Source organism: Camellia sinensis, chromosome 4, assembly GCF_055761805.1.
Source record: "Camellia sinensis isolate YWXY chromosome 4, ASM5576180v1, whole genome shotgun sequence".
Lineage (NCBI taxonomy): Eukaryota > Viridiplantae > Streptophyta > Magnoliopsida > Ericales > Theaceae > Camellia > Camellia sinensis.
The window spans coordinates 56,274,476-56,346,564 of record NC_138964.1 but is presented as its reverse complement, the minus strand read 5'-3'; the positions used below and the strand labels follow the sequence as shown (position 1 = coordinate 56,346,564).

The 72,089-nt window shown below is 43.1% G+C and overlaps 1 protein-coding gene and 1 long non-coding RNA gene across 2 annotated transcripts; both read left to right on the top strand.

The window, feature by feature from the left end:
- The first annotated feature begins 29,497 nt into the window (after positions 1-29,497).
- On the top strand, positions 29,498-30,222 carry LOC145823340 (uncharacterized). The gene is made up of 3 exons (XR_014365619.1): positions 29,498-29,751; positions 29,879-30,040; positions 30,118-30,222. It is a non-coding gene; the product is annotated as an uncharacterized LOC145823340 (long non-coding RNA).
- A 47-nt stretch (positions 30,223-30,269) lies between these two features.
- Positions 30,270-70,198, top strand: LOC145823777 (uncharacterized). Its single transcript, XM_082923297.1, has 4 exons — positions 30,270-30,711; positions 30,794-30,892; positions 31,099-31,333; positions 70,158-70,198. The coding sequence occupies exons 1-4, from the start codon at positions 30,307-30,309 to the stop codon at positions 70,196-70,198; spliced, it is 780 nt and encodes a 259-aa protein (XP_082779423.1). The 5' UTR covers positions 30,270-30,306.
- Positions 70,199-72,089: the final 1,891 nt, after the last annotated feature.

Genomic DNA, 72,089 nt, shown 5'->3' with positions numbered 1-72,089 from the left:
CCACTTATATCCAAGAGATTTAGAACCAGGTGGAAGATCCACCAATTCCAAAGTATGATTTTGCATAATGGATTCAATTTCATTATTAACAGCCTCTTTCCACAAAGGTGCTTCAAGACCTGTCATTGCTTCCTTAAAGCTTTGAAGTTCATTTTCTAACAAGTATGTTAGAAAATCTAGACTAAAGGATTTTGATGTTCTTACTCTCTTACTTCGTCTTGGTTCATCATCAGTTATGTCACGCCCTCAAAATAATACATGTAAACCCAACATTCATGACATCCATAGATATAAGAGAACAAAGCATATTTCCATTTATCAGAGTATTCATAACAAAAGCATTACATGTTGACATCAAAAGTAAATGCCCTACAGGCTTACAACTTTCCAAGCCAACACTTGGTTACAAAAATGAGAGTACTAACTCAAAACACATTAAGCCCTTGGCTTGAATTTACATGTAATACCAAAATAACAAAAACAACAAAAAGAGTCTTTAACTCCCAGAACCTCCCAAGCTACATCCTTGGAGGTGGCATATCACCTGAACCTGAAAATGATGTCCCATAAAGGGTGAGCCAAAGCCTAGCAGAGATATACTAAACCAGGTATGAGCAATAACTAAAACATTAGCATTCGATAAATGGTTAACACTATAAACCAATTTTACAACACATCCCAGTTCCATGACAAATACAACTATGTTTCATTCCACTTTCCTTTACTTATCCAATTCATATTCATAAACCTGGCTCATTATCTAGCCAAACAATTAAGTGAGACTACAACTCATATTAAGACACTTCCATTATTCACAATTCACATGAGACTACAACTCATATTGAAACACTTCTATACTTCAATTATCTACGTTATGCAAACGTAATCAAGATTTCGGGACTTTCACCCTGGACACTTCGGCCAACTTAGTTATCAATGGAGTCCATCCCCTATCTCCTCCCAAACAGGCTTGAGAGTACATCCCCCATCTCCTCCCAAACCATGGAGTACATCCCCTATCTCTTCACAAACAATATACATATACAATGTATTTAAACACTTATCATACACAATGATCAATCAATACACATATTCGATGTATTATTCCAACCGTCATATTCAATAACATATTCAATGTGATTAGTTTCAGTTTTCCCTAATCAACATGCAGTGTCTACAACAATCAAGACTATCCTCCACCGATAGCCTAAAGCAGTTATCTCTAAACAGATAATAAATTTATCAAACAGATAAAATATCAACAGTTTCATAGGTGAGTGATTTATTTATCCAACTATACCATTTAATCCCATAAATTCCCAATTTCATGATTTCCAACACAATTTCATATTTCTCCAAATTAATTATTCAAATTAATTATTTGACACATTTAGGGCAATTTCCCCTCTTGTTCAAATATCAACCCTAAGGTTCAACTTCATCAATTTAACAACAATAACTCCATTTTTCCAAGGTCTCACATACACATGGAGTTTAACAATTTAAAACCCCCTTTTTATAACTTCAAACCAAACCCTAACTTTCCTAAAATTACCAAACAACACCACCTAATCAAAATGACTAAAATTTATGTCAAAACTCATAAGATGGAGTAGGGTATCCCTACCTCAAGTGAAGAGACCAAATGGAGAAGATGATGAAAACTCAAGATGCTTCAAACCCAAAGATTTTCGGATCAAAACGTAGCCCACACCAAGCTCCACCTTTCTTACAAAGGGACTAAGGTAGAAACACACTAGGACTAGGTGTATTCTTAGAGAGAAAGTGTATAAAGAGAGAAGAGCAGCCGAATCTAGGGTTTTTGTAAAAGAGATGGTGAAAAAGTGAAGAAGAAGTTGCTGCTGCGAACTGATATATTCGATCCTCGCTCGAGAGAAAGAGTGGTCGCTCGAGCGACTAGACACACAAAAACCTCGCTCGAGTGCAGAAAGCCTCGCTTGAGCCAATAACACGAAGCTTCAGGTCTGCAACCCAGAAGCACGCTCGAGCGAAGAAGAGCTCGCTCGAGCGAAGAAACCCAAAACAAAGTCCTCGCTCGAGCCAAGAAACACGACCTTCAGGTCCAAAACTAGACGCAGATGCACGCTCGAGCGAAGGAACCCTGGCTCGAGCGAAGGAGCTAAAACACAGAGCTCACTTGTAACAGGCCCGCGGGGGACCTCGCTACAGCTCGGACTCTTAAATGTCACGGCTCCTAATCTGAACCAAAGAGTCCAAATCCGGCAAATCGTTTTGAGAAACTGATTTTTGAAAAAGTAGTGCCAAACATGGACTGTTTTGCCAGATACAGAGTCGCCACCTAAATATTTTATTTTGGGAAATTTAGGAAACCCTGACTCGGTGCCAAAAGGCCACGTGTCCGTCATCACCAAAGTTGCCTCGGCTCGGGAACTTGGGTACGATTGGGGAAGGTCACTTCGTGAGCACCCCCGCTCGCCCGATCATAGACCGGCCTCTACTAACCATGATATCAATTTTTGAAAACATTGTGAGTTCTTATTCCGGTTTATTAGCCTAGGTTACTATGTGATGCGCACAGCATACAAGTATAGACTGGGTTACCTGAATTGGAACAAAACCTTTCATGTTTGTTTATTTGAAAGTGATTTGATGGTGCTACCCGCAAGTAGGCTAAGATATGGATTTGCCACCCTCGGGTGGGCTTAGAAAACATGATTTTGCCACTATCTAGTGGGCTTAAAACACACATTTGATGAATTATTCCAATTCAAATAACCCAACCTTCACCCACAGGCATTCAGGCAGTTATATCAGATAAGCACATAGCCTCATGGTAAACATGCTATTCATGGCAGCACTCACACGCATGCAAGGATGCTAAAGCATAAAAAACTTACCGAGTACTCCAAGCCAAAATAGACACTTATTAGAAATCATGCATGAATCCTAAGTATACAGAAATGCCTAATGCAACACATGCAAAATGCAACTATAGCAGGCTCGGCTATTCTAAGATGGTATATGAAATGCTACAACTACCATGTATTCAACTTGGAATTGAAAGTACAATGCAGTTAGTATGATGCGCCGAGCCTGGTGCATGCAATACAGATGAATGATGCAAACATGCTGTCATACTGTATGCTAATTGAAATATGCCCTAATCTAACCATCAAAAGCGGATAAATAAAAGGGAGAAAGACGTGGGGTTGGAAGACATACATCACACTCACGCACACTTATTACAGTTGTGCCCTCACGCGGAGGGTCCGAATAAATATACAGTCCAAATATTACAGTCCCGAAGAAAAGAATATTACAGTCCAAAATATTACAAAATCCTAATTAATTAAGGAATTAGCTAAGAAAGCAAATAAAACTGGCATGCAAGCCAGGGACTGCCTTGCTTCTGGTGGATGATGCATGTCCGGATTGTCTTGCGCGGAAATCCACCGGAATGCCCCAATTAGCCTCTATTTACACCTGTTTTTGAAATGCGTGCCAAGTCCCAAAAAGTTGTTGATTCTGCTTTTGCTGCAACAGAGAGCAGGAAAGGGGCATAGCAATGTATTTGCACAGATATACGCATGTCTCGATCCTCGTGCCACCAATCACGCATACCGAGGCATGATGGCCGGGGAGTCGAAATGCACAACTCAATATAGGATGAATGCACATGAAACTACAGCTAAAACATAACTCCATCATGGATAATCCGGAGTGTCGGTGACTGGGGAATTGAGACACATTCCGTCACTCGGAGTACGAAATGTACCTCGTTTCCCGTGCCCGGACTAACTCTTATTCCGGACACGATGCAGTATGCACGATATGCATGAAGTGCAACTAAGATATAATCCTAACATACGCAACGCTATGAAAATGAAATGCCTCGAAATGCGTGCACGCGGGCACGCAAACCGAGAAAATGACATGTCTCGAAATGCGTGCACACGGGCACGCAAACCGAGGTGATGATATGTGTCTCGAAATGCGTGCACACGGGGGCACGCAAATCGAGGCGATGATATGTGTCTCGAAATGCGTGCACACGGGGCACGCAAACCGAGGCGATGATATGTGTCTCGAAATGCGTGCACACGGGGGGGGCACGCAAACCGAGGCAATGATATGTGTCTCGAAATGCGTGCACACGGGGGGGACGCAAACCAAGGCAATGATATGTGTCTCAGAATGCGTGCACACGGGGGCACGCAAACCGAGGCGATGATATGTGTCTCGAAATGCGTGCACGGGGGCACGCAAACCGAGGCAATGATATGTGTCTCGAAATGCGTGCACGGGAGCACGCAAACCGAGGCGATGATATGTGTCTCGAAATGCGTGCACGGGGGCACGCAAGCCGAGGCGATGATATGTGTCTCGAAATGCGTGCACGGGGGCACGCAAGCCGAGGCAATGATAAAATGCAATGAAATGACATGGAAATGACAAATGGGCTTATACCAACATGAGTGAGCCTCAGCCACACTCACATAGGATGCCGTCGGATAAAAATGAAGTGCCTCGAAATGCGTGCACACGGGCACGCAAACCGAGGCGATGGCAGAATATGATGCAACATGGCAAAAATGATATGCAAGCATGCTAATGGAATTTCAGCATTAAAATATGGGGAAAACAGTCCCGAAATGAGGCGAAATGATACCAAATGCAAGGAATTGTCCCGAAATGCAACCTTAGGCACCCGAAATGGCCTATAGCTATGCTAAACATGCACAATATGGACATGAAATACAAAGACAGAAGCTAGAAAGTCCCAAAAAATGCACTTTCACAGTTATAAACATGGCCAAACAGCAAGCATAGGTATGGCAAAAATAGCATGCAAGAATAGGGGCCAAAAGAGGGGTAATGAAGCAAGTGATACAAGCAAAACCCAAACTGAAAAATTTCCTTCTACAACACTGAAGAGGGACCACAAATATGAACATTTACAGTATATGACAAGCCTCAAATCAGTATACAAACATGATAGAAATGTGATGCAAAACAAGGCTCAAAAGGTATTATAACATGAAGTATACAAAATAATCACCAAACAGAAAAAAAGTGTTAATGAAACATGAAGTATAGGCCAAAATAAGGCCACTTTCAGTTCGGACCAAGGTCCAAAAACAGAAGCAAAGAGGGCTGCCAATTTATGCAAAAATGGGGCCAAATAAGGGATATAACTACAAGTGACACATGGAAGTACCAAACAATGTTGAGCCCTTCTCAAATGTTGAAGAGGGGCTCAAAATAAGCCTAATATCAGTTTACAACATGTTCAAAAATAAATTTCTCATGGGTCAAAAATAGCATGCAAAACTATGACATACAAGAGGATCAATGAAGCAAGTGTGTCATGGAGGGCTCAAACAGGGTTGAGCCCTTAATGAAAGGTGAAGATGAGCTCAAAAGATGGCCATTTTCAGTTAGGTCCGGAGCTTGAAACCAAAAGGAAGTGGGGCTTAGAAATAGATCAAGAAAAAGGGTCAAAAGGGTAAAAGTGTTACTTACCCTTGAAGACTCAAACTTTTGTTGCTTCTTGGATGGATTTGCAGCTTCTTTGGCCTTTGGGAAACCTTCCTTGCTGCTGGAAATGAGATGGTGGTGGTAGAGCTTGGTGGTGTAGAAGGAATGATGGTTAGGGGCTTAGGTTTTTTTGAAGAATTGAGAAGGATGGAGATGGAGTTGGCTATGGAAGCTTGAAGGAGAGTTTTTTCTAACTCTAACAAAGGAGGCCACCAGCTGGTTATAAGGGTTCAAAAGGGGGTGTAAAGGTGGGGGAAAAGGAGAGCAAAATTCCCCCACAAAATATCTCCCGGATAAATATCTTGTCTGGGGGATATTGCCCCACAGCTGTAAAGTGCACAGTGCAAGGAACACGGCCGGCCTATCACTTTTGTTGGAGGTGGCCGGCCGGCCACACCACCTAGCCGGCCGGCTAGGGGTCAAAAGGTTCAATGAGATTTTCTGGCCGGCCAGCTACTGGGGAGGTACTCCTATGTGTGTACAACACAACCATGTGGTTAAAATTCCAAGAAAGTGGGTCCAAGGGGTTCAACATTAGCTCGGAAAGAGGGGTTCAAAACGGTCAATTTGAATTACTGGCCGGCCATGAACTTTTAGTGGCCTCTCATGTGTGTAGATCACAGATATGTGGTTGAAAGTTCAAGAAAAATGGTCCAAGGGGTTCAACATTAGCCCGGAAGAAAGGGGTCAAAAGGGTCAGGTGACCTTAATGGCCGGCCACCAACTTTTAGTGGCCTCTCAGGTGTGTAGATCACAGATATGTGGTTGAAAGTTGGCAACACTAACCCTAGGGTGTTCAACATTAGCCCGGAAGTTGGAAAAACGGGCGCCGGGAGGCTCCGGAGGAGAGATAACTGGTTGCTGCAACAATTGCTGGCCTCCCACCCTTCAGTGACCTTCCTAGTGATAAAACAGAGGTACCTGTCAAAAATGAACGAAAACCGTTGCAAAACGAATGTTCCGGGGCCAAAACACGCAGTTCGGGGTCCCGAAAATGGGCTGTTAAGCACCGAAAGTGGCATTCGGCCACGAAGTGGGTTTCTCAGACCCCAGTGTCCCTCAACAGGGAGCAAATAAGATGTATGCCAAAAATCAGAGCGATAGGAGATGGTTAAGCAGTCCCGAACCGAGGCACACGGCCTGACGGCTCCGAAAACCGGGAACCGGACTCCGAAATGGGCAAAATGGCCTACGGCCACCAAATGTAGCCTACAGACATTGAGAAATGGTCTACGGGACCTCTCCCTCCCCTCAAGAAAAGAAACAGAGAAAATCGAGTCTGGTTCGCAAACCGAGGCAAGGCACAGGAGAGGGTTCGGAAGCCCGGAGGCAGGGCTCGCAGCCGCGACTCTGAGACTTCTGAACAAGCACAACATGCAATATCACCGAGTGCTCAACTGGTGATGTCTGAGTCTTAAGGTCGGTCAAAAATGGGGTGTCTACAGTTGCCCCTCTTTGACAGAACTCGGAAGTCATAAGTGACGGGAGTGAATGTCAAAGCCCAGAGACGACCCATTTTTGACAAGGCCGAAGACTTAGACAAACATACGGAATAGACAGAGATGCGCCCGCAGGCATGCCCGCAGGCAGGGGGCAAAATGCAAATGAAAATGCAAGAAGATTTTGAAGATTCGACTTATACGCTGCGCGAAGCCGGTTTTGAAAGTTGGACTTATACGCTACGCGAAGCCGGTTTTGAAAGTTGGACTTATACGCTACGCGAAGCCGGTTATCACTCATGATCATGCGAATGCAGCAAGCTGTAATGAAGCAAGTATTCGCAAATAGATGCAACAGTTTTAAGCAAGAATGCAAAGCAATAACTCCATTTCATGCAGTTAAGAATGCGGAGGATTATTCAATTCCCGCCACGTCTCACACAGAGAAGATACGATACCTGCGCGATTCGTCTGGTCGCACCAGCCTCAATTGAACCGTACAAACAATATCGTGCCTGCAAAAGAGAGAAATTGCAACAAATACAATATGCTAACAACATGTATTTAATGTGATTTCGAAAGTTCGACACACGCAGTGCCGGTGAGTGAATGCATCGCAATGCAAGAATGGAACATGCGTGACAACGTATGCTCAAACACAGAAGCATGATTATCATCAAGAAATGTACATGAGAAGGCAAGTATGCTCATGAGAATGCAAGATAATGTGAATGATAGTACAAAATGAGCATGAATCAGGGTGTTCATTTGTCATAAAACAACGATTACGGAAATGCGTGTTTCGGCGAAGGTAACTCAATCACGGCCTCCGATCCGCTTCCCTGAAAGATTACAACTCATTCAAAAAGGATACACTTTGATTTCGATGAGTGATGATGAGACATATGTCAAAACTTGAAGCCGAAGTCCCGACGGAGCTATTTCGCGACCGGAAGTGTACTTTTCTTGAACTTTTTCAGGTCCCGGGAACTCCGATCTTCCTCAAAATTTGCAGAGAGCTAGGTGAGCATGTGGGGAACATGGCCGGCCATTTATCTTCCCAAGGGGAGGTGGCCAACCGGTTTCCAATAAAGTAGATGGCTGGCCGGCCATTTCTGCAAAAAGCAGATGGCTGGCCAGCTAGAAAAAGGGGCCGGCCGGCCATGGCCTTTTTCCGGGGCTATTTTGGTCTTTTTCCCTCCTTTTTGCATGCTTCTTCAAACAAGGCTTGAGGCCTATAAAAGGCAGCCGAGCCTCCTTCATTTCTTGCCTCCTACAACACTTTTCTCTCTAGATTTTAAGTTTCACGCGCGTTTTCCAACGCCTCGCGCAAATTGTTTCCGTAAAAACATTCAGTTTTAAGCACTTTGGAGCGATTAAATTCCGACTTCGAAGCTTCTTTTTGCATTTTCACCACTTGAGGTAAATTTGTCTCAATATTTGGAATATTTTCTCGGGGGTTGACTTTTGTTGACTTTTCATTTCCCGAGAGTTGACTTTTTGTTGACTTTTTCCAATTTTGGCCCATTTTGCTCATTTTTGCTCCCTTTTGCAGATCCCTTGAAAATGGCGGGTAATTCTCCCCACGGCGGAGGTTTTCCAGGTGCCGGCGATGATTTCGATCCCATGACTCTACCTCCGAGGACCCGACCTTTCATTCCTGGGAGGTACCGTCCGCCAGCACACGTCCTTCCGCGCGCTGTCTTCCGTCATTTTACCAGTTTTGACGAGCGAGCACCCGGGGATCTGCTTCTCAGAGAGCCGGAGCAGCATCTCTCTCACGAGGCCCGAGAGGTATTTACCTCATCTTCTGTATTTTACATTTCGCACCTTTGCCACGCTTGAACATGCAGTTTAGCTTATGACATAGTACTTTGCTTACATCTTGAACATGTAGCTTCAACATTCGAATTTCTGAACACTCGGCTCATTAATTAATTGCGAACACACAGCCCACATTAGAACACACGGCTCAAACACTGATTTGTCGAACACACAGCCCGGATTTGAAAGTGAACGCACAGCCCACATTTTGAATTTTCTGAACACGCAGCCCAGATAGATAGTGAACACGGAGCCCACATTTTAACTGAAAGTTGAACACGCAGCCCAAATTTCAAATTTTCTGAACACGCAGCCCAGGTAGATAGTGAACACGCAGCCCACATTTTAACTGAAAGTTGAACACGCAGCCCAAATTTCAAATTTTCTGAACACGCAGCCCAGGTAGATAGTGAACACGCAGCCCACAATTTTAACTGAAAGTTGAACACGCAGCCCAGGTAAATAGTGAACACGCAGCCCACAATTTTAACTGAAAGTTGAACACGCAGCCCAAATTTCAAATTTTCTGAACACGCAGCCCAGGTAGATAGTGAACACGCAGCCCACAATTTTAACTGAAAGTTGAACACGCAGCCCAAATTTCAAATTTTCTGAACACGCAGCCCAGGTTAGAATTTGCATGTAGCTTGTTTTACTTCATCGGCACACAGCCCATTTCATTCCATTGGCACACAGCCCATTTCATCTCATTGGCACACAACCCTTTCATTTCATTGGCACACAGCCCATTTCATTTCATTGGCACATAGCCCATTTCATTTCATTGGCACACAGCCCATTTCATTTCATTGGCACATAGCCCATTTCATTTCATTGGCACATGGCCCATTTCATTTCATTGTTGACACATGTATTCATTATGAATGCAGGTTTGCTCCCACAGTGTGCGGGGGTATGGTTCCACCATGGCGCGGGATTGGTATGCCGAGCTCCCGAAGGGCGTTCGAGACCTAGTCGACTTGGCAGGGTTCGGGCCCTTCTGCGTCGGGTTGTCACGTTGTCCTGCCAGGAGGACACTGATGGCAGCCCTGGTAGAGAGATGGTGGGACACCACCAATTCCTTTCATTTCTCTGCTACCGGGGATATGACCATGACCCCTTTTGACTTTGCTGTATTGACCGGCTTAGACGTCGGAGGTTGGTCCATCCCCTACGATGAGGATATGGGCGAGTGGGAGGCCGCCTGGATGTATTTATTGGGGGCTCGCCCACCTGTTTTTCCAACGCCGGTGACCGCAGCAACCATTATTGGCAGGGTTTCCGGCAACACGCCCTCTGCTTATGTTTGTTGTCTCACTTTCTGCTTTCCTCGGGCTTCGGCGGGGCTAGCATTCGCCTGATTGAAGTCGCCCAAGGTTTGAGAGAAGGAAAGAGCTGTATTGCCATGACCTTGGCCGAGACACTGATGGGCTTAGATTCTGTCTATCGCCGAGAGGCGACTAGGTTTGCCGGGAGTCCATTGCTGCTACAGGTAGTGTTTCCCACCCGACCTCACATATATATATTTGCTCGCATCACTCGACCCTCAGGCTCGGTTTTTCTCACAAAACCCTTGTCTTACTTTTCTCTCATCGTACATCTCTCTGTTCTTTATTCTCTCATTTTCCATCCCTCCCCTAGGTATGGTTAATGGATAAGTTGCAGGTTGTGGACTCTTGCCCAGCTTATTCAGCTCGAGGCTACTTCTTTCGGCAGCGCCTTGTCAATGCTCTTGACGAAAGGTGGTGGTTCGATTGGATGTGCAATTTGTCCGCAGACGGCATTGCTTGGCGTTGTCCTTGACTCAACCTCCCGGCAATGAGCTATAGTATGTCCCGGCTGATTGGGATCCAACTAGTTGGTCTAACCCACTGCGTATTCTATTTTCCGTTCCGGTTCCTGCATCAGTTTGGCCATGATCAGACCTGCCCACCGGAGGGGATTGAGTATCCAGCCGCTTTCCCGATCCGGGGTGCACAGCTTGCCCGATATGCCACGGCATGGAGGACTAGAGAGCTCCTGGCCCCTGCTTCTTCTTTCAGTTGTACTTTGTCTGATGAGTGCGTGGATTGGCTCAATGAGGAGGCACAAGTTGGGCCCAGCTTGGCATCAGATGCTCCGTCCAGCTCTCGCAGAGATACTTGATTCAACTATGCCCCAAATTTATTGCTTATTTAGCATTTTCAAGTTTTCTTTATGAATGTACTAAAAAAAGCAAACTTGATTGTAATGCAAGAGCAGGAGAACTCAGTTTTGAAATCAATGAAATTGAAAGCTATGGTACTGAAAATTTTCCGCTTTTGGTCCAAAAATGGTCTAAGTCGTAAAAAGATTGATTTGAACAAAGTCAACTTTTATCAAAACTTTTCAAAACTATTTTCGATGTGGATCAGAATTGGACACACTGGAAATCTGTCACTGAGACGCACAACCCCAGATCCCCGCAACTGGAAAGTTGCCCCTAGTCTGAAGAACAAATGCGGCACTTCATAGCAATGGAAAGTTGCCCCTAGTCTGAGTAACTTTGCACCGTCGCGGCAACGGAAAGTTGCCCCTAGTTTGAACAGCACTGTACCGGAGATCACGATAAATGCTGATGGATAAAGATGACTGCGATGATCGAAATGGACAAAGTTGATCGGGGAAAAGTTTATGGCTGAACTTCAAGGTGAAGTTGCCTACGTATCCCAAAGATGGGAATCAAGCCTTACGTAGTTCAGGCTAAGGTTCACTCAAGTATTTTCACTCTCCTTTTGCGCTCTAACTTTTGCCAAGGCCGCCCTTTGCGGGTTTTCAACCTTGCGAGCTCAGTTTTTATATTCTCTAATTTTTTGTGCTCTGAATTTTGCCTAGGTCACCCTTTCGGGTTTTCGGCCTAGCGAGCCTCTCAAGGATAGTATTTCTTCAACTTGTCCATATTGATCGGTTGTGAGAACTCCAAGCCATCTATATCCATCAGAACCACAGCCCCACCTGACCAGATAGCTTTGATGATGTAAGGACCAGTCCAAATAGGTTTGAACTTGCCCCTTGGGTCGTGGATGGGAGCTCGGTTGTCTTTGAGCACCAAATCTCCTTCTTTCAGATTCCGGGACTTAACCTTCTTGTTGAAAGCCCGAGCAATTCTGCGTTGATAGCCTTGGATGTGGTACAGTGCTTTCAATCTTCTTTCATCAAAGAGCATGAGTTCTTCGAATCTGCTTTGCTGCCAATCTGCTTCGGCTATCTGGCATTCAGCCAACACTCGTAACGACGGAACCTCAATCTCAATGGGTAGAACGGCCTCCATTCCATAGACCAATGAATATGGAGTTGCTCCAGTAGAAGTTCTGATTGAAGTCCTGTAGCCCCACAGAGCAAATGGCAGCTTGTCTGTCCAATCTCGATAGGTTTCCACCATCTTCTGTAGTATATGCTTGATATTCTTGTTGGTGGCCTCAACCGCTCCGTTGGTCTGCGGCCTGTATGTAGATGACTTATGGAAAGCCACATTGTATTTCTCCAACAAGTCTATTACTTCTTTCTTGAAGTGGGAACCATTATCTGAAATTATCTCGTTTGGCACCCCGTAGCGACAGATGATGTTGTTCCTGATGAACTTTGCGACATGCGACGCCTTCAACACCGCGTATGATTGGGCCTCGACCCACTTTGTGAAATAATCTATCGCTACTAGGATAAACTCATGCCCGTTTGACCCCTTCGGGGTAACAGCTCCGATCACATCAATTCCCCAGACTGAAAAAGGCCATGGTGAAGTCATGTTGTACAGTTTTGACGGCGGGATGTTCATGCGATTTGCATGAATTTGACACTTGTGGCATCGCCGAACAAAACTAATACTCCCTCCGTCCCAAAATAATGGTCCCTTTTGGGGAATCCAACTTTTTTTGGTAGTACAATTATTGTACTTTTAAAAATTTGATTTTCCAAAATTACCCTTTGATAGTACACTTTTTTGAGAATATCAATGTCATAATTGTACTTTTTATATTATTTATGAATTTAAAAGAAGGGCAAAATGGGAAATTTATATTATTTTTGTACTTGATTTTTAAAGAGGGACTAATATTTTGGGACAATGAAAAATAGAATAAGGGACTAATATTATGGGACGGAGGGAGTACAATCCTCCTCCATGGTTGACCAGTAGTAGCCCTGTCTGAGGATCTTTCTGGCCAGCATTACTCCATTCATATGTGCTCCGCACTCTCCCCCATGGACGGCTTCCATCAGGCGTTTTGACTCTTCAGCTTCGACACAGAACTTATGCATTCCCAGATGACCCCTTTTGTACAAATTTCCCCCGCAGATAACGAACTGAGCAGCCATTCTTCTGACAGCCCTCTTATCCTTGGCATTTGCCCCTAGTGGGTATGTCTCCTTTTCCAAGAAGTTCCAGATGTCGTAATACCAGGGGTTGCCGTCTTGAACCTCATCTATGGCGGAAATCGACTCGTATGCCGGCACGAACTTCTGATCGATAATGACTGGACGCATCCGGACTCCGGACGGGATGTCTATCATAGAAGATAGAGTTGCTAGTGAATCTGCAAACCTGTTGTTCTCTCTTACGAGGTGGGTGAAATTTAGCTTCTCAAACCGAGGAATTAGTAGATCCAAGGTTTGGTGGTAGATTATCATCCTTTCCTCCTTGACTTTCCAATCTCCTTTTGCTTGAGACACAACAAGGTTCGAGTCCCCAATGACGTCCAACCGTCTTGCCCCTAGTTCCAGGGCTGCTTCCAGGCCAGCAATACATGCTTCATACTCTGCCTCATTGTTGGAAACTTTGAACCGGAGCTTGAATGCTAAAGGAATACGGGAATTGTCAGGCGCTATCAGCAACACCCCTATCCCATACCCATACTGGTTTGACGCTCCGTCAAAGTACATTGTCCAAGTTTCATCTTCGACGTGCAGAATGGCTTCATCTGGGAATAGATATTCAACCGCTTCATCCCCCTCAACCGGGTGGTCGGCAAGGAACTCCGCTACCGCCCTCCCTTTTACTGACTTGCGCGTTACATACTTCAAATCAAATTCGGAGAGCAACAGCAGCCAACGAGCTAGCCTACCCGTAAGTGCTGGTTTCTCGAAGAGATATTTGATGGGATCCAAACGCGAAACCAACATTACAGAGTGGGCTAACAGGTAGTGCCGCAGCTTCCTGGTTGCCCATACCAAGGCCAAACAAGCCTTCTCCAGCGGTGTATAGCGGGTCTCGTAATCCAGCATCTTTTTGCTCAGATAGTATATGGCCCTTTCCACTTTGTCTTCTGACTCCTGCGCGAGCATGCAGCCCATGGTGGTCTCAGTTACCGAAAGGTACAGTATCAACGGTCTCCCCGGCTCTGGCGGTGACAACACGGGTGGGTTCTGTAGATATTCTTTGATCTGCTCAAAAGCTGCTTGACATCGGCCGTCCCACTGGAATTTCTTTCCTTTCTTCAGGAGACCAAAAAGTGGTTCACAAGTCAAGGTTAATTTAGAAATAAACCGTCTTATGAATTGCACTTTACCCAGAAAGCCTCGCACCTCCTTTTCAGTCCTTGGTGGTGGCATTTCTAAGATGGCCTTGATTTTGGAAGGGTCGACCTCGATGCCCCTTTGTGTGATCAGAAACCGTAGCATCTTCCCTGCTGTAACACCGAACGTGCATTTCTGGGGATTCAGTCGCAGCCGAAACTCTTTGATCCTTTGAAAGAATTTTTGTAAGGCGGTGTAGTGGCCCTCTCTATCTTTGGACTTGACAATCATGTCGTCCACATACACCTCGACCTCCTTATGGATCATATCATGCAATATTGTAGTTGCTGCCCGTTGATACGTAGCTCCGGCGTTTTTTAGCCCGAATGGCATCACTCGATAACAATATGTACCCCACGGGGTAGTGAACGCAGTCTTCTCCCGGTCTTCGGGTGCCATCACTATCTGATTATAGCCTGAGAAACCATCCATAAACGAAAGCAAGGCATGTCCTGCCGTGAAATCCACCAATTCGTCGATGTGTGGCAAGGGAAAGTCGTCCTTCGGACTGGCCCTGTTCAAATCTCTGAAGTCTACACAGACCCGAATTCTGCCATCCTTCTTTGGCACCGGAACTATGTTGGCCAACCAAGTTGGATATTCAGATACCAGCAGGAACCCTGCGTCAATTTGTTTGGTGACCTCTTCCTTAATCTTGAGGGCCCAGTCCGGGCGAATCCTTCTGAGTTTCTGTTTAACAGGTCGGGCCTCGGGGTCAAGAGGGATCCGGTGCTGTACAATCTCAGGATCGATTCCAGGCATGTCTTCATAGGACCACGCGAAAACATCTTTGAAATCTTTTAATAAAGCGACTAAGCGCTCGCGCTCCTCTGAAGACAACGTGGACCCGATCTGGACCAGCCGCGGGTCCTTCTCAGTACCAACATTCACAGTAGTGATTTCATCCATTAAAGGTTTAACAAATCTTTCCTGCTCTTGATCAATTAATCGTTGCAAAACTGGGGGAATTTCTTCCTCGCTGTTTTCATCAAAATTTTGAAAATCCTGATTTAAGCAATAAATCAAAGGCACAGAAAAATACTCGGAAACCACATCCACATCATTCTCATTAAATACTTCCAAGCCGTCAGATTCCTCTGTTACAACAGACTCAAAAGAAAATGAAAAAGACGACCTAGACAGGACTGTGGTATCCGGGTTATCACCCCCAGGAATACCGGACTCAGACTCAGTCGAGCTGGAATCTGATTCTGACGCACAAGATTCGGTAGAATCAGATTCCGGCTCACTACCTGACCCGGAACTGCTAGATAAAAAGCCTTCTTCATACTGCCAGATGAGAGAAGGTGCGATAGATGCATCCAAGATCGGCGCTGGAAAGCCCGCAGCTATTTCATCTTCAATCACAGAAACCGAAGAGTTATCCCCCAAACACTCTTGGCCGATCGGAGGATCTGATAGTAGACTCGCCAGTGCTACCCCCATTTCAAGCTCTGTACTCTCAGGATCCACTGTTTCACATTGCTCAACCTCAGTTGGTGGGTCTGTCTGCGCTTCGGCAACGTCATCCCCAGATAATTGTATGTCGAAGAAGATTTCAAAACCAGGTACGCGCGTTCCCTCCGCGTTTAGCCATGGCTCCGGGAAGCCGCAGAATGGAAAATCTTCCCCCTCTCGGACGAAACGTCCGTTTAGGGTACCCCAGATGGGCCTGTGCATTAAATCAAATGGCTTCCCGGCCTTCTTTGCCTTGGCCCTTCCGGCCATTTCTTTTCCTTTCCTCACCCAATCCTCCTTGGTGGGCAGATAACCCAGTCCAAAGGCGTGAGGGTTGTGTGGCACTTCGGCCAACACTGAGACGCCCTTCCGGCCGCTTCTCCCTAATCCCATCCCAGGGGTATGTTTTAGCTTGTTCATGAGGTAGATAGATTGTGCACTAACATACATGCCCTCATTCACAGCCATGACATTCTGCACCACTTGAGCCTCGGCCAAAGTGAACCCCGATAAAAACACATCCTCCGTGCCGTGCTCAATCTCCAAGACAGGTGTAGACACTTCCGGCGGCGGATGGATTGATGAATTCCCAAAAACGATCGCTACCCCTTTCCCGTGGGGGTACTTTAGCATCTGATGTAGAGTGGAAGAGACTGCTTTGACCTGGTGCAACCACGGTCGCCCCAAAAGTAGGTTAAAGGTTGCAGGAACGTCCAAGATATGAAATTCGATGCTGTGTTGTCCTGGACCAACCTTGGTTTGAATTTTAACAGTCCCCATCACCTCTCTGCTGGTATTATCGTATGCTCTGATCACTTGGGTAGTTGGGACGAAGTCCGCGGGTTTTAACCCGATTGCGTATGCCGTTCTGGTCGGGCAGACATTAATCGCAGACCCGGTATCAACAAGTACCACCGGTATCCACTTATCTCTACATTCCACAGAAATATAGAGAGGTTTGTTATGACTTGTGCCCTCAGGCGGTAGCTCCTTGTCCGAAAAGGTTAATGCCGGGGAACCTCCTCCCGGAAAAACCAGCCCAACCAGCTGTTCAGGCGTGGTGTCTATGGAGAGTTTGGACTTGTCCATAGCAGATAGGACAGCTTCTCTGTGTACTCGTGATGCCATTAACAGTCCCCAGATGGAGATGTCTGCTTGTATCTTTTTTAACTGTTTCAGCACAGCTTCATCTTCAATTTGCTTCTCCTTCTGTCTTTCTACTTCTCTGTCTTTCCCGGATGCCTCGGGTTGGTCCAGGTGTGGGGGCTTGAAGTACCGCCCACTTCTTGTCATATGGTCAACCTCATCGAGGTACCAAGTATCATCCGGCTGGTTATTCCCCCAGTCTTCATCGGTGTGGGCGAGACACAAATCGTCATCTTCCCACCACATCCCGCTAGCAGCCAACAGACACCTGTCTGGCTCCGGTCCACTCGCACTCTCAGTGCTCTCTGTCCATATGCTCGCAGCATTGTCTATTTTCGTGCACACAGCACTTTCAGTCCCCTCAGGGCCCTTTGCCTTCCTGGCTCTCTCAGTAGCCTCATACTTTTCTTGTTCCAGCTGCGTCAGTACAGCTGGTTGTTCAACAGTTCCCATATCCCTAATGCCCGTGTCCTGAGCGGAATTCTTTACACCGGCGCTCTCCGGCGGTACAACTTGATTTTCGGCCGTTCCGGCCATAGCTGATATTTCTGCCCCTGCCGGGCTCTGTTCTGGTTGGGTTTCCCCCACTGCATCCGGTTGATCTTCGAGCCATCCCGTGGCCTCCTCTGATCCCTCATAATCATACCAATTAATCGATGCATCCCCCAGTTCCTGGTCCTCAAGAAATTGCAAGTTAGCAAAGTCCTCCTCTACGGCTGTCAGCTCATCTGCCCATAGCCCAGATACATCCCCTCGGATCATGCATAGTTCTCCTGTCTCTGGCAATTCTACACTTAGCCCAATTCGGCTCGTTGATAGGATGTACTTGCTTGGATCATAGACTCCCCCAGCGAAATTCTGCCCAGTCCTAGATTCAACAGACTCAGTTTCTCCCAAAATCTGCCCTGCCCTGTCTTCGACGGTCACCACCATCGGTTCCGGTTGGGTTTTGGAGATGTCCACCATGCACAAGAAGTCAGTGCAATCGGGGAGGAACACCTCCGGCTTGGGTAGGTGGGTGGGCGTAATATAGATGCTAGGATCGTAAGATGCGACCCCAGTCTGGATAAAGTTAATTCTTTTGGAAGGAGGAGCTTGGTTATGTGGTGGGAGAGGGTTGGTTGTGACATTGGGTTTATCAGGAGGCGCGATCACCTGTTTGTCAATAAGATCTTGAATCTCATGACGCAATCTGTAACAGCGGTCGGTGTCATGACCGTGTTGTTGGTGATATGCGCAGTACTTTGACGGGTCGTAAGAGGGGGGGAGTGGATTCGGTAATGGCTTTGGTTCCAGGGGTTTTAAATGATTTTTCCTGATCAATATTCCCAGAACCTTGGTCAGAGGCATATATAGTGGAGTAAAGGTTCTTTGGCCTCGTGGTTGGAATCGGTTGTTTTGTGAGTTGCTTCCGGACGCGCCGGAGAATGGTGTGGCAGTCATGGGCCTTGGAGGGGGAGGGGGAGTGGTGGTGACCATACCAACTTCCGAGGCTCTCGTATTGGCAGCGCCACTCGGGCCTGCGTTGTTGTTGCGGTTGAAGGTCCTCCTCGTTTGTTCCCTGTCCTGGTCAAACAGGCCTTGTTTCATTGCATCTTCGATTTGCACCCCCATATCATGTAAATCTGCGAAAGTAGGGAAGGGGACTACAATCATCCTTTGCATTAACTTCGGGTGGAGATTGCGCACAATCATCCGAATTTGATCTTTGTCAGTGGGCCTTAGAGTCATCGTTGACGCCTTTGCCCTCCATCGGATCACAAAGTCCGAGAAAGATTCCTTACGCTCTTGCCTTGTCGTTTCAAGATCACGGGTTGTGATCTCGATCTGAGTGTTGTACGAATATTGTGTGACAAAGGCCTCAGCCATCCCATCCCAATTCTTCTTCACTTCATCTGATAATCTTGCGTACCAATGGGAGGCCACACCCGACAGGGTTCGGCCGAATAGTGAGAGCTTCTGTTGTCGTGTTAGGCCCATTGGCCGCAAGACATCTGCAAACAATCGGATATGGACCATGGGGTCGCCGGTCCCGTCAAAACGGTCGATTTGTGGCATTTTGAACCTATCGGGGAGTGTTACGGCCTCCTCGGTATATCCATCCCCGATATCCGGCATAGCCTTGACCCCTTGGGATTTCTTGAATAGCTTCTCCAGTTTGCTCAATTTCAGAGCTGTATGATCAACCTCGACCTCGGATGGAGAGTCCGGGTGATTGGATGTATGGACCTTGGACAGTTGTGGTGGAAGCGGGGGCGGAGCTGGCCCCGTTGGAAGACTCGTGTCCTCTTGTAAATTTTGGACAGGCGGTACAGTATTCTGGGTGTTCGGAGGAGCGTTCTGAACAACAGGTGCCTGCTCAGGTATTGGGGCTCCTGCCGGAGGAGGGATTTGGTGTGAAGCAGATACTGTATTCTGATGTTGCAATCTGGTGATTAGTTCGGCCTGTTGGGCCATGATCACGGCCTGCTGTTTGGAGAACTCCGTTTGACGGGCGGCATCATCATGCATTTGCTTCATACTCTCCTGCATCTGGCGCATTAAGGCCTCTATCCCTGTTGTATTTTGCTGCTCCATTCGACTGACTGGTATGTCCACTCTTATAGCACTAATCAGGACTTCACCTCTGTTGTCCTCTGACGGGGTAACCCACTGCCCTGACAACCTCTGTTCTGATACACTGCGCCTTTTTGGCTTCCTTCTGGTAACAGGGGGTAGAGAATGGAACACTGGCTGTCCGTCGATTAGATCCTCAGATCGATGGAGTCGACGACCTCGTGTCCAATGTGCTTGGGGAATGCCTGCTGGGTTGGAAGCAATCGTGCTAAAACTGACCTAGCAAAAGATAAATAAAGCGAAAAGGAAATAAATAAACAGATAAACGGACAGCATAACAGCTTAAAATAAAATGCAAGACACACAGTCGGGCATAATCAACACACAGTCAATAAGCTGAAATACACACTGTCCTCAAACACTGATTATCATTCCTGTATCACTGTCCCCTAAACAGAATCTGATATCCGCAGATAACTAATCCTCAAATACTGGCTGATGCCCGCAGGCCTGATACCCATAATACTGAACTGATGTACTGAACTGATGCCCGCAGGCTTGATATTCAAACTTATATACTGATCTGATGCTCGCAGGCTTGATACTGTCAATACTGAACTGATGCCCGCAGGCTTGATACCCAAACTCATATACTGATACATGCATTCCTGTAGAGACGCACTCTAAAGCACATAACAGATAAGTGAGAGCCAAAACACCCCTATGTTGGGGTAGGGTTTCCCTGTCCTATTGTGTCAGGAGCTAGGGTTTCATTACGCACACAGCGGTTTCAAACAACCTATAAACGGGTAAGCAACCTGTCCTAATTTGGAATGGTCACTATGGATCCGAATATGCACTAGGTCGAATGGTCAAAGAGGGTGCCCCGGTAAAACCGGGGTTTGTGTTCCCATACTGGCAGAGCCCACAACCGGTCAGCCTTATGGTCATGCCTTGACAAGACAAGCCTCCGGCAAACCGTTCAGGAATAGCAGATGGCAAACACGGTGTCCTAGGCGCACCAATGCAAATGCAATGCAAAGAATCACACAAGTGTAGTCAAAAACAGATATCATGAGTTTGAGTCAAGTTCTCTAAATCCCCAGCAGAGTCGCCAGAAACCGTAACAGGCCCGCGGGGGACCTCGCTACAGCTCGGACTCTTAAATGTCACGGTTCCTAATCTGAACCAAAGAGTCCAAATCTGGCAAATCGTTTTGAGAAACTGATTTTTGAAAAAGTAGTGCCAAACATGGACTGCTTTGCCAGATACAGAGTCGCCACCTAAATATTTTATTTTGGGAAATTTAGGAAACCCTGACTCGGTGCCAAAAGGCCACGTGTCCGTCATCACCAAAGTTGCCTCGGCTCGGGAACTTGGGTACGATTGGGGAAGGTCACTTCGTGAGCACCCCCGCTCGCCCGGTCATAGACCGGCCTCTACTAACCATGATATCGATTTTTGAAAACATTGTGAGTTCTTATTCCGGTTTATTAGCCTAGGTTACTATGTGATGCGCACAGCATACAAGTATAGACTGGGTTACCTGAATTGGAACAAAACCTTTCATGTTTGTTTATTTGAAAGTGATTTGATGGTGCTACCCGCAAGTAGGCTAAGATATGGATTTGCCACCCTCGGGTGGGCTTAGAAAACATGATTTTGCCACTATCTAGTGGGCTTAAAACACACATTTGATGAATTATTCCAATACAAATAACCCAACCTTCACCCACAGGCATTCAGGCAGTTATATCAGATAAGCACATAGCCTCATGGTAAACATGTTATTCATGGCAGCACTCACACGCATGCAAGGATGCTAAAGCATAAAAAACTTACCGAGTACTCCAAGCCAAAATAGACACTTATTAGAAATCATGCATGAATCCTAAGTATACAGAAATGCCTAATGCAACACATGCAAAATGCAACTATAGCAGGCTCGGCTATTCTAAGATGGTATATGAAATGCTACAACTACCATGTATTCAACTTGGAATTGAAAGTACAATGCAGTTAGTATGATGCGCCGAGCCTGGTGCATGCAATACAGATGAACGATGCAAACATGCTGTCATACTGTATGCTAATTGAAATATGCCCTAATCTAACCATCAAAAGCGGATAAATAAAAGGGAGAAAGACGTGGGGTTGGAAGACATACATCACACTCACGCACACTTATTACAGTTGTGCCCTCACGCGGAGGGTCCGAATAAATATACAGTCCAAATATTACAGTCCCGAAGAAAAGAATGTTACAGTCCAAAATATTACAAAATCCTAATTAATTAAGGAATTAGCTAAGAAAGCAAATAAAACTGGCATGCAAGCCAGGGACTGCCTTGCTTCCGGTGGATGATGCATGTCCGGATTGTCTTGCGCGGAAATCCACCGGAATGCCCCAATTAGCCTCTGTTTACACCTGTTCTTGAAATGCGTGCCAAGTCCCAAAAAGTTGCTGATTCTACTTTTGCTGTAACAGAGAGCAGGAAAGGGGCATAGCAATATATTTGCACAGATATACGCATGTCTCGATCCTCGTGCCACCAATCACGCATACCGAGGCATGATGGCCGGGGAGTCGAAATGCACAACTCAATATAGGATGAATGCACATGAAACTACAGCTAAAACCTAACTCCATCATGGATAATCCGGAGTGTCGGTGATTGGGGAATTGAGACACATTCCGTCACTCGGAGTACGAAATGTACCTCGTTTCCCGTGCCCGGACTAACTCTTATTCCGGACACGATGCAGTATGCACGATATGCATGAAGTGCAACTAAGATATAATCCTAACATACGCAACGCTATGAAAATGAAATGCTTCGAAATGCGTGCACGCGGGCACGCAAACCGAGAAAATGACATGTCTCGAAATGCGTGCACGTGGGCACGCAAACCGAGGCGATGATATGTGTCTCGAAATGCGTGCACGGGGACACACAAACCGAGGCAATGATATGTGTCTCGAAATACGTGCACACAGGGCACGCAAACCGAGGCGATGATATGTGTCTCGAAATGCGTGCACACGGGGCACACAAACCGAGGCGATGATATGTGTCTCGAAATGCGTGCACACTGGGCACGCAAACCGAGGCGATGATATGTGTCTCGAAATGCGTGCACACGGGGGCACGCAAATCGAGGCGATGACATGTGTCTCGAAATGCGTGCACGGGGGCACGCAAACCGAGGCGATGATATGTGTCTCGAAATGCGTGCACACGGGGGCACGCAAATCGAGGCGATGACATGTGTCTCGAAATGCGTGCACGGGGGCACGCAAACCGAGGCGATGATATGTGTCTCGAAATGCGTGCACACGGGGGCACGCAAATCGAGGCGATGACATGTGTCTCGAAATGCGTGCACGGGGGCACGCAAACCGAGGCGATGATATGTGTCTCAAAATGCGTGCACACGGGGGGGCACGCAAACTGAGGCAATGATATGTGTCTCGAAATGCGTGCACGGGGGCACGCAAACCGAGGCGATGATATGTGTCTCGAAATGCGTGCACACGGGGGGGGCACGCAAACTGAGGCAATGATATGTGTCTTGGAATACGTGCACACAGGGGCACGCAAACCGAGGCAATGATATGTGTCTCGAAATGCGTACACACGGGGGGGGGCACGCAAACCGAGGCAATGATATGTGTCTTGGAATGCGTGCACACAGGGGCACGCAAACCGAGGCAATGATATGTGTCTCGAAATGCGTGCACACGGGGGCACGCAAATCGAGGCGATGATATGTGTCTCGAAATGCGTGCACGGGGCACGCAAGCCGAGGCGATGATATGTGTCTCGAAATGCGTGCACGGGGGCACGCAAGCCGAGGCAATGATAAAATGCAATGAAATGACATGGAAATGACAAATGGGCTTATACCAACATGAGTGAGCCTCAGCCACACTCACATAGGATGCCGTCGGATAAAAATGAAGTGCCTCGAAATGCGTGCACACGGGGCACGCAAACCGAGGCGATGGCAGAATATGATGCAACATGGCAAAAATGATATGCAAGCATGCTAATGGAATTTCAGCATTAAAATATGGGGAAAACAGTCCCGAAATGAGGCGAAATGATACCAAATGCAAGGAATTGTCCCGAAATGCAACCTTAGGCACCCGAAATGGCCTATAGCTATGCTAAACATGCACAATATGGACATGCAATACAAAGACAGAAGCTAGACAGTCCCAAAAAATGCACTTTCACAGTTATAAACATGGCCAAACAGCAAGCATAGGTATGGCAAAAATAGCATGCAAGAATAGGGGCCAAAAGAGGGGTAATGAAGCAAGTGATACAAGCAAAACCCAAACTGAAAAATTTCCTTCTACAAAACTGAAGAGGGACCAAAAATATGAACATTTACAGTATATGACAAGCCTCAAATCAGTATACAAACATGATAGAAATATGATGCAAAACAAGGCTCAAAAGGTGTTATAACATGAAGTATACAAAATAATCACCAAACAGAAAAAAAAGTGTTAATGAAACATGAAGTATATAGGCCAAAATAAGGCCACTTTCAGTTCGGACCAAGGTCCAAAAACAGAAGCAAAGAGGGCTGCCAATTTATGCAAAAATGGGGCCAAATAAGGGATATAACTACAAGTGACACATGGAAGTACCAAACAATGTTGAGCCCTTCTCCAATGTTGAAGAGGGGCTCAAAATAAGCCTAATATCAGTTTACAACATGTTCAAAAATAAATTTCTCATGGGTCAAAAATAGCATGCAAAACTATGACATACAAGAGGATCAATGAAGCAAGTGTGTCATGGAGGGCTCAAACAGGGTTGAGCCCTTAATGAAAGGTGAAGATGAGCTCAAAAGATGGCCCTTTTCAGTTAGGTCCGGAGCTTGAAACCAAAAGGAAGTGGGGCTTAGAAATAGATCAAGAAAAAGGGTCAAAAGGGTAAAAGTGTTACTTACCCTTGAAGACTCAAACTTTTGTTGCTTCTTGGATGGATTTGCAGCTTCTTTGGCCTTTGGGAAACCTTCCTTGCTGCTGGAAATGAGATGGTGGTGGTAGAGCTTGGTGGTGTATAAGGAATGATGGTTAGGGGCTTAGGTTTTTTTGAAGAATTGAGAAGGATGGAGATGGAGTTGGCTATGGAAGCTTGAAGGAGAGTTTTTTCTAACTCTAACAAAGGAGGCCACCAGCTGGTTATAAGGGTTCAAAAGGGGGTGTAAAGGTGGGGGAAAAGGAGAGCAAAATTCCCCCACAAAATATCCCCCGGATAAATATCTTGTCTGGGGGATATTGCCCCACAGCTGTAAAGTGCACAGTGCAAGGAACACGGCCGGCCTATCACTTTTGTTGGAGGTGGCCGGCCGGCCACACCACCTAGCCGGCCGGCTAGGGGTCAAAAGGTTCAATGAGATTTTCTGGCCGGCCAGCTACTGGGGAGGTACTCCTATGTGTGTACAACACAACCATGTGGTTAAAATTCCAAGAAAGTGGGTCCAAGGGGTTCAACATTAGCTCGGAAAGAGGGGTTCAAAAGGGTCAATTTGAATTACTGGCCGGCCATGAACTTTTAGTGGCCTCTCATGTGTGTAGATCACAGATATGTGGTTGAAAGTTCAAGAAAAATGGTCCAAGGGGTTCAACATTAGCCCGGAAGAAAGGGGTCAAAAGGGTCAGGTGACCTTAATGGCCGGCCACCAACTTTTAGTGGCCTCTCAGGTGTGTAGATCACAGATATGTGGTTGAAAGTTGGCAACACTAACCCTAGGGTGTTCAACATTAGCCCGGAAGTTGGAAAAACGGGCGCCGGGAGGCTCCGGAGGAGAGATAACTGGTTGCTACAACAATTGCTGGCCTCCCACCCTTCAGTGACCTTCCTAGTGATAAAACAGAGGTACCTGTCAAAAATGAACGAAAACCGTTGCAAAACGAATGTTCCGAGGCCAAAACACGCAGTTCGGGGTCCCGAAAATGGGCTGTTAAGCACCGAAAGTGGCATTCGGCCACGAAGTGGGTTTCTCAGACCCCAGTGTCCCTCAACAGGGAGCAAATAAGATGTATGCCAAAAATCAGAGCGATAGGAGATGGTTAAGCGGTCCCGAACCGAGGCACACGGCCTGACGGCTTCGAAAACCGGGAACCGGACTCCGAAATGGGCAAAATGGCCTACGGCCACCAAAGGTAGCCTACGGACATTGAGAGATGGTCTACGGGACCTCTCCCTCCCCTCAGGAAAAGAAACAGAGAAAATCGAGTCTGGTTCGCAAACCGAGGCAAGGCACAGGAGAGGGTTCGGAAGCCCGGAGGCAGGGCTCGCAGCCGCGACTCTGAGACTTCTGAACAAGCACAACATGCAATATCACCGAGTGCTCAACTGGTGATGTCTGAGTCTTAAGGTCGGTCAAAAATGGGGTGTCTACAGTTGCCCCTCTTTGACAGAACTCGGAAGTCATAAGTGACGGGAGTGAATGTCAAAGCCCAGAGACGACCCATTTTTGACAAGGCCGAAGACTTAGACAAACATACGGAATAGACAGAGATGCGCCCGCAGGCATGCCCGCAGGCAGGGGGCAAAATGCAAATGAAAATGCAAGAAGATTTTGAAGATTGGACTTATACGCTGCGCGAAGCCGGTTTTGAAAGTTGGACTTATACGCTACGCGAAGCCGGTTTTGAAAGTTGGACTTATACGCTACGCGAAGCCGGTTTTGAAAGTTGGACTTATACGCTATGCGAAGCCGGTTATCACTCATGATCATGCGAATGCAGCAAGCTGTAATGAAGCAAGTATTCGCAAATAGATGCAACAGTTTTAAGCAAGAATGCAAAGCAATAACTCCATTTCATGCAGTTAAGAATGCGGAGGATTATTCAATTCCCGCCACGTCTCACACGGAGAAGATACGATACCTGCGCGATTCGTCTGGTCGCACCAGCCTCAATTGAACCGTACAAACAATATCGTGCCTGCAAAAGAGAGAAATTGCAACAAATACAATATGCTGACAACATGTATTTAATGTGATTTCGAAAGTTCGACACACGCAGTGCCGGTGAGTGAATGCATCGCAATGCAAGAATGGAACATGCGTGACAACGTATGCTCAAACACAGAAGCATGATTATCATCAAGAAATGTACATGAGAAGGCAAGTATGCTCATGAGAATGCAAGATAATGTGAATGATAGTACAAAATGAGCATGAATCAGGGTGTTCATTTGTCATAAAACAACGATTACGGAAATGCGTGTTTCGGCGAAGGTAACTCAATCACGGCCTCCGATCCGCTTCCCTGAAAGATTACAACTCATTCAAAAAGGATACACTTTGATTTCGATGAGTGATGATGAGACATATGTCAAAACTTGAAGCCGAAGTCCCGACGGAGCTATTTCGCGACCGGAAGTGTACTTTTCTTGAACTTTTTCAGGTCCCGGGAACTCCGATCTTCCTCAAAATTTGCAGAGAGCTAGGTGAGCATGTGGGGAACATGGCCGGCCATTTATCTTCCCAAGGGGAGGTGGCCAACCGGTTTCCAATAAAGTAGATGGCTGGCCGGCCATTTCTGCAAAAAGCAGATGGCTGGCCAGCTAGAAAAAGGGGCCGGCCGGCCATGGCCTTTTTCCGGGGCTATTTTGGTCTTTTTCCCTCCTTTTTGCATGCTTCTTCAAACAAGGCTTGAGGCCTATAAAAGGCAGCCGAGCCTCCTTCATTTCTTGCCTCCTACAACACTTTTCTCTCTAGATTTTAAGTTTCACGCGCGTTTTCCAACGCCTCGCGCAAATTGTTTCCGTAAAAACATTCAGTTTTAAGCACTTTGGAGCGATTAAATTCCGACTTCGAAGCTTCTTTTTGCATTTTCACCACTTGAGGTAAATTTGTCTCAATATTTGGAATATTTTCTCGGGGGTTGACTTTTGTTGACTTTTCATTTCCCGAGAGTTGACTTTTTGTTGACTTTTTCCAATTTTGGCCCATTTTGCTCATTTTTGCTCCCTTTTGCAGATCCCTTGAAAATGGCGGGTAATTCTCCCCACGGCGGTGGTTTTCCAGGTGCCGACGATGATTTCGATCCCATGACTCTACTTCCGAGGACCCGACCTTTCATTCCTGGGAGGTACCGTCCGCCAGCACACGTCCTTCCGCGCGCTGTCTTCCGTCATTTTACCAGTTTTGACGAGCGAGCACCCGGGGATCTGCTTCTCAGAGAGCCGGAGCAGCATCTCTCTCACGAGGCCCGAGAGGTATTTACCTCATCTTCTGTATTTTACATTTCGCACCTTTGCCACGCTTGAACATGCAGTTTAGCTTATGACATAGTACTTTGCTTACATCTTGAACATGTAGCTTCAACATTCGAATTTCTGAACACTCGGCTCATTAATTAATTGCGAACACACAGCCCACATTAGAACACACGGCTCAAACACTGATTTGTCGAACACACAGCCCGGATTTGAAAGTGAACGCACAGCCCACATTTTGAATTTTCTGAACACGCAGCCCAGATAGATAGTGAACACGCAGCCCACATTTTAACTGAAAGTTGAACACGCAGCCCAAATTTCAAATTTTCTGAACACGCAGCCCAGGTAGATAGTGAACACGCAGCCCACATTTTAACTGAAAGTTGAACACGCAGCCCAAATTTCAAATTTTCTGAACACGCAGCCCAGGTAGATAGTGAACACGCAGCCCACAATTTAACTGAAAGTTGAACACGCAGCCCAAATTTCAAATTTTCTGAACACGCAGCCCAGGTAGATAGTGAACACACAGCCCACATTTTAACTGAAAGTTGAACACGCAGCCCATACTTCAAATTTTCTAAACACGCAGCCCAGGTAGATAGTGAACACGCAGCCCACAATTTAACTGAAAGTTGAACACGCAGCCCAAATTTCAAATTTTCTGAACACGCAGCCCAGGTAGATAGTGAACACGCAGCCCACATTTTAACTGAAAGTTGAACACGCAGCCCAAATTTCAAATTTTCTGAACACGCAGCCCAGGTAGATAGTGAACACGCAGCCCACAATTTTAACTGAAAGTTGAACACGCAGCCCAAATTTCAAATTTTCTGAACACGCAGCCCAGGTAGATAGTGAACACGCAGCCCACAATTTTAACTGAAAGTTGAACACGCAGCCCAAATTTCAAATTTTCTGAACACGCAGCCCAGGTAGATAGTGAACACGCAACCCACAATTTTAACTGAAAGTTGAACACGCAGCCCAAATTTCAAATTTTCTGAACACGCAGCCCAGGTAGATAGTGAACACGCAGCCCACAATTTTAACTGAAAGTTGAACACGCAGCCCAAATTTCAAATTTTCTGAACACGCAGCCCAGGTTAGAATTTGCATGTAGCTTGTTTTACTTCATCGGCACACAGCCCATTTCATTCCATTGGCACACAGCCCATTTCATCTCATTGGCACACAGCCCTTTCATTTCATTGGCACACAGCCCATTTCATTTCATTAGCACATAGCCCATTTCATTTCATTGGCACACAGCCCATTTCATTTCATTGGCACATAGCCCATTTCATTACATTGGCACATAGCCCATTTCATTTCATTGTTGACACATGTATTCATTATGAATGCAGGTTTGCTCCCGCAGTGTGCGGGGGTATGGTTCCACCATGGCGCGGGATTGGTATGCCGAGCTCCCGGAGGGCGTTCGAGACCTAGTCGACTTGGCAGGGTTCGGGCCCTTCTGCGTCGGGTTGTCACGTTGTCCTGCCAGGAGGACACTGATGGCAGCCCTGGTAGAGAGATGGTGGGACACCACCAATTCCTTTCATTTCTCTGCTACCGGGGATATGACCATGACCCCTTTTGACTTTGCTGTATTGACCGGCTTAGACGTCGGAGGTTGGTCCATCCCCTACGATGAGGATATGGGCGAGTGGGAGGCCGCCTGGATGTATTTATTGGGGGCTCGCCCACCTGTTGACAGGGTCTCTGGAAGAGTCCGATACACTTGGTTCTCCTCCCATTTCCGGCTGGCGGAGATGGTGCCTGAGACTCCCGAGGAGACGGAGCAGTATGCCCGTGGTTTCCTGATGTTCCTCTTCGGGACTACCCTGTTCGCCGACAGAGGGAACACCGTTGGGCTATACCTTCTGAGCGCTCTAGTTGACCTATCATAGGTCAGTAGATATGATTGGGGTGGCGCCGGCCTGGCTACCCTTTACTTTTATATGAGCGCGACATCCCGCGGGCGGGGCGATTTGCTTGGCGGCTACTGGAGAGCCTGGGAGGTACTTTCTGTCCCCTTGATTTACATTTCTACTTCTCATTACTTGTACATTGCACACACAGCGCACTTTTACAGTCTGTATTTTGCTCTCAGCATTTCGTACTTACATTCTGCATTGCTTTTCTCAGTTATGGGTCTATGTATACTTCCCATCATTAGCCCCAGAGCTGGAGGTGGTAGGGATTCCCGTGACCCCATATTCATTGATATTCGAGGGCCCGCACCGGCCGAGGCCTCGAGAGACCCTCCTTCGCCTGCGACAGTACTTCGACACTGTGCGACATTCAGAGGTACCTCAGAACTTTCAGTTCTTTTCATTTTCATCTTTGATTTGCTCTGTATTGATTTATGCATTCATCATCCACAGATTACATGGCAGCCCTGGGTGTCCCTGGGTGACGGCCTCCGACTTCAGTATACCGGAGCGTCGGATATCTCCCAGTATAGGGTCCTGCTTGAAGGGCCGGTTGGCAGGGTATGGTTCCTGGGGGAGCGCTTTCTGTGCCAGGTATGGGGGTATCTTTCTCAGGATATTCCCGCAGTACCCCCAGCCAGTATGCGGACTGCTGACAGGCTCTCTTACTCAGAGGTAGTCGGCGCCATGCTGGGTACTGATGCTTTACTATACATTGAGGAGGGGGACTACGCCACTTACCGTCACATATATTTGATGCCTCCATTGACGGAAGCTCGTATCCTGATGATGAGGCCTGCCGGTATGTCATCCTCGGGCCAGGCTCAGGCTCGGGCTGCAGACGCCCCTTCCACTAGCAGGGCCGGTACATCTAGAGGTGGGAGTAGACCGGTTCCTCCGGCTCCGTCGGTTCATCCTCATCCCGGATGGCCAGATATGCCTACTGAGTTGATGGCGTGGCAGTATGGGGCTAGCTCTCCGACTCCGATTCCACTAGAGCCTCCGATGCCCAGTGATCGATACGCCATTGATCCAGACTCACCGCCGGTACGCTCCACTTCTTTTCATTCATCATTCAGATGTTTAGACACTCTTTTGTTTATTGATGATTATGAGCTCATTTTTGCAGCCATCGCGAGGATACATGGAGGAGGTGGTTGGACTGGTGGCCACACTCGAGGGCATGGTCCTGCGTAGGGAGGCACAGTTGTCTGTCGCGGGCATCCAGGTAGCCTTCAGTTTTCTGGCATTTATCATACTTCTGATGACATGCTGATTTCTACTGCATCGATAGACTACTTGTGTAGAGCACATCTGACACACACCCCACTTGGACACTGTATTTATATGCACCCACTTCATGTAGTCTTTCCTTGTATCTACATCTGATGTATATTTGGACTGATGCATTTGAATTGAACTCTTTGTTTTCAGATGCCTTCCTGGTCCGGTCAGCCGCAGGCCAGGCCATCTGGGCCTCATTGGGGAGCTGGGCCATCTGGGCCTTTTCAGGGGGCGGGGTCATCTCGGCCTTCCCGAGGAGCCGGGCCATCTAGACCTTTTCGAGGAGCTCGAGGAGGGCCCGTCCGCAGACGCAGGGCTCACGTTGTGGAGGTGGAGCCTGATGAGGAGGAGGAGGGTGCTGAGGAGGAGGAGGAGGCTACCGATCGTCAGTCAGAGACATCTGCTGAGGAAGGAGGCTCCGACTCAGATGATGATGATGGTGCGGAGATTGTCCCGCAAAAGAGGATGAGGCGTGCTTCTCGTTCCCGCTCTCGAGGACTTTGATGCTGCTATTTCCTGCTTTATTTTTCTTTTTGCTAGTAGTTTATAGCACTTTGCACATTGTTAGGTAGTTTTATTTTTTGTAAAACTTGTACCTTTGTTTGTTGTAAAGCATGATGAAATGAAATAGCTTTTGAAAAGGTGTTTGTATTTTAAACTTTTAGCCTCGTATCGCATCATTTTATTTCGCACAAAAATGGAATTGAATGGAAATGCGCATTGTGTAATCACCAAGTCAGGTAGTGAACCGACGCAACAAACTAAACAACTCAACTTACTAAGATATAACAGGACCTTAGAAAGTTTACAACTCGATAAGCAAAATGCAACAACGTTGACAACGCAAATAAACAAGACTTTAGCAAAAATTGCTTAAACAGAGAGCAATGACTCAAAAACACGAAACATGTCCGCTCGACAAACAACTCGATAAGCAAAACAACAACTCGATAAACAAAACTCAACAACAACAAAGTGTACTTCTGACGATCTGGGCACCGGAACGCATCCGAAACGGAGGGAGATGAAGGCCCCTGACTTTCCCGTTGCATGGAAATACTTGGAATTCTCCCTCGAAGGGTAAAACAGGGCCAATGAGATACACTGCAGCATTGCCAACCATCCCTGGGAGCCGGCCGGCCATTTTTGGTAGAGAGAGACAGCTGGCCGGCCATTTCTGAAAAAGTGAATGGCTGGCCAGCCAGAAAAGGTGGCTGGCCGGCCATTCAGTCCTGCAGCTTCCAGATTTTTGACACGTGTCCCCGTGAATAGTATTTTTCCTTCTATAAAAGCCTCAACTTCGGGAACATTCATTTCACCTTAGTTTTAGACAAGGATGGAGGCGTTTCTCGCAGAAAATGTCACATCTTGGATCTCTTCTCTAGATGGCTCGGAAAAATTAAATTTCCAGGGTTTCGGCTTGAATGCACTATTCACACTGAGCCGTACTCCGTTACAACTTCCTTTTCTCCATGCCGCGGCAAGGTTCTGGAATCCAGTGACGCATGTTTTTAGCTTTGGCGGCCAAGAGATGTGCCCCACTTTCGAGGATTTTCAGGTTTTGATGGAATCTGAGTGCTCTGAAGTGATCTTGCCCCAGCTCCGTTTTGGTCACGCCCATGCTTTAGGGCGGATGTGTGGGCTCACGGCGCATGACGCTCGATCTCTGATCTGCAGTGGGGAACTGGACATTCTCGGCTTGATCCATCGTTTTTCCGACGCCGGTGACCGCAGCAACCATTATTGGCAGGGTTTCCGGCAACACGCCCTCTGCTTATGTTTGTTGTCTCACTTTCTGCTTTCCTCGGGCTTCGGCGGGGCTAGCATTCGCCTGATTGAAGTCGCCCAAGGTTTGAGAGAAGGAAAGAGCTGTATTGCCATGACCTTGGCCGAGACACTGATGGGCTTAGATTCTGTCTATCGCCGAGAGGCGACTAGGTTCACCGGGAGTCCATTGCTGCTACAGGTAGTGTTTCCCACCCGACCTCACATATATATATATTTGCTCGCATCACTCGACCCTCAGGCTCGATTTTTCTCACAAAACCCTTGTCTTACTTTTCTCTCATCGTACATCTCTCTGTTCTTTATTCTCTCATTTTCCATCCCTCCCCTAGGTATGGTTAATGGATAAGTTGCAGGTTGTGGACTCTTGCCCAGCTTATTCAGCTCGAGGCTACTTCTTTCGGCAGCGCCTTGTCAATGCTCTTGACGAAAGGTGGTGGTTCGATTGGATGTGCAATTTGTCCACAGACGGCATTGCTTGGCGTTGTCCTTGGCTCAACCTCCCGGCAATGAGCTATAGTATGTCCCGGCTGATTGGGATCCAACTGGTTGGTCTAACCCACTGCGTATTCTATTTTCCGTTCCGGTTCCTGCGTCAGTTTGGCCATGATCAGACCTGCCCACCGGAGGGGATTGAGTATCCAGCCGCTTTCCCGATCTGGGGTGCACAGCTTGCCCGATATGCCACGGCATGGAGGACTAGAGAGCTCCTGGCCCCTGCTTCTTCTTTCAGTTGTACTTTGTCCGATGAGTGCGTGGATTGGCTCAATGAGGAGGCACAAGTTGGGCCCAGCTTGGCATCAGATGCTCCGTCCATCTCTCGCAGAGATACTTGATTCAACTATGCCCCAAATTTATTGCTTATTTAGCATTTTCAAGTTTTCTTTATGAATGTACTAAAAAAAGCAAACTTGATTGTAATGCAAGAGCAGGAGAACTCAGTTTTGAAATCAATGAAATTGAAAGCTGTGGTACTAAAAATTTTCAACCTTGCGAGCTCAGTTTTTATATTCTCTAATTTTTTGTGCTCTGAATTTTGCCTAGGTCGCCCTTTCGGGTTTTCGGCCTAGCGAGCCTCTCAAGGATAGTATTTCTTCAACTTGTCCATATTGATCGGTTGTGAGAACTCCAAGCCATCTATATCCATCAGAACCACAGCCCCACCTGACCAGATAGCTTTGATGATGTAAGGACCAGTCCAATTAGGTTTGAACTTGCCCCTTGGGTCGTGGATGGGAGCTCGGTTGTCTTTGAGCACCAAATCTCCTTCTTTCAGATTCCGGGACTTAACCTTCTTGTTGAAAGCCCGAGCAATTCTGCGTTGATAGCCTTGGATGTGGTACAGTGCTTTCAATCTTCTTTCATCAAAGAGCATGAGTTCTTCGAATCTGCTTTGCTGCCAATCTGCTTCGGCTATCTGGCATTCAGCCAACACTCGTAACGACGGAACCTCAATCTCAATGGGTAGAACGGCCTCCATTCCATAGACCAATGAATATGGAGTTGCTCCAGTAGAAGTTCTGATTGAAGTCCTGTAGCCCCACAGAGCAAATGGTAGCTTGTCTGGCCAATCTCGATAGGTTTCCACCATCTTCTGTAGTACATGCTTGATATTCTTGTTGGCGGCCTCAACCGCTCCGTTGGTCTGCGACCTGTATGTAGATGACTTATGGAAAGCCACATTGTATTTCTCCAACAAGTCTATTACTTCTTTCTTGAAGTGGGAACCATTATCTGAAATTATCTCGTTTGGCACCCCGTAGCGACAGATGATGTTGTTCCTGATGAACTTTGCGACATGCGACGCCTTCAACACCGCGTATGATTGGGCCTCGACCCACTTTGTGAAATAATCTATCGCTACTAGGATAAACTCATGCCCGTTTGACCCCTTCGGGGTAACAGCTCCGATCACATCAATTCCCCAGACTGAAAAAGGCCATGGTGAAGTCATGTTGTACAGTTTTGACGGCGGGATGTTCATGCGATTTGCATGAATTTGACACTTGTGGCATCGCCGAACAAAACTAATACAATCCTCATCCATGGTTGACCAGTAGTAGCCCTGTCTGAGGATCTTTCTGGCCAGCATTACTCCATTCATATGTGCTCCGCACTCTCCCCCATGGATGGCTTCCATCAGGCGTTTTGACTCTTCAGCTTCGACACAGAACTTATGCATTCCCAGATGACCCCTTTTGTACAAATTTCCCCCGCAGATAACGAACTGAGCAGCCATTCTTCTGACAGCCCTCTTATCCTTGGCATTTGCCCCTAGTGGGTATGTCTCCTTTTCCAAGAAGTTTCAGATGTCGTAATACCAGGGGTTGCCGTCTTGAACCTCATCTATGGCGGAAATCGACTCGTATGCCGGCACGAACTTCTGATCGATAATGACTGGACGCATCCGGACTCCGGACGGGATGTCTATCATAGAAGATAGAGTTGCTAGTGAATCTGCAAACCTGTTGTTCTCTCTTACGAGGTGGGTGAAATTTAGCTTCTCAAACCGAGGAATTAGTAGATCCAAGGTTTGGTGGTAGATTATCATCCTTTCCTCCTTGACTTTCCAATCTCCTTTTGCTTGAGACACAACAAGGTTCGAGTCCCCAATGACGTCCAACCGTCTTGCCCCTAGTTCCAGGGCTGCTTCCAGGCCAGCAATACATGCTTCATACTCTGCCTCATTGTTGGAAACTTTGAACCGGAGCTTGAATGCTAAAGGAATACGGGAATCGTCAGGCGCTATCAGCAACACCCCTATCCCATACCCATACTGGTTTGACGCTCCGTCAAAGTACATTGTCCAAGTTTCATCTTCGACGTGCAGAATGGCTTCATCTGGGAATAGATATTCAACCGCTTCATCCCCCTCAACCGGGTGGTCGGCAAGGAACTCCGCTACCGCCCTCCCTTTTACTGACTTGCGCGTTACATACTTCAAATCAAATTCGGAGAGCAACAGCAGCCAACGAGCTAGCCTACCCGTAAGTGCTGGTTTCTCGAAGAGATATTTGATGGGATCCAAACGCGAAACCAACATTACAGAGTGGGCTAACAGGTAGTGCCGCAGCTTCCTGGTTGCCCATACCAAGGCCAAACAAGCCTTCTCCAGCGGTGTATAGCGGGTCTCGTAATCCAGCATCTTTTTGCTCAGATAGTATATGGCCCTTTCCACTTTGTCTTCTGACTCCTGCGCGAGCATGCAGCCCATGGTGGTCTCAGTTACCGAAAGGTACAGTATCAACGGTCTCCCCGGCTCTGGCGGTGACAACACGGGTGGGTTCTGTAGATATTCTTTGATCTGCTCAAAAGCTGCTTGACATCGGCCGTCCCACTGGAATTTCTTTCATTTCTTCAGGAGACCAAAAAGTGGTTCACAAGTCAAGGTTAATTTAGAAATAAACCGTCTTATGAATTGCACTTTACCCAGAAAGCCTCGCACCTCCTTTTCAGTCCTTGGTGGTGGCATTTCTAAGATGGCCTTGATTTTGGAAGGGTCGACCTCGATGCCCCTTTGTGTGATTAGAAACCGTAGCATCTTCCCTGCTGTAACACCGAACGTGCATTTCTGGGGATTCAGTCGCAGCCGAAACTCTTTGATCCTTTGAAAGAATTTTTGTAAGGCGGTGTAGTGGCCCTCTCTATCTTTGGACTTGACAATCATGTCGTCCACATACACCTCGACCTCCTTATGGATCATATCATGCAATATTGTAGTTGCTGCCCGTTGATACGTAGCTCCGGCGTTTTTTAGCCCGAATGGCATCACTCGATAACAATATGTACCCCACGGGGTAGTGAACGCAGTCTTCTCCCGGTCTTCGGGTGCCATCACTATCTGATTATAGCCTGAGAAACCATCCATAAACGAAAGCAAGGCATGTCCTGCCGTGAAATCCACCAATTCGTCGATGTGTGGCAAGGGAAAGTCGTCCTTCGGACTGGCCCTGTTCAAATCTCTGAAGTCTACACAGACCCGAATTCTGCCATCCTTCTTTGGCACCGGAACTATGTTGGCCAACCAAGTTGGATATTCAGATACCAGCAGGAACCCTGCGTCAATTTGCTTGGTGACCTCTTCCTTAATCTTGAGGGCCCAGTCCGGGCGAATCCTTCTGAGTTTCTGTTTAACAGGTCGGGCCTCGGGGTCAAGAGGGATCCGGTGCTGTACAATCTCAGGATCGATTCCAGGCATGTCTTCATAGGACCACGCGAAAACATCTTTGAAATCTTTTAATAAAGCGACTAAGCGCTCGTGCTCCTCTGAAGACAACGTGGACCCGATCTGGACCAGCCGCGGGTCCTTCTCAGTACCAACATTCACAGTAGTGATTTCATCCATTAAAGGTTTAACAAATCTTTCCTGCTCTTGATCAATTAATCGTTGCAAAACTGGGGGAATTTCTTCCTCGCTGTTTTCATCAAAATTTTGAAAATCCTGATTTAAGCAATAAATCAAAGGCACAGAAAAATACTCGGAAACCACATCCACATCATTCTCATTAAATACTTCCAAGCCATCAGATTCCTCTGTTACAACAGACTCAAAAGAAAATGAAAAAGACGACCTAGACAGGACTGTGGTATCCGAGTTATCACCCCCAGGAATACCGGACTCAGACTCAGTCGAGCTGGAATCTGATTCTGACGCAAAAGATTCGGTAGAATCAGATTCCGGCTCACTACCTGACCCGGAACTGCTAGATAAAAAGCCTTCTTCATACTGCCAGATGAGAGAAGGTGCGATAGATGCATCCAAGATCGGCGCTGGAAAGCCCGCAGCTATTTCATCTCCAATCACAGAAACCGAAGAGTTATCCCCCAAACACTCTTGGCCGATCGGAGGATCTGATAGTAGACTCGCCAGTGCTACCCCCATTTCAAGCTCTGTACTCTCAGGATCCACTGTTTCACATTGCTCAACCTCAGTTGGTGGGTCTGTCTGCGCTTCGGCAACGTCATCCCCAGATAATTGTATGTCGAAGAAGATTTCAAAACCAGGTACGCGCGTCCCCTCCGCGTTTAGCCATGGCTCCGGGAAGCCGCAGAATGGAAAATCTTCCCCCTCTCGGACGAAACGTCCGTTTAGGGTACCCCAGATGGGCCTGTGCATTAAATCAAATGGCTTCCCGGCCTTCTTTGCCTTGGCCCTTCCGGCCATTTCTTTTCCTTTCCTCACCCAATCCTCCTTGGTGGGCAGATAACCCAGTCCAAAGGCGTGAGGGTTGTGTGGCACTTCGGCCAACACTGAGACGCCCTTCCGGCCGCTTCTCCCTAATCCCATCCCAGGGGTATGTTTTAGCTTGTTCATGAGGTAGATAGATTGTGCACTAACATACATGCCCTCATTCACAGCCATGACATTCTGCACCACTTGAGCCTCGGCCAAAGTGAACCCCGATAAAAACACATCCTCCGTGCCGTGCTCAATCTCCAAGACAGGTGTAGACACTTCCGGCGGCGGATGGATTGATGAATTCCCAAAAACGATCGCTACCCCTTTCCCGTGGGGGTACTTTAGCATCTGATGTAGAGTGGAAGAGACTGCTTTGACCTGGTGCAACCACGGTCGCCCCAAAAGTAGGTTAAAGGTTGCAGGAACGTCCAAGATATGAAATTCGATGCTGTGTTGTCCTGGACCAACCTTGGTTTGAATTTTAACAGTCCCCATCACCTCTCTGCTGGTATTATCGTATGCTCTGATCACTTGGGTAGTTGGGACGAAGTCCGCGGGTTTTAACCCGATTGCGTATGCCGTTCTGGTCGGGCAGACATTAATCGCAGACCCGGTATCAACAAGTACCACCGGTATCCACTTATCTCTACATTCCACAGAAATATAGAGAGGTTTGTTATGACTTGTGCCCTCAGGCGGTAGCTCCTTGTCCGAAAAGGTTAATGCCGGGGAACCTCCTCCCGGAAAAACCAGCCCAACCAGCTGTTCAGGCGTGGTGTCTATGGAGAGTTTGGACTTGTCCATAGCAGATAGGACAGCTTCTCTGTGTACTCGTGATGCCATTAACAGTCCCCAGATGGAGATGTCTGCTTGTATCTTTTTTAACTGTTTCAGCACAGCTTCATCTTCAATTTGCTTCTCCTTCTGTCTTTCTACTTTTCTGTCTTTCCCGGATGCCTCGGGTTGGTCCAGGTGTGGGGGCTTGAAGTACCGCCCACTTCTTGTCATATGGTCAACCTCATCGAGGTACCAAGTATCATCCGGCTGGTTATTCCCCCAGTCTTCATCGGTGTGGGTGAGACACAAATCGTCATCTTCCCACCACATCCCGCTAGCAGCCAACAGACACCTGTCTGGCTCCGGTCCACTCGCACTCTCAGTGCTCTCTGTCCATATGCTCGCAGCATTGTCTATTTTCGTGCACACAGCACTTTCAGTCCCCTCAGGGCCCTTTGCCTTCCTGGCTCTCTCAGTAGCCTCATACTTTTCTTGTTCCAGCTGCGTCAGTACAGCTGGTTGTTCAACAGTTCCCATATCCCTAATGCCCGTGTCCTGAGCGGAATTCTTTACACCGGCGCTCTCCGGCGGTACAACTTGATTTTCGGCCGTTCCGGCCATAGCTGATATTTCTGCCCCTGCCGGGCTCTGTTCTGGTTGGGTTTCCCCCACTGCATCCGGTTGATCTTCGAGCCATCCCGTGGCCTCCTCTGATCCCTCATAATCATACCAATTAATCGATGCATCCCCCAGTTCCTGGTCCTCAAGAAATTGCAAGTTAGCAAAGTCCTCCTCTACGGCTGTCAGCTCATCTGCCCATAGCCCAGATCCATCCCCTCGGATCATGCATAGTTCTCCTGTCTCTGGCAATTCTACACTTAGCCCAATTCCGCTCGTTGATAGGATGTACTTGCTTGGATCATAGACTCCCCCAGCGAAATTCTGCCCAGTCCTAGATTCAACAGACTCAGTTTCTCCCAAAATCTGCCCTGCCCTGTCTTCGACGGTCACCACCATCGGTTCCGGTTGGGTTTTGGAGATGTCCACCATGCACAAGAAGTCAGTGCAATCGGGGAGGAACACCTCCGGCTTGGGTAGGTGGGTGGGCGTAATATAGATGCTAGGATCGTAAGATGCGACCCCAGTCTGGATAAAGTTAATTCTTTTGGGAGGAGGAGCTTGGTTATGTGGTGGGAGAGGGTTGGTTGTGACATTGGGTTTATCAGGAGGCGCGATCACCTGTTTGTCAATAAGATCTTGAATCTCATGACGCAATCTGTAACAGCGGTCGGTGTCATGACTGTGTTGTTGGTGATATGCGCAGTACTTTGACGGGTCGTAAGAGGGGGGGAGTGGATTCGGTAATGGCTTTGGTTCCAGGGGTTTTAAATGATTTTTCCTGATCAATATTCCCAGAACCTTGGTCAGAGGCATATATAGTGGAGTAAAGGTTCTTTGGCCTCGTGGTTGGAATCGGTTGTTTTGTGAGTTGCTTCCGGACGCGCCGGAGAATGGTGTGGCAGTCATGGGCCTTGGAGGGGGAGGGGGAGTGGTGGTGACCATACCAACTTCCGAGGCTCTCGTATTGGCAGCGCCACTCGGGCCTGCGTTGTTGTTGCGGTTGAAGGTCCTCCTCGTTTGTTCCCTGTCCTGGTCAAACAGGCCTTGTTTCATTGCATCTTCGATTTGCACCCCCATATCATGTAAATCTGCGAAAGTAGGGAAGGGGACTACAATCATCCTTTGCATTAACTTCGGGTGGAGATTGCGCACAATCATCCGAATTTGATCTTTGTCAGTGGGCCTTAGAGTCATCGTTGACGCCTTTGCCCTCCATCGGATCACAAAGTCCGAGAAAGATTCCTTACGCTCTTGCCTTGTCGTTTCAAGATCACGGGTTGTGATCTCGATCTGAGTGTTGTACGAATATTGTGTGACAAAGGCCTCAGCCATCCCATCCCAATTCTTCTTCACTTCATCTGATAATCTTGCGTACCAATGGGAGGCCACACCCGACAGGGTTCGGCCGAATAGTGAGAGCTTCTGTTGTCGTGTTAGGCCCATTGGCCGCAAGACATCTGCAAACAATCGGATATGGACCATGGGGTCGCCGGTCCCGTCAAAACGGTCGATTTGTGGCATTTTGAACCTATCGGGGAGTGTTACGGCCTCCTCGGTATATCCATCCCCGATATCCGGCATAGCCTTGACCCCTTGGGATTTCTTGAATAGCTTCTCCAGTTTGCTCAATTTCAGAGCTGTATGATCAACCTCGACCTCGGATGGAGAGTCCGGGTGATTGGATGTATGGACCTTGGACAGTTGTGGTGGAAGCGGGGGCGGAGCTGGCCCCGTTGGAAGACTCGTGTCCTCTTGTAAATTTTGGACAAGCGGTACAGTATTCTGGGTGTTCGGAGGAGCGTTCTGAACAACAGGTGCCTGCTCAGGTATTGGGGCTCCTGCCGGAGGAGGGATTTGGTGTGAAGCAGATGCTGTATTCTGATGTTGCAATCTGGTGATTAGTTCGGCCTGTTGGGCCATGATCACGGCCTGCTGTTTGGAGAACTCCGTTTGACGGGCGGCATCATCATGCATTTGCTTCATACTCTCCTGCATCTGGCGCATTAAGGCCTCTATCCCTGTTGTATTTTGCTGCTCCATTCGACTGACTGGTATGTCCACTCTTATAGCACTAATCAGGACTTCACCTCTGTTGTCCTCTGACGGGGTAACCCACTGCCCTGACAACCTCTGTTCTGATACACTGCGCCTTTTTGGCTTCCTTCTGGTAACAGGGGGTAGAGAATGGAACACTGGCTGTCCGTCGATTAGATCCTCAGATCGATGGAGTCGACGACCTCGTGTCCAATGTGCTTGGGGAATGCCTGCTGGGTTGGAAGCAATCGTGCTAAAACTGACCTAGCAAAAGATAAATAAAGCGAAAAGGAAATAAATAAACAGATAAACGGACAGCATAACAGCTTAAAATAAAATGCAAGACACACAGTCGGGCATAATCAACACACAGTCAATAAGATGAAATACACACTGTCCTCAAACACTGATTATCATCCCTGTATCACTGTCCCCTAAACAGAATCTGATATCCGCAGATAACTAATCCTCAAATACTGGCTGATGCCCGCAGGCCTGATACCCATAATACTGAACTGATGTACTGAACTGATGCCCGCAGGCTTGATATTCAAACTTATATACTGATCTGATGCTCGCAGGCTTGATACTGTCAATACTGAACTGATGCCCGCAGGCTTGATACCCAAACTCATATACTGATACATGCATTCCTGTAGAGACGCACTCTAAAGCACATAACAGATAAGTGAGAGCCAAAACACCCCTATGTTGGGGTAGGGTTTCCCTGTCCTATTGTGTCAGGAGCTAGGGTTTCATTACGCACACAGCGGTTTCAAACAACCTATAAACGGGTAAGCAACCTGTCCTAATTTGGAATGGTCACTATGGATCCGAATATGCACTAGGTCGAATGGTCAAAGAGGGTGCCCCGGTAAAACCGGGGTTTGTGTTCCCATACTGGCAGAGCCCACAACCGGTCAGCCTTATGGTCATGCCTTGACAAGACAAGCCTCCGGCAAACCGTTCAGGAATAGCAGATGGCAAACACGGTGTCCTAGGCGCACCAATGCAAATGCAATGCAAAGAATCACACAAGTGTAGTCAAAAACAGATATCATGAGTTTGAGTCAAGTTCTCTAAATCCCCAGCAGAGTCGCCAGAAACCGTAACAGGCCCGCGGGGGACCTCGCTACAGCTCGGACTCTTAAATGTCACGGTTCCTAATCTGAACCAAAGAGTCCAAATCTGGCAAATCGTTTTGAGAAACTGATTTTTGAAAAAGTAGTGCCAAACATGGACTGCTTTGCCAGATACAGAGTCGCCACCTAAATATTTTATTTTGGGAAATTTAGGAAACCCTGACTCGGTGCCAAAAGGCCACGTGTCCGTCATCACCAAAGTTGCCTCGGCTCGGGAACTTGGGTACGATTGGGGAAGGTCACTTCGTGAGCACCCCCGCTCGCCCGGTCATAGACCGGCCTCTACTAACCATGATATCGATTTTTGAAAACATTGTGAGTTCTTATTCCGGTTTATTAGCCTAGGTTACTATGTGATGCGCACAGCATACAAGTATAGACTGGGTTACCTGAATTGGAACAAAACCTTTCATGTTTGTTTATTTGAAAGTGATTTGATGGTGCTACCCGCAAGTAGGCTAAGATATGGATTTGCCACCCTCGGGTGGGCTTAGAAAACATGATTTTGCCACTATCTAGTGGGCTTAAAACACACATTTGATGAATTATTCCAATACAAATAACCCAACCTTCACCCACAGGCATTCAGGCAGTTATATCAGATAAGCACATAGCCTCATGGTAAACATGCTATTCATGGCAGCACTCACACGCATGCAAGGATGCTAAAGCATAAAAAACTTACCGAGTACTCCAAGCCAAAATAGACACTTATTAGAAATCATGCATGAATCCTAAGTATACAGAAATGCCTAATGCAACACATGCAAAATGCAACTATAGCAGGCTCGGCTATTCTAAGATGGTATATGAAATGCTACAACTACCATGTATTCAACTTGGAATTGAAAGTACAATGCAGTTAGTATGATGCGCCGAGCCTGGTGCATGCAATACAGATGAACGATGCAAACATGCTGTCATACTGTATGCTAATTGAAATATGCCCTAATCTAACCATCAAAAGCGGATAAATAAAAGGGAGAAAGACGTGGGGTTGGAAGACATACATCACACTCACGCACACTTATTACAGTTGTGCCCTCACGCGGAGGGTCCGAATAAATATACAGTCCAAATATTACAATCCCGAAGAAAAGAATGTTACAGTCCAAAATATTACAAAATCCTAATTAATTAAGGAATTAGCTAAGAAAGCAAATAAAACTGGCATGCAAGCCAGGGACTGCCTTGCTTCCGGTGGATGATGCATGTCCGGATTGTCTTGCGCGGAAATCCACCGGAATGCCCCAATTAGCCTCTGTTTACACCTGTTCTTGAAATGCGTGCCAAGTCCCAAAAAGTTGCTGATTCTGCTTTTGCTGTAACAGAGAGCAGGAAAGGGGCATAGCAATATATTTGCACAGATATACGCATGTCTCGATCCTCGTGCCACCAATCACGCATACCGAGGCATGATGGCCGGGGAGTCGAAATGCACAACTCAATATAGGATGAATGCACATGAAACTACAGCTAAAACCTAACTCCATCATGGATAATCCGGAGTGTCGGTGATTGGGGAATTGAGACACATTCCGTCACTCGGAGTACGAAATGTACCTCGTTTCCCGTGCCCGGACTAACTCTTATTCCGGACACGATGCAGTATGCACGATATGCATGAAGTGAAACTAAGATATAATCCTAACATACGCAATGCTATGAAAATGAAATGCCTCGAAATGCGTGCACGCGGGCACGCAAACCGAGAAAATGACATGTCTCGAAATGCGTGCACGCGGGCACGCAAACTGAGGCGATGATATGTGTCTCGAAATGCGTGCACGGGGACACACAAACCGAGGCGATGATATGTGTCTCGAAATGCGTGCACACGGGGGCACGCAAACCGAGGCGATAATATGTGTCTCGAAATGCGTGCACACGGGCACGCAAACCGAGGCGATGATATGTGTCTCGAAATGCGTGCACGCGGGGGCACGCAAATCGAGGCGATGACATGTGTCTCGAAATGCGTGCACGGGGGCACGCAAACCGAGGCGATGATATGTGTCTCAAAATGCGTGCACACGGGGGGGCACGCAAACTGAGACAATGATATGTGTCTCGAAATGCGTGCACGGGGGCACCCAAACCGAGGCGATGATATGTGTCTCAAAATGCGTGCACACGAGGGGGGCACGCAAACCGAGGCAATGATATGTGTCTCGGAATGCGTGCACACAGGGGCACGCAAACCGAGGCAATGATATGTGTCTCGAAATGCGTGCACGGGGCACGCAAACCGAGGCGATGATATGTGTCTCAAAATGCGTGCACACGGGGGGGGCACGCAAACCGAGGCAATGATATGTGTCTCGGAATGCGTGCACACAGGGGCACGCAAACCGAGGCAATGATATGTGTCTCGAAATGCGTGCACGGGGCACGCAAACCGAGGCGATGATATGTGTCTCGAAATGCGTGCACACGGGGGCACGCAAACCGAGGCGATGATATGTGTCTCGAAATGCGTGCACGGGGGCACGCAAGCCGAGGCGATGATATGTGTCTCGAAATGCGTGCACGGGGGCACGCAAGCCGAGGCAATGATAAAATGCAATGAAATGACATGGAAATGACAAATGGGCTTATACCAACATGAGTGAGCCTCAGCCACACTCACATAGGATGCCGTCGGATAAAAATGAAGTGCCTCGAAATGCGTGCACACGGGCACGCAAACCGAGGCGATGGCAGAATATGATGCAACATGGCAAAAATGATATGCAAGCATGCTAATGGAATTTCAGCATTAAAATATGGGGAAAACAGTCCCGAAATGAGGCGAAATGACACCAAATGTAAGGAATTGTCCCGAAATGCAACCTTAGGCACCCGAAATGGCCTATAGCTATGCTAAACATGCACAATATGGACATGCAATACAAAGACAGAAGCTAGACAGTCCCAAAAACTGCACTTTCACAGTTATAAACATGGCCAAACAGCAAGCATAGGTATGGCAAAAATAGCATGCAAGAATAGGGGCCAAAAGAGGGGTAATGAAGCAAGTGATACAAGCAAAACCCAAACTGAAAAATTTCCTTCTACAAAACTGAAGAGGGACCAAAAATATGAACATTTACAGTATATGACAAGCCTCAAATCAGTATACAAACATGATAGAAATGTGATGCAAAACAAGGCTCAAAAGGTGTTATAACATGAAGTATACAAAATAATCACCAAACAGAAAAAAAAGTGTTAATGAAACATGAAGTATAGGCCAAAATAAGGCCACTTTCAGTTCGGACCAAGGTCCAAAAACAGAAGCAAAGAGGGCTGCCAATTTATGCAAAAATGGGGCCAAATAAGGGATATAACTACAAGTGACACATGGAAGTACCAAACAATGTTGAGCCCTTCTCCAATGTTGAAGAGAGGCTCAAAATAAGCCTAATATCAGTTTACAACATGTTCAAAAATAAATTTCTCATGGGTCAAAAATAGCATGCAAAACTATGACATACAAGAGGATCAATGAAGCAAGTGTGTCATGGAGGGCTCAAACAGGGTTGAGCCCTTAATGAAAGGTGAAGATGAGCTCAAAAGATGGCCCTTTTCAGTTAGGTCCGGAGCTTGAAACCAAAAGGAAGTGGGGCTTAGAAATAGATCAAGAAAAAGGGTCAAAAGGGTAAAAGTGTTACTTACCCTTGAAGACTCAAACTTTTGTTGCTTCTTGGATGGATTTGCAGCTTCTTTGGCCTTTGGGAAACCTTCCTTGCTGCTGGAAATGAGATGGTGGTGGTAGAGCTTGGTGGTGTAGAAGGAATGATGGTTAGGGGCTTAGGTTTTTTTGAAGAATTGAGAAGGATGGAGATGGAGTTGGCTATGGAAGCTTGAAGGAGAGTTTTTTCTAACTCTAACAAAGGAGGCCACCAGCTGGTTATAAGGGTTCAAAAGGGGGTGTAAAGGTGGGGGAAAAGGAGAGCAAAATTCCCCCACAAAATATCCCCCGGATAAATATCTTGTCTGGAGGATATTGCCCCACAGCTGTAAAGTGCACAGTGCAAGGAACACGGCCGGCCTATCACTTTTGTTGGAGGTGGCCGGCCGGCCACACCACCTAGCCGGCCGGCTAGGGGTCAAAAGGTTCAATGAGATTTTCTGGCCGGCCAGCTACTGGGGAGGTACTCCTATGTATGTACAACACAACCATGTGGTTAAAATTCCAAGAAAGTGGGTCCAAGGGGTTCAACATTAGCTCGGAAAGAGGGGTTCAAAAGGGTCAATTTGAATTACTGGCCGGCCATGAACTTTTAGTGGCCTCTCATGTGTGTAGATCACAGATATGTGGTTGAAAGTTCAAGAAAAATGGTCCAAGGGGTTCAACATTAGCCCGGAAGAAAGGGGTCAAAAGGGTCAGGTGACCTTAATGGCCGGCCACCAACTTTTAGTGGCCTCTCAGGTGTGTATATCACAGATATGTGGTTGAAAGTTGGCAACACTAACCCTAGGGTGTTCAACATTAGCCCGGAAGTTGGAAAAACGGGCGCCGGGAGGCTCCGGAGGAGAGATAACTGGTTGCTGCAACAATTGCTGGCCTCCCACCCTTCAGTGACCTTCCTAGTGATAAAACAGAGGTACCTGTCAAAAATGAACGAAAACCGTTGCAAAACGAATGTTCCGGGGCCAAAACACGCAGTTCGGGGTCCCGAAAATGGGCTGTTAAGCACCGAAAGTGGCATTCGGCCACGAAGTGGGTTTCTCAGACCCCAGTGTCCCTCAACAGGGAGCAAATAAGATGTATGCCAAAAATCAGAGCGATAGGAGATGGTTAAGCGGTCCCGAACCGAGGCACACGGCCTGACGGCTCCGAAAACCGGGAACCGGACTCCGAAATGGGCAAAATGGCCTACGGCCACCAAATGTAGCCTACGGACATTGAGAGATGGTCTACGGGACCTCTCCCTCCCCTCAGGAAAAGAAACAGAGAAAATCGAGTCTGGTTCGCAAACCGAGGCAAGGCACAGGAGAGGGTTCGGAAGCCCGGAGGCAGGGCTCGCAGCCGCGACTCTGAGACTTCTGAACAAGCACAACATGCAATATCACCGAGTGCTCAACTGGTGATGTCTGAGTCTTAAGGTCGGTCAAAAATGGGGTGTCTACTCGAGCGACAAAAGCCTCGCTCGAGCGAAGACACCAAAAACTGGGCAGCAACCTAAAACTCATATACAAATAATTAAAGGACGAAACGAGACATATACAACAATACTCAGTCATGGAACCCAAGTCCGAAATACTGTACATAAACGGGAAAAAACCCGGGATCGCTATAAGTTAAATCTTGTTGGTTGAGACCATTACTAGTCTCTTGTGTTTGATTGTCATTAGTCTCTTGACTTTGTATACAATCATAAGTTCTTTTCTGTGAACTTAATTCATGTCCTTTCATGTAAGGAAAGACATGTTCAAAAAACATAGCATTTCTAGACTCTATAATAGTGTTCACATTTATATCAGATATTTCTGATTTATAAGTTAGAAACCGATATGCACTACTATTCTGAGCATAAACATGCAATCCACTGTTTTTGTCCTATTTTAGTCTTTTTAGGAACGTGAATTTCTACATTTGCTAAACACCCCCACACTTTCAAGTATTTGCAAGAAGGTGTTCGACCTTTCCACAATTCATAAGGAGTGTTGTTGGTTTTCTTGTGAGGTATTCTGTTAAGAACATAATTAGCAGACAATATTGCTTTTCCCCATAAGTTCTGCGGTAAGCTTGAACTTAGTAACATGGCATTCATCATTTCTTTAAGGGTTCTATTCTTTCTTTCAGCAATTCCATTTTGCTGTGGAGAATAGGGTGCTATAGTTTGATGAATAATGCCATGTTGTGCGCAAAATTCATTTAATGGTGCATCATATTCACCACCCCTATCACTTCTAGCCATTTTAATGGTTTTTCCAAGTTTATTTTCAACTTCAGTTTTGTAGAGTTTAAACATTTCTAAGGCTTCATCTTTGCTTCTAAGTAAGTATATATAACAATATCTTGTGCAATCATCGATAAATGTTATGAAATACTTTTTGCCTCTTCTAGTATGAACAAATTTAAGATCACATACATCAGTATGAATTAATTCTAGAGCTTCGGTTTTTCTTTCAACCGATTTAAATGGAGCCTTAGTTAGTTTCGCTTCTACACAAATCTCACGTTTGTAATTAAGATCAATTTCAAACTTTGGAATATAATCCAAACCAATTAATCTACGCAAAGCATCAAAATTCACATGTCCTAATCTACCATGCCATAAATTCGACTCAAGAATATAAGCAAAAGATATGTTATTCTTATTAATAACAACTTTTGGTAAAACCGTCATTACATTCAATTTGAAGAGACCATCACTCATGTATCCTTACTAACATACACACCACTTTTTGTTAATACAAATTTATCAGACTCAAAGACAAGCCTAAAACCATTTTTACTTAACAAAGACCCAGAAACTAAATTCTTTCGGATGTCTGGTACATGCAGTACGTTGTTGAGGGTAAGCTCCTTCCCTGATGTCATCTTCAAGATTACTTTTCCTTGTCCAGCCACAATAGAAGTAGAAGAATTTTCCATGAAAAGTTGTTCACCATTTGTAGCCTCATTGTAGGTAGTGAACATCTTCTTGTCCGCACATATGTGACGAGTTGCCCCAGTGTAAACCCACCATTCCTTGGGATTTCCAACCAAATTAGCCTCAGACACCACAACAGAGAGGTTGATGTCATTTACCCCATCAGAGATGTAATCTAATTCTGTCACATTGGCTTGATTGGTGGTCTTCTTGCTTGTACTTCCGCGATCCTTCTTAGGGCGGCGGCAATCAGAAGCTCGATGTCCAGTCTTGCCACAGTTATAGCATTTTCCTTTGAACTTCTAGTTGCCATTGTTGTCGCCTTGTTTAGGACCATCTCTAGTAAACTTCCTCTTTTTGTTATGGGGTTTATGCACTTGTTCAACCACATTAACTTTAGACTCAATGGGACTTTTACCATTCCTCATTTCAGCTTTTCGGATATCTTCTTCAATTCTCAATCTTACAATCAATTCATCCATGGTCATCTCCTTGCGTTTATGTTTTAAATAATTTTTGAAATCTTTCCAAGCTGGTGGTAACTTTTCCACTAAAGCAGCGACTTGGAAAGACTCGTTAAGAGACATACCTTTAGAATGAATATCATGCAAAATTATTTGAAAATTTTGAACTTGAGAAATTACCGTTTGGGAGTCTATCATAACGAAGTCCAGAAATTTACCGACAACAAATTTTTTCGTGCCAGCATCCTCTGTCATGTATTTTTTCTCCAAAGAATCTCACAATTCTTTTGCTGTTTTCAGAGGGCTGTAAACATTATACAGCATGTTGTCAAGGCCATTGAGGATGTAATTTGTGCATAGGAAATCAGAATGTTTCCAAGCGTCTATACGGCAACAACTTGCCGATCACTTTCATACTCTCTAAGTACTGGAGCCTCTTCACGGAGAAACCAAGCCAAATTTAGAGTTGTAAGATAAAATAACATTTTCTGCTGCCATCTCTTAAACTCAATACTGTTAAATTTTTTCCCTTTTTTTCTATGATTTATTGGAACTTGAACATGGTTCTGGATAGGGACCGGAGTTGGTGTAACAATTGGAGTACCACTTCCAGTTGCAGTTTCAGTTGCAGTAGCCATAATATCTTATTAACAAAAACCAGGAAAAAAAAACAAAACAAAACACAAATTAATTTTCTAGTTACTAAAACCAGAAAATAAATTATAACACAGAATAATCTTATTTTCCTTGTTACTAGAACTAGAAAAATAAAATACCACAATAATTTTCTATAACACAAATTAATATTCTGTAATTGTTAATGACACCAGTATATTACTACTAGTTGTCAAAAAAAATAAACAATATATTACTACTGTTTGTCAAATAGTATATTACTACTATTTGTATTTTCCAATCAAAATATCACTTTGTAAAAACACAAAAAATTAAATACAATGAAGACACCAAAAATTAATTTGTCTTAAGATTGTTGGACAATCTTCACTGTATTTGAAAAATAAATTCTGTTTGTGTACTTAACAACAAACAGAGTATAGAAGAAATAAAAGAAAATGACAGAATTTGTTTGATTACAAAAATCAAACCAGAAAAATAAAATAAAAATAAATAAAAATAGATTTTTATTTTGTTATAAAAACAAAATCAAAATCTGATTTAAATAAATAATAAACCAGAAAATAAATTAACAACTTACTTGATTAAATTCTTGAACAATATTTTGATCAAGTCCAGTGTTAGACACTGTGTTCTTAAGATATATTTGTCCTCTTCACTGTGCTTTCAGAATGTGGACGTCTATCTCCTAGGATAAAATGATCAACAACGAATAAATGCAGCACTACAATTTATTCGCACAACGAACACACTAAGTGTATACACTCTTTCTCACAGAAAATTAATGTAGTTAATGCAGCAAAATATGCAAAGAGCAAAAGCAGAATTATGGACGAAAATTCTAGTGCAAATCCAAATGAAGGACTAGTCTATTTATAGATGGAGTGGTGGCTCTTCACATTTGAACTCAACAGGTAAAAAAACTTGTTCGAACAGTTCTCAACAGGTGCAAGACTTGTTCAATTTGAATTAACACAGGTGTGAATATGTTTGGTTTACAGTTAAACAGATATGAAACTGTTTTGGGGTTTGAATTTTCAACAGATAAAAAACTATATTTGAACAGTTTTGAATCTATACAGACTTTCGGATCTGTTTGTGAAGAGGTGCAAAAAATTGAATTTGAATTTTATTTCCAACCAGAATTTGAAATAAAAACCGAACAAATTTTATTTCTAAATAAAATAAAATTCAAATGTTTTTGGCCCAAAAAAATTAGTATTGGACCGGACAAGCCCAACCCAACCACGCACCCGCGCCAAAGCGCAGCCCGCCTGACTGAACGGACGGCAGTGCGTGTGTGTTTATTTTGGGTCCAATGGATCTAGCCCATTTTGCCTATAACCTCCCTCTCTACAAAACTTGGGTGCCCCTTGGGGCCTACCCCAAGTTCCAACTCCAAGCCTTATAAACCCACTCAAAGTTTCCCACCAAATCAATGTGGCACAAGCCTAAACCACACCTTTAAGAAATTTCTACCAAAACTCCATTTCCATGAAGCTTTCTTTGGCTTCAATTTCTCATTCACCCGATAATGGTTTTGAGCAACCAAATACACCATGTAAATCACAACGCATCATAGAACGCGTTACCACTTAGACCCGCCAACTTTGGCACATGGGTCCCACCTAAAAATTAGACCAAAGTTTAGAAAAAAATCTGTTTTTTCCAGATTTTTACAAAACCATTTCTAACAAACACTTGCACAGTTGTTGGATTATATTTTTCATGTCCCAAAGTTCTCACATAATTCATGTTTGAGCAGGGACGGAACCAAAAATTTATCTCTGGGGGGCCAAGACATTTAATAGAAAATAACGCAAAATATAGTGGTAGTTCTTACATTTTATCCTTGTGTTATTTTGGTCATTCCACTTTCAATTGCCTCAATTTTAATAATTAATTTTTTTATTTTGTGTCAATTCAATCCCATTGATAATGTTGTTAGGATTTTTGATAGAAAATTATCACTGAAGTAGTTAAGATTAACTCATTGAGTTAATTAAGTTTATACTTTTATACCTAAAAAGTGAATCAACGAGTCTCACCTATAAATTTTTTTACTATAATTGATTTAAAATATAACATAAATAATGCCATGTGATGTTTCGGAATTAGTTGTAAATTGTAATACAAGGGGGCCATCTCATTATATGGTGGTCATTTGGAGTAAAGAGTGTATTATGGCCTATTTTGGGAAGTGGTTTAAAAGCCACTTCCCAGTTTTTAACCCACTTCCCTCTCTCACAAAAAAAAAATTAAAAAAGGTCAAAAAGAAACTTTTAACCATCTTTCTAAAATACCCCTATGTCTTGAAACAAGTATTATATAAGTACAATTCATCACTTCAATAGGGGCCATGGCCCCTCATTCTCTACACATTTTTTCGTCCCTGTGTTTGAGGACAAATGGACAGAAAGATTTGGAGATAAAGAATAGTTGCTCCAGTATGGTTGCAAAAAAATAAAATAAAATAAAAACATTTCAAGATTCTCATATGATAGTTGTGTGTGTTTTGAGACATATGCCATAGTAATTTGGTAACAGATGATCCTAAACCATGATCAAAAAATTTTAAGCAATAGTCAAAATACAAGTGGATTAAATGAAATCTCTAATGTCATATTTGGTTGGGGGATTTGATGAGAGATTTGGAAAGAAAAATAGAAAAGATAGGTGAAATGTGAATACAACATAGCTATATTTCACTTAGTTTCACACACATTTTCTCTTTCCTTTTTCAAATCTCTCGTTAAATCCTCCAACCAAATACTGTGTAATTAAATTCTTTATAGGACACCAATATATAGTTGCCCCCATTCAAGGAAAATGATTGTTTTTTCAAATCAATCCTAAAGCCTCAAAAAAGCTTTTAAAAAACTTAACTGGCAAAAATAAAAACAAGAAAAGTCAATTAAAAAAATTCAAATTTTAAATTGATCCAAACAAGAATTATTTAGCGTAACCTTTAATCTTTGTTAATTCAAGGGATACTATACTAACCACCTCTTGCTACTCAATTGAAAATATTTTCCATCATTTGGTCACTACAAAAAAATTGCTTTTTTGCGACGGCAAAACGTCGTCGCAAATACCCCAAATGCCGTCTCAAAAGGTTTTTTGCAACAGTAAGTGGCTTTTTGCGACGGCAAGTGGGGGGTCGCAACAAAGGGGGTTGCAAAAGGGGCATAACACCGTCGCCTTTTTTTTGAGACGGCAAAATACCTTTTTTGTGACGAAAAAATTCTATCGCAAATAACACGTGAAAATCTGAGTTTTTTTGAGATGGCACTATGTTGTCGTCGCTAAAAGGGTTTTTTGTGATAGCAAAAAATACCGTCGCTAAAAGTTTATTTGAGACAGCACCTGAGCCGTCGCTAAAGGACTATTGGCGACGGCAATAACACCGTCGCTAAAGGCCTTACTTTTCAACCAATTCCCTATCTTTTGCGACAGTAAAGGTGCCGTCGTAAAAAACCCTGGTTCAATTTTCTTTTTGAGACGGTGTGTGCTGCCGTCTCAAAAAAAAAAAAAAACTGTATTAAAATTATTAAAAATATGAAAATAACCTGTATTAAATGAAAAATAACTAAAAAAAATCGATAATTACGTAATAATATAAATACATACATAAACAAAAGTTGGCACATAATGAAAATTCATAATGTTGTTCCATTCATAACAATACATAAATAAAAATTCATAACAATAAAAATTATCCCACTACATAATGTCGCATAATACGTACATAATGTTGTTCACAAATCTAAATAACGTAAATCAAAACCAAAAGTTTTCGTCTTGATTCTTCCGTGGGTTACAAAAACAAAAGTTGGTCATAATCTTTACATGCCCACATTTCACAAGAAGCAAACTGCTACTCAGGAAATATCTGAAAATAACAAAATAAAAATAATTAATGACAATATAATAGTGTTAATATTTTAATTACAAAAAAACATAAAAAAATTAACTACTATATAATTACAAAGATAGTTTAGTAAATAATTTTGGCTAGACAGAAATCCGGCCCTAACTCCCAAACCAGAAACCCGATTGGAGTCCCCGTCTTCTCACACAAGTCTTTCGTGCCTAGGCGGTCGTGCGTGCCAAGTTTAGTGCTAAACCGACGTCGTTTGGTGATTTTGGGGGGTCAACAACTCGAATTCAAGTTTCTTAAGGAGCTAGTTTGCCTAGACCGAAATTTGGCTCTAACTCCCAAATCGGGAACCCGATTGGAGTCCCGTCTTCTCCCACAAGTCTCTCGTGCCTAGGCGGTCGTGTGTGCCAAGTTTCGTGCTAAACCGACGCCGTTTGGTGATTTTGGGGCATCAACACCTCGAATTCAAGTTTCTTAAGGAACTAGTTTGCCACGAGAGACTTGTTGGAGAAGATGGGGCTCGAATCGGGTTCCCGGTTTAGGAGTTAGAGTCGGATTTTGGTCTAGGCAAACTACTTCCTTAAGAAACTTGAATTCGAGATGTTGACGTCCCAAAATCACCAAACGGCGTCGGTTTAACACGAAATTTGGCACACACGATTGCCTAGGCACGAGAAACTTGTGGGAGAAGACGGGGCTCCAATCGGGTTCCCGGTTTGGGAGTTAGAGTCGGATTCCGGTCTAGGCAAACTAGTTCGTTAAGAAACTTGAATTCGAGGTGTTGACGCCCCAAAATCACCAAACGGCGTCGGTTTAGCACGAAACTTGGCACACACGACCACCTAGGCACGAGAGAGTTGTGGGAGAAGATGGGGCTCCAATCGGGTTCCCGGTTTGGGAGTTAGAGTCAGATTTCAGTCTAGGCAAACTAGTTCCTCAAGAAACTTGAATTCGAGGTGTTGATGCCCCAAAGTCATCAAACGGCGTCGGTTTAGCACGAAACTTGGCGTACACGATGGCGTAGGCACGAGAGACTTGTTGGAGAAGACGGGGCTGAAATCGGGTTCCCAGTTTGGGAGTTAGAGTCGGATTTTGGCTAGGTGGTCGTGTGTGCCAAGTTTTGTGCTAAACCGACGCCGTTTGGTGATTTTGGGGCGTTAACACCTCGAATTCAAGTTTCTTAATAAACTAGTTTGCCTAAAGTGAAATCCGGATCTAACTCCAAAACAGGGAACCCGATTGGAGTCCCGTCTTCTCCCACAAGTTTCTCGTGCCTAGGCAGTCGTGTGTGCCAAGTTTTGTGCTAAACTAACGCCGTTTGGTGATTTTGGGGCGTCAACACCTCGAATTCAAGTTTCTTAAGGAACTAGTTTGCCTAGACCGAAATCCGACTCTAACTCCCAAACCGGGAACCCGATTCGAGCCCAGTCTTCTCCCACAAGTCTCTCGTGCCTACGTGGTCGTGTGTGCCAAGTTTCGTGCTAAATCGACACCGTTTGGTGATTTTGCGGCGTCAACACCTCGAATTCAAGTTTCTTAAAGAACTAGTTTGCCTAGACCGAAATCCGACTCTAACTCCCAAATCAGGAACCCGATTAGAGTCCCGTCTTCTCCCACAAGTATCTCGTGCTTAGGCAGTCGTGTGTGCCAAGTTTCATGCTAAACCGACGTTGTTTGGTGATTTTGGGGCATTAACAGCTCAAATTCAAGTTCCTTAAGGAACTAGTTTGCCTAAAGTGAAATCCGGCTCTAACTCCCAATCCGGGAACCCGATTCGAGTCCCATCATCTCCCACAAGTCTCTCATGCTTAGGCGGTCGTGTGTGCCAAGTTTCGTGCTAAACCGACGTCGTTTGGTGATTTTGGGACGTTAATACCTCGAATTCAAGTTTCTTAAGGAACTAGTTTGCTTAGACCGAAATCCGACTCTAACTCCCAAACCAAGAACCCGATTGGAGTCCCGTCTTCTCCCACAAGTCTCTCATGCTTAGGCGGTCTTGTGTGCCAAGTTTCATGCTAAACCAACGCCGTTTGGTGATTTTGGGGCTTTAACACCTCAAATTCAAGTTCCTTAAGGAACTAGTTTGCCTAAAGTGAAATTCGGCTCTAACTCCTAATCCGGGAACCCGATTCGAGTCCCGTCTTCTCCCACAAGTTTCTCGTGCTTAGGCGGTCGTGTGTGCCATGTTTCGTGCTAAACCGATGCCGTTTGGTGATTTTGGGGCGTCAACACCTCGAATTCAAGTTTCTTAAGAAACTAGTTTGCCTCGACCGAAATCCGACTCTAACTCCCAAACTGGGAACCCGATTGGAGTCCCGTCTTCTCCCACAAGTCTCTCGTGCTTAGGCGGTCTTGTGTGCCAAGTTTCGTGCTAAACTGACGTCGTTTGGTGATTTTGGGGCGTTAACACCTCAAATTCAAATTCCTTAAGGAACTAGTTTGCCTAAAGTGAAATCTGGCTCTAACTCCCAATCCGAGAACCCAATTCGAGTCCCGTCTTCTCCCACAAGTCTCTTATGCTTAGGCGGTCATGTGTGCCAAGTTTCGTGCTAAACCGATGCCGTTTAGTGATTTTGGGGCGTCAACACCTCGAATTCAAGTTTCTTAAGGAACTAGTTTGCCTAAAGTGAAATCCGGCTCTAACTCCCAATCCGGAAACCCGATTCGAGTCTCGTCCTCTCCCACAAGTCTCTCGTGCCTAGGCGGTCATGTGTGCCAAGTTTCCTGCTAAATCTGGCTCTAACTCCCAATCCGGGAACCCGATTTGAGTCCCGTCTTCTCCCACAAGTCTCTTAACTTAGAATGTAAAGAATGCAAAGATACATTTTAGCTTAGAATGCAGAGATACATTTTATACCTGATCTTCTGGTGGTGGTGTGTATGGATTCTCGTCTTCTGCAGATTCCCTAAATGCCCAATGGCCACTCGATGCATCAGGAACCTTTGATGGTCAATGCGTAATGTGTTAATCATATTCGAATTTTATACATATTGTTGTGTGAAAATTGAACTATCAAACAATTTAATTTATATCGAACCTGTCTGTTGGGATCCACACTCGCCCTCTGTAACACAAAGGCCATCATCTCAACTCTCATCTGCTGTAAATATGTAGAGAACTCTGCTCGCAGCTCCTCCATCAACTCATCCATTAGCTCTGCACGAACCTGCTGGGTGATCTGAACAATAGTCAATGGCTGGGGTGTTGACTGTGATGGCCCAGCACCATCTGTATACACCGCTCTCCGAGGCACAGTTCTCCCGTATATGCGACAATATCCATGTCCGTCATGACCTATCAACTCATGAAAAATGGCATTCCTAGCCTCCAAAGTCCGACAATCCTCTGGTAGCATAGAGAGTTGACGATTAAACTCATCCTGTATTGAATAAGACATACAAGTATATGCCAAATTAAGATGGTTGACACACAAAAAATAAAAAATAAACTTTAAATACAATCAAAGGTGTTTGGAAACTACCAAGGTCTGGATAACCTCTGGGTCATCTGCTCTACGTGTCATAAGCCAAACATTCATCTTATTAGTAGCCTCCCCCTTATTGGTCATCTATATTTTTTCAAAAATATGAAAATTAGAATCCAAATGATTTGCAAATATACAATGTTTATTTATATACAAAAATAAAACAATAAAATATAAACCTCATGCCGTATCTGAGCGAAAGTAGTACGCCCTGTGGTATGAGCTATGTCGTGAGCTCACCGATTTTTAGCATTCCTAGTTGCAATTTTCTATAACAGGTTCAACAAACGTAAGTGTATAAATATGATTTGTATGTTTACATATCATACATATAACTTATTTGTATACCTCAGCATTGGAAGTACGCCAATACTCCACAAGTTCTTCTCACTGGCTTGGCACAATGTGCAAAGGAACATCATCCTTCAAATTAGGATCATAACTTCTAGGCTTGAAATACTTAGCCTTAATCTTGTTCTTGTGATCCTTCCATATGTTGTTGCAGTTTTTCATGCAGATTGGCTTGTACTCCTCTGGACATATATTCAAATTGTCCTATAAAACACAATTTCAAAGTTTAAATAATAATAACACAATTTTGGAATTCAAATTTTTGGACAAAAATATACTTTTACCTTCACATCCTTCCAAATAGCATCAACAATATCATCAGGCACATTGTTCCAGTCAAGAAAAGTAAAAGGAACAATGTTACCATTCCGCACAATAATGCCAAGTTGAGTAGTTAACTTAGCCACGTTATCCCCTATTGGGCAGTAATTTTCATCAAATTGTATGTCCAGCTTTGTACCAGTACCCCACTCCCTAATGCCCTTGGCACATCCTCTACCACGCCTAGTTGAGGTTGATGAAGAACTAACATGACCTGCGAGATACAATAATAATAAACAATATGCAATGATAATAAACAAATGCAAATTTAAATAATGTGAATACAAATTGAATTCTTATACCTGAGGTGGGCTGTCAAGAAATCCAAGGGTCTGCAAAATACAATGAGAATAAATAAGTTATATATAATGAGAATAAATAAATGTATGTTTAAATAATTTTCATACAAATCAAAGCAAATTTATATACCTGTGGATGGCTCATAAGCTGATGACTCTAGTCAGGATGATAGCTGTTGTGGTGCCACTGATGGTGGACGCACCGATGGTAGGCGTGGAGGCTGAGTACATGGTGGCTGTTGTGGTGCCACTGATGGTGGTCGATGCGGTGGTACTAATGGCCCCTCTGATGGTGGTCGCTGGGATGCCTCCTCTAATGGTGGTACCAGTAATAGTGGTCACTGCGATGGCTGGTTAGATGGTGGTGGCACTAATGGCCCCTCCGATGGTGGCCGATGTGATGCCTCCTATGATGGTGGTGCTACTAATGTCATGTTATGTAGCACATCAGACATCATGCGCCGGGGATGATCAGGCTTCCTCTTCCTTCCCATAATAATCTGCAAGCAATATAACATTAATTGACATTATAAACATAGACAATGGTTTGTCATCAACTATAATATGACATTAATTGTGCTAATACAATTACAAAGACAAAGTAAATTAAGAAACTGATGATTAACTACAACTTGGCCTTAATTGAATTACTGATGTTGATTAAATATCAGCCTATTTGAACATCAACTATTTCCCCTTCTGCGACTTCCCTCACCTAACCAACTTCTTCATCACGAAGCATTATATTTTCTTCTAATTATTGGCTCATATATGGCTCGATTTGTGGATCAGTCGAACTCATATCAAATAAACCTCTTTGAGACATCTTCACCACCACTTGCCAGTCTGGTTGTAACGAGTCTGCAACATACCAAACTTGCTCTGCTTGGAACGCCAAGATGAAAGGTTCATTGGTATTTCGAACATCTCAGTACAACAAATGATTGAAGTTCACCAACGTGAAATTGAAGACATCTTCTTTCTTTCCGTGAATGTTGTCAATCCAATCACACTTAAACAACACATGTTTTTCTCATTGGAATATCGAATCTCAACAATATCTGTCAATTGCCCATAATAGTACACAGAACCCACACGAGGATTCTTGTCTTTTCGACTAGCATAACTTATGGTATCTGCCTTCAAAGTTACACCACAATTTTGTGTGGCTCGACGATCATCCATGGCCTTTACTCGATACCGAAACCCATTCAGTATATACCCGTTGAACCTCCTTGCCAGGTTATGAGGACCATTTGCCAATAGAATAATCTCTTCAGAAAATATGACATCAGTAGTCCTTCGCAAAGTTTGGACCTATTTAAAACGAAAATGTAAAATTTAAAATGTAGTTCGACTTAAGTAACTAGAATCTATAGACTTAAATACATACATGTTCCTTGAACCAAATGTGAAAAGTTTCAAAATGTTCACGCCGAAGCTGATGACCATCGACACGAGGCATTTTGAGCTTAAGTACTTCAAGGTGTTTGCTGTGTAGATTGAAAATTTATCAATACAAAAAATTTGGTTGAAAATTCAATAAAACATAATAAAATATTGAGTGAGTGACTTAACCTACTTTATGAATGGTTGAACCGCGCTTGTATTGAATAAGATGTACCGATGAGGTTGTACCCAAGAAGTATTATCAAGATAAAAGCTTGTGTTTTCACCAATAGCATGACCCAGATTATCAGCACCACTATAGTTCCGCACGGGTCGAGTTGATTTGGTTTCCACATCATTGAGATATTGTGCACAAAAATTCATGCATTCTTCCATAAGATATCCTTTAGCAATTGATCCTTCTAGATGAGCTCTATTACGCACGTATTGCTTCAAAGTAAGAAGATACCTCTCAATTGGATACATCCATCAAAATTGAATCGCTCCACACAATAATGCTTCATCAGCTAAATGTATAGGCAAGTGCTCCATTATATCAAACAAACTCAGAGGAAATATTTTCTCTAGATGACAAAGTGTTACAGCGATACGATCTTGAATATATTGCAAATCCGTCGCATGATTCACTTTGGAACAAAATTGTCTAAAGAAATTGCTCAATTCAATCAAGGGTTCAATTACATTCTTCGGTAACGATCTTCGAATAGCCAATGAAATAAGTTGTTGCATTAGAATATGACTATCGTGGCTCTTAAGACCCCCAATACTTCTATCGTGTGGGCGCACACGACGTGATATATTGGATGAATACCCATCGGGAACTCTTACTTCTTTCAACACTTTCAAGAACAAATCTTTCTCATCCTTAGTCATCATGAATTGTGTTGGTGGTAAATAGGCTTTATTCGACCCTCTTAACTGCAAATGTAGGGGTTTTTTAATATTCATATCTTGTAAATCACGCCGAGCATTAACACCATCCTTCGATTTTCCTACAACCCCTAATATTGTCCACAACACATTGTCACAAACATTCTTCTCTATATGCATCACATCGAGGTTGTGTCTTATTAGATTGTGCTCCCAATATGGCAGTTCGAAAAAGATACTCTTTTTCTTCCAGCTATGGGTGCGATGTCCAGCTTTCTCCTTCTCTACCTGTCTCCTATGCCTCTCCTTAAGGTCATCCCTCTTGTATTGGGTTAAAATACCCTCAAATTCTAATTAATTTTGGTTTGAGTCTGACTTCCCGACTACCATCAAATGATACTTTATCCTTCCGGAATTTATGGCCAGTAGGTAAAAATCTACGATGACCCAAGTATGATTGTTTCCTACTATGCTTCAACCAACACGATGTAGTTTCCTTATTGCAACAAGGACATGCATATTTGCCTTTAGTGCTCCATCCTGACAAGTTTACATATGCAGGAAAATCACTAATTGTCCACAGTAAAGCTGCATGCATTTGAAACATTTGATTTGTTGATGCATCAAATGAAATCAAATGTTGACACACCCTCATTCCATAGTTCTTTCAACTCCTCAATAAACGGTTGCATATACACATCAATCTTGTCACCAGGTCCTTTCGGGCCGTCAATAAGCACGGATAAAATTAGAAATGGTTGCTTCATGCACATCCATGGCTGTAAATTGTATGGAATGAGCACAACAGGCCAAGTGCTATGAACTATGTTCATCGTCCTGAATGGGTTAAAACCATCAGATGCTAAGCCAAGCCTTACACTTCGGCAATCATTACTAAAGTCAATATTCCGACGGTCAAAATCTTTCCATGCAAGGGAGTCAGCAGAATGCCTAAAGACACCATCATCAGTTCGTTCCTCTGCATGTCATCTCATTAACTTGGCCGTCTTGGATGACATAAACAACCTCTGCAACCTTGGCTTTAAAGGAAAATACCTCATCTGTTTTGCAGCTATTCGTTTGCCACCTTTGTTAGGACCATTTGAACCATCATCACCATTTGATTTCCATCTAGAACTGTTGCATATGACACATTTATCAAGATTGACGTCCTCGTTTCGAAACAACATGCAACTGTTGGGACATGCATCCCACGTCTCATACGTGAATCCCAAATCTATTGTGACCTTTTGAGCTTTATAATATGAGTCCGGGAGTTTCACACCCAACGGGAACGCCTCATTCAATACTCAAGCAACATGTCAACAAACTTGTCTGTCCACTGATTAAGCACCTTCAAATGTAGAAGTCGAACAATGAATGACAAAGATGTGAACTTCTAACAACCCGGATACAATTCACTTTGTGCATCTTGAAGAAGTTTGAAATACTTTGCAGTCTCTGCATTTGGACCGAGCTGGGGTTCAGATGCATGGGGATTAGGCCCCTGTGGTTCACTACCTTCAACACTTGTACCAGCATGTGGATTTCCCATAGCCTCTTGTATCATTCCAATCATATCATCCCCAATGTCTAAATTAGCTAATGTTTCATTCTTTCAATTACCATGCAGAGATACGTAAGATTCTCCACGATTAATCCAATGTTTGTATTTTTTTAAAAAACCATTCAAAATCAGATGCTCCCGTACACCCTCTTGTACAAGATGGTATCGATTCTCACACTTCCTACACGGACAACTGATCATCGAACCTTCAACCCTATTGGTGTAAGCAAACACAAGGAATTCATCAATCCCATTAATGTATTCGCTCGACATCCTATTTGGCAAATCAATCCAACTCTTATCCATCATCTAAACACATCCACAAAAATATCTCATCAAAGTAACTCTAAATATAATACCTACGTATTACACCTCATTTCTCAAAACAAGTAGTACACTTCCATGTCATAGCAATGAATATAGCTATCCATTAAATTTTAAGGATCTAAAATGAATTGATTTGAGACGGAATATGAAGATCATATTCATTTTGACTCCTTAAGTTTAAAAAACTTTTGAGTAAGACACTTAGTTCTAAAACATACGACAAGTTTTGACATGAATAAGACACTTTAGTTCTAAAAAAAACGACACTTAGTTCAAAACATAGTGCAAGCACCATGTTATTCTATCATACTAGAGCCTTGTAGGCAAGCACTTGGTTTTCTAATTTTAACACTATTTGTAATTGAAATTGCTACTATTTTCAATTATTAAACTTTGGTCCTTGTTGTCTTCACGAGGAGAATACATATATGACCAAAAAGAGCACTACCTTGACTTTAAGATATGTTTTGAGCACTACCTTGACAGTAGAAGATCAATTAATAGACATTTGCCATAAAAACAACAAAAGTCATGCAAAATGATGTACTCCATCCTATTCCTCAATAATTTGATCACTTTGTCATATTACATATCAATAATTGTTATAAAAAAAAAAAAAAAAACTAAAATCCTAATTTTTTTTATTTATATAGTTCTAACGTTTTTCTGTATTTTCTAAAATAAACAAATCACAAATACACAAAATCACAATTTAACAATATAACTTGCAATATAGAATTAAAAGATCATTTAGAATTATGCTCAATTCCGTAACCTCTCCTATGGAATGATCATTTGCTTACAATTGGTAAATTATGATTTTATTCACAATGTATTTTTCATTACTTTTCATTAAAGTCAATTTTTGTCTTACTATAGTGCCAAATGCTATAATTTGATAATTCTTTTTTAATGGGAGTATTTGGGAAGAAGGTTGGACTAAAATAATCCATTAAAAGACAAAATAGATTAAAACAGTTAATAAAATAAAATGTCACATTCAACTCATAATCATTTCATTTTTTCACTCACAACCATCAAATCAATTATTAAAAAAAGTCAACCAACTTCTCAAACACAATTATTTTAGACAGGTTAAAATAGTCAAAAACTCAAATAATCAACTAAAATAGTCAACTTCCCAAATAAGGCAATTATAACATGCTATTTATTTTATATTTGTCACAAATGCTAAATGAAAATTCCAATTTTGGGGGCTAGCTATTTGGTCCAACAATATCAATCACCAAAATCTACCCACTCTTGGTAGTTGTTAGCCAGCTGCTTGGTCTCCTATGCCTATTTACATTATTATTCACACCTATTTTGTCCTCTCTCAAGATAGTTACTTAGGCATCAAAGAAAATAATCAAAAAGGTCTTTGAATTGTATTGAGGTAAAACAATTGCTTGCTAGCTAGGATGTGAATATCCCTGTTGTTGTTAATCACTGTGGTTTAATTGGTGGTTGGTTGTAGAATACACCATGGCAAAGTTTAACACCCTTTCACACTTTTTAAATAGAAAAGCAGAAAATGTCTAGAAATTTATCCAAAATATTAATATGTAGTATGGATTATATGAAATTTCAAAGATTGAAAAACACATGAAAGATAATAATTAAGAGTCGAGATTTCTCCTAGAGTTGTTTTAAAATAATTTTTTATATGACTAGAATTTAGTTATACAAAAATTGAGAATAAAATAATCTTTTCAACTTATAATTCTCAAACCTTAAACCCTGCTACATTTGTCATTTCACCTTCACCTCCCATAAAAATAAAAATAAAAATGAGTTCAACCTCTATTTTTAGAGATCCCACCATTTCAACTTATGGTGAAAGCTGTGTTTTTTTGAGGTTTTAATCATTATTGTAAAAAAAAAATTTGCATTTTTCAAGGTAAATTCTAGTGAAATAGTACATGTCCCTTAATTTGTTCTGAATCTATTCCAACCACCTGAGAAATTTAAATTCTCAGCTCAAATGTGTCTTATTCAAATACAAACCAATAAAATAAACCTGAATTACATTGATTCATAGAAATAGATTGAAAATTCTCAAGAAAGAAAGAACGAAATGAAATGGGGTTTTGAGAATGTGAACAGATACCTGAACGAAGTTGAAGTTGAAGTTGAAGTTGAAGTTGAGTCCTCAGAGAAGAGTCAGTAGAAGCACCATTGTTGCGATTGGCATTGTTTCGAAGCTTCCAAGAATGGGTTTTGAGCATGTAGAGAGAGGTTCGATTGGAGGGGTCGCCGGAGCCGAAGAACTTCGCCGGAGAAGAAGCTGTGAAAGCTGGGTTGAAGATGGCTGGCGGTGGCTGATAGGCGAATGGGTTTTGAGCGATGTCGAAGACTTAGGGATTTCGATCTAAATGATTCAAAGATTTAGGGATTTCAAAGATTTAGGAATTTCTATCGAAATGATCGAGCGCCAAAAATTGGGGAGAGCAGGGAAAATTTTTGTTATTACTTTTTTGCGACGGTAAATTTTACACCATCGCAAATGGTAAATAAATATTGTTAAAACCGGCGCCGTTTTGATAATGGTATTTTGCGACGGACATTTGCCGTCGCAAATTGTCCACTATTTGCGACAGTAACCTTCTGCCGTCTCAAAAAATTTATTTTCTGCGACGGTGAAAAACGCCGTCGCTAATACTCTCGTATTATCACACTCCCGGTGTAGTTTCATTACCGACGGTACAACTGTCGTCGCTAAAGATCTTTATTTGCGACGGGTTAATCTGCCGTCGCAAAAGGTCATTTTTTGCGACGGGGAACGCACCGTCGCAAAAGGTTCCGTGTTTTATACCTCATTTTCTTGTAGTGGGTATTCCAACATTTTAAGTCTAATTTCCACTACAATTTATAAGGATTTTAAAAATTAAGTTTTTTTCGTTTCCGAAAATGAAATTTTTGTTGCAAAAAATAAAAATATTAGAAGACTAATATCAGTCGTCATGTGAGAATTAGGATCCCCTCCTCGAGTTTTATACTTGACTTCCTACTTGTTAGGTTATTGGGCCCACTTTTAGGGCCAATTTCGATGATCCAAACCGTTGATATTTTAAGATTTGTTGAGTATATCGTACATGTAAAAAATCAAGTTAATCGGATATCAGAAAGCATGTGTTCGGAAAATTGTTCATTAAATTTTTTAAAAAAATGATTTTTAGCTCGATGATTCGAACACATACTTTCTAATATCTTATCAATTTGATTTTTTATAGGTATGATATGCTCAATAAATCTTAAAATGTAAATGGTTTGGATCATCGAAATTAAGCCTAAAAGTGGGCCCAGTAACCTAACTAGTAGGAAGTCAAGTAGGAAACTCAATAAGAGGATCCTGATTCGTCATGTAAGTCATTACGAAAATGCCATCTCAAAAGGTCAAGAATAAAACCTATATCAACAAAATTTTGAAAATGTCACTAACAAATGTTCTTTTAACTACAAAATAATTTCATGCAAAAAGGCAATGGCGGAGCCAGTTAAGGATTAGGGAGGTCACGTGCCCCCCTGAACTTTTGATAATTACTACCCTATATATAAATATTATATATTATTTATCCCTCCTTAAATCATGTAAAATTCTTTATATTTTTACAATTTTAAAAATGTTCTATTATATTCTCTTTCTCATTTTTGTACACTCTTAGCCAACAGGTCAAGGAACTGAATCAATTGATAATTTATTTTTTATTATGAAATTTGTTTAGTTGGATATTTCTTTTTATTAATTAGTTAAGTTGATAGTGTTGAACTTATTAATTATAAATTTAGTCATTTGTTTGTCGCTGTTGTTGAGTTAATAGAATTTAGTTGTTGATTATGGATTTATAAGTCATGTTGATATAAATCTCATGATATTGTAATATCTTACCGATTGAAAAATAATAAATAAAAAAGTGTATATAAGTTTAATAATATCTTGTTATTACTTATTACAGGGAGAAAAAAAATTTAATGTTGTGATTAATGTGTGTCCCTTTACTTTGAATTTCTGGCTATGATACTATAAAAAAGTTACTCCCTTCATCCCAAAATATTAGTCCCTTATTCCATTTTTCATTGTTCCAAACAATTATAGTCTCTTTTCAAAAATCAAGAACTAAAATAATATGAATTTCCTATTTTACCATTCTTTTAAATTCATTAACAATACAAAAAGTACAATTATGACAATTGATATTCCCTAAAAAAATGTACTTCAAAGGGTAATTTTGGAACAGAGGGAGTACATAAAAAAGTTAAATTCTCCCAAAAAGACTATTATTTTGGAACAGATGGAGTATATCTTTTTAGATGGAATTTTTAGTTTCAAAATGATAGTAATTCATTACTAAATATTTAATTTTATTGCTAAAAATACAATAATGACATTTTTTACAACTGAAATATTTTTCCTTAAGTGATTTTATTTATAAATTTTTGACTCCAAAACCTTAATTTCTTATAGTGTGATTTCTTAAATTCCATGACTCACAAAATATATTTCTTGTTAACTAATATAATAAGAGCAACAAAGTTGGTCTAGGCTATAGTAGGAATTTTCACAGTAAAAAAATTAAAAAATAATAATAAAAATATAATATCAAGAGGCTAGATTTTTGTTCTGGGTTCCCCTCCCTCCTATCCTAGACCTCTCATTAATTTCTTGGCTCTTTTTATTGAACAAAACTTGGTCTTGAAAGTGTAATGAGGCTTGGTGAACAAGATAAGGTGTTGAGAGTGTCCAAGTTGAAAGATCATATCAGCAATTGTAGGCATTGCTCTGTTACCCTCACACATGTATATTTGCATTTCATGTAGAATATATTCTTATGACACCTGTGTTTTCAAAATGCACCAAGTCTGATTTGTGTTTGTAGATGAGTATTTCAATGGTCATAGGATGTTTGTCCAACATAAATTGGCTAGTCTGCGTATTTTCAAAGGTAACAGATTGCTAAGGTATTTATGAGGATTAATCACCAGCAAGTGACTACCAAGCAATCAATTGCCATCAACAGAGATCGATTGCCAACAAGCGCTAAAATGTTATTTTTATTCCAGATTGAAGCAATCACTTTGATCGATTGCAGGAAAAGGGCTAATTTGGTATGTTTTAGGTTATTAATCTCGTTCTCCTATATAGGACCCTAATTTGTCATTAGCATTTGAGTTTCTTATTTTTAGTAGTTCTGAGAGTTTTGAGTATTCTCCAATCTTTGTATGTCTAGAAAAATTTCCTTGGAGTGCTTTTACAAAAACTTTCACACTATGTACTATACTGCATCATCTTGACATCTTGTCATCATTTAGGTAAACAAAACTTTTAGGCCATGTTTGTTTGGGTGGACATGAGCTTGGGATTGGACTAATAGTCCAATAAAATTATTAATCCAATGTTTGGTTAAACAATTGAAGTATGGACTAATTATTTTAAACTTGACTACTAGTTAAGATAGGATACATAATCCAACGGATTCTTAATCCTAGGACTATTAGTCATGGGAATGTTAATCCAGTCCGCCTAAACAAACATGACCTTAGGGTGCTCTTATGGTGTGCAACCCGTTAAGGTTGCACACCATATGCAACCAACACAAAATGTGTAAGTGAAAGGTGTAAACATAAAACAGGACAGTAAACAGAAAGGCGTAAATGTAAGGTGTAAGTTGCACACTTAAGAAAAGTCCAACTTTTATTATAAAGATCAAAGCGTAGAGTTTCGTGGTGACCTAGTAAAGTCAAGGAGGTTAATTGCACCAAGGATCCTCTAGAGTGAAATTTTCCTAAAGTTTCCTAGAGTGCTATATTGTGTGGTTGAGATTTACTGGCAAGTCACATCAGAAAAATTGATGTGACTTGTCAGTAAATCTCAACCATACAATGTAGCACTCTAGGAAACTTTAGGGAAAAATCACTCTAGAGGATCCTTGCTCGGTTAATTGAGTCGAGCTGAGCTCGTAGAGTATTGAGAGGATTTCAAAGTTATTTGAATTAGGGTATGGTTATAATTCCTCTACTTGCCAACTTTCAATTTGTTTAGTGGATTAATTGAGGTGTCGGGATTGTAATTTTTATTCCATAAGACGGTTTTTTCATAAGATTTTTGCGTAAAATCAGTGAATCAGTTAATTACTATTTATTTTATACTTTATTTTTTCACTCTTGATCTGAAATTCAGTTTGTTAATTGACCAATAATTTTTAAAAACAAATTATTTTCTAGTGATAAGCCTATTCTGCATTTCTAAGCATAATTTTCACCGACTCCAATATTTCAGAGAGAATCCATGTCAATATAATAGGAGTCCACAAAGCTACAATTTTAATAGAAAGCAATTGATATGGGTGCACTTAATCCCATCATGATTGGTTAATTGATTATTGATTATTGATTAATCCAAACCAAAACCATTCCCTCTACTATTTTTCTCATCAAAAAGTTGTTACATAATATTTAACAAATGGGGTAATACCATATCACCTACTTTCTATGATTCTATCCTTAATTAATCTAAGCCTTCTCAGATTCCAACAATTATTTTATACATATAACAAACAACTAGAGAGTTGGTCTTATTGGTCTTGTGATGAATGAAAAATTATTTTTTGCTATTAGGCAGTGTCCCTGTACCTTGATATTGATTGGTTAAACCCTATAGAAATAATTTAACCAGTGTCAAATAATAAATTGTGTAAAATAATATTTCAAAAGTATTAAATAATCACTTTGTAATAAATATGTGTTCTTACAAGTCACAGTCCAATTCATGGAGCCCATCAAAAAGGCCCTTTAAACCAAAATGATATTCATTGACTGATAAAAATGATATTCATTGACTGATTTGTACCCATTTTGTTTTAATTTTTTTTGAAGTTATTTTTACTGACTAGGAATCCCAATATAGAGTCATATTAGATACTTGTAATTATCTGTAAATCATCTTATCCTATGTTGGATTGAGTTAGGATTATAAGGAGAAACTAATAGTCCAGACTTTGGCTTAATCCTCCAATTTATATCTCACCCTCTATACAGGATTAATAGTCCATCATTAGTGAGATATCATATCCGGATTGATTGTTAGTCCGTACTTCAACTATATAACCAAATATTATATTAATAATTTTGTTGGACTATTAATCCAATTCCCACCTCATATCCATCCAAACGAACATGGGAGAAGTTAAACTTAGAATCATTGAATTTGCGGCCCATTCAAAGATTCCTTGTGCAAATTGACTTATTTGAATGAAAATGTTAGCTTTTATTTAGGGGAACTTACCATTTAATGTCACTTCAAAAAATTTATTACACATTTATAAATAAAAAAAAAATCAATTAATTATTAATGTTTGTAAAATTTATAATTAATTTGTAATTTCTTTTAAATTATTGATATTCTCTTGTTATTTGTATCCTCTGTTACATGTCCAGAGATTTTCATTTGATTGTGTGATTAAAATATACAATTTTTTAGTTCGTAACACTTATTGCGTTGGGAACACTTGGGATGGGTAGGGACCATACAAAATTCTGCTATTATCCTTTTGCTCTTTAAAAGGACATCTCCAGATCTTTAATTAATATGAAAGCTTTTAAGAGTTGACTCAAACATTAATCTTTAATGCTCTCTCTCTCTCTCTCTCCATTGTGTTACTGGATTTGTATAATATATGTTGAGGGTTCTTCAATTTCTTGCTGTAATTTTGACATTCTTAATGAATTGTTTATAAGTTTTTATTTTATTTTGTTTTATTTGTATGGGATCCATTTATTTTTCTGAAGGATATAGTTTAAAATTGTTAAATCCATACATTTTTTTATCTAAAAAAGCTAGGTTCTCATAATTAGGAATCCATAATTTACCATTGTATGTGTGGTAAAAATTAAATTAATTAAGTGTGAGATTTACGAGTGAAATAAATTTAAACTATTAATTTTTTTTTTTAGATAAATAATTCTGAATTTATAGTCTTGCTGCTTTTTATCAATTCACAACCTATTTTCATTAGTGTAGCTCAACTATTTAAGGTCACTTGTTGTTTGAAATGACCTAAATAAGTACACTTTTTGTCTTTTTATGAAAAGATGTGCAGAAAAGTAGACAGGTGATGTGATGGAAAAAAGATAAAAAGATGAATTATTTTTTAGTTGCCAAAGTTGGCTTAAGACCATCTCCAACCCTGAACTAAATCTGGCATCAAATTTAAAATTTGGTGAAAAAAGTACTTTTTCATGCTCCAACGATTTCACCAAATTGATATCAAATCGAGATTTCACCAAACGTTTCACCAAAATGAGGACAGGCTCCGCATTTCATCAAAATACTGTGCATGACTGTTGGGGGAGACCAACCGGTCGACCACCAAAATGTTCAAACAGTTCCAAAAAAAAGGTCAAACAGTTGAAAAAAAAAAAAAAAAATTTTTGCCTTACCGGTCGACCAGCCGGTGGACCGGCCGGTCGACCACTAAAAGGTTCAAAAAGTTCAAAAAAAAAAAATTGGCTTAACCAGTCGACCAACCGGTTATTCCGGCACAAATTTGATGAAAATCAACCGTTGGAGCATTCAACATCAGATTGAGGAAAAAGTCATTTTTTTATTCAGATTTGATGAAAACTTTGATTCAGAGTTAGAGATGCTCAAAATAGATCTCAAAGAAATTATTATTGCCAAAGGTTCTAACTTTTCAATAGTCTAATAATAAAAAGCATCATGTGGATGTTTAATTTAAAATCTCCAAAAGCCTTGTTCCTCTATAACTTAATATAACAAGAGGGTGTGAATTTACACTATTATACTATGGTGATAGCTATTATTTACTTTTAGATTTTACTGAAATTCTCTGGCTGGCTAGTATCATCATTTAAATATTAGGCTGGCTAGTATCATCATTTAAATATTATAGAGGAGGAAGGAAGTGCTCTCTGGGAATAGCAAAACGTAGATGCAACTTGTAAGGGTAACTATGCAAAGTAGGTAGTTTTTTTTTATTTTTCATTTCATGTTTCTGCCCTTGTACTTTGTAAGAATTTGTAGTGCATTATTGTATTCTTTAATCTTCTTAGAAATATCTTATCCTTTTTCTTTTATCTATTTTCTATCATGATGTACTTACATACATGCAAAGAAAATAGCAAAAGTCAAGGCGTCAAAGAAAATATAATCATTGTAATTAGTATATGAGATTGGATTATCGGCAAAGAAACGTATATATATTTTTTTTGGTACTAATTTAGATGTAAATGTTTGTATAAAATAATTCTAAATTCTCACAAGTTGAAAACTTAAAAGAAGTCTAACCCAATAATAATAATAATAATAATAATAATAATAATAATAATAATAATAATTTGGATATAAAGGTGTAGGTCATTGCCTTGACATTCATATATATAGTAATGAAAA

Coding starts and splice junctions, on each gene's coding strand:
- LOC145823777 (XM_082923297.1), top strand. CDS start 30,307: ATGCGGACTGCTGACAGGCTCTCTTACTCAGAGGTAGTCGGCGCCATG. Junction 30,712..30,793: donor TTGATCCAGACTCACCGCCG/GTACGCTCCACT, acceptor TCATTTTTGCAG/CCATCGCGAGGATACATGGA. Junction 30,893..31,098: donor TGTCTGTCGCGGGCATCCAG/GTAGCCTTCAGT, acceptor CTTTGTTTTCAG/ATGCCTTCCTGGTCCGGTCA.